This window comes from Panulirus ornatus, chromosome 4 (genome assembly GCF_036320965.1).
Source record: "Panulirus ornatus isolate Po-2019 chromosome 4, ASM3632096v1, whole genome shotgun sequence".
Taxonomy (NCBI): domain Eukaryota; kingdom Metazoa; phylum Arthropoda; class Malacostraca; order Decapoda; family Palinuridae; genus Panulirus; species Panulirus ornatus.
This window is the reverse complement of record NC_092227.1, coordinates 86,238,939-86,311,027: the sequence shown is the minus strand read 5'-3', so window position 1 is coordinate 86,311,027 and position 72,089 is coordinate 86,238,939.

Sequence of the window (72,089 nt, the reverse complement as noted above, 5' to 3'; positions counted from 1 at the left end):
TACAACGTATTTAAGTTGCATCTCTCGTTTTTGTTCTGTTGGAGAAGGTGACATTTTTTTTTTCTTTTTCTTTTAGAAGACCATCCGAAATTTCTTCAATTTTCTCGGGTCATTCTCAGATAAGACACACTCGTTCGACACTTATACCCCCAACACTTTTGCATATGTTTAAGTAACATGAGACGATAAAATGAATTCAGTGTCAAGTATACATTAATAGATTTATTGAGATTTGGTGAAGTAGAGGTTTGCCTTGTGTCAAGAAATAATAGATATCATTCGTGTGTTGAGCCTTCACCCAGCACACCACATACACGTATACTTAGTCTTGCCAACCACAGCGCGCGCCCTCAGGCCGGTCGTAAAATTAACATATTCGTAACTTTACCAAAAGAATGGCTGAAATCTACATATGATAAGGTTATTGACGATAATTTTTGGGCTGTGGTCGGATCAAATTACTGGAACGTTGGTTAGATATAAGAAAAATATTTGTTCCTCAACACAGGAGGTTACGAGTGTGAGGGTTGGGCTCGGGGAGTGGTGGAGTTGTGGTATATAAGAAGGACAGATAACAAGGAGACCTGTTGGTCCATAACGAGGTGTCTTAAAAGCAGTGTAGACACAGGGTAGAAAGGAAATGTGGTACCTCCTCATCCACCCCTCCCTCCGGCTCAACACCCGCTAGGAGTGAGAAAACAAAATACCTTGCAGAAAAGTGAAGATACTGCCATGGAAATTTTATAGGAAAGTGTGGAATGGAAATGTACCCTATCATTTTGAGAGCACCTGTTCTGCAGCTGGATTCTGAGAAAGAAACACAAGATCAATGGATAACTGGAATTTTACAGGTAACAGATATCAGTGAAGTACGATATTCATTGTGTTTGCTTTTACCGTTATTTTTCGTCCTTGAATTTCTTTGTAAAGTGAAGAGATTATCGCATGTTCTGTTGTCGAAATCATTCAGTATTCAAAAACTTTAATCAGGTCACGTTGGAGTCTGCTGCGCTCTTTTAGAGAGAATAATCTCAAGTCTGTACGTCTTTCCTTACGAGGGCTTATATCTGAATTGAAGGAATTGGTTTGGCTGCTCTTCTCTGTATTCACTCAAAGTTCTCCTCCTCCTCCTACTACTACTACTGTTACTATTACTAGTACTACTGATATTACTTTTACTCCTACTACTACTACTACTACTACCTCTACTACTACTACTACTACTACTACTACTACTACTACTACTACTACTACTACTACTACTACTGCTACCTCTACTACTACTACTACTACTACTACTACTACTACTACTACAACAATATTACCACTACCATCGCCACACCACCACCACCACTACTACCACTACTACCACTACTACTACTACTCCTACTACTACTACTACTACTACTACTATTATTACTATTATTACCACCGGCACACCACTATTACTACCACTACTAGCACATATTCACATTACCAGGGAGTTCACCCTTCAACCTGTACCCCAGAGGAAGCGCTACACTGCCCCGGCAGCTTTAGGTGTTGGTACAACCTCCCCCAAGGGGAGTGGTACACTGCCCCCGGGGCCCCCTGGGGGTGTTGTCTTACCCGCTAGAGGGAGTGGTACACTGCCCCCGGGGCCCCCTGGGGGTGTTGTCTTACCCGCTAGAGGGAGTGGTACACTGCCCCCGGGGCCACCCTGGGGGTGTTGTCTTACCCGCTAGAGGGAGTGGTACACTGCCCCCGGGGCCCCCTGGGGGTGTTGTCTTACCCGCTAGAGGGAGTGGTACACTGCCCTGGCCCCCTGGGGGTGTTGTCTTACCCGCTAGAGGGAGTGGTACACTGCCCCCGGGGCCCCCTGGGGGTGTTGTCTTACACGCTAGAGGGAGTAGTACACTGCCCCCGGGGCCCCCTGGGGGTGTTGTCTTACCCGCTAGAGGGAGTGGTACACTGCCCCCGGGGCCTTGAGGGTGTTGGCACACGAGGCCTTATGTGTCACTGTTGCCGGAGGTGCATCCAGGGTACACCAGGACGTCTGGTGAGCACTGGCAACCTCACACACACACACACACACACACACACACACACAGTGTGTGCGTGTGTGTGTGTGTGTCACCCAAGTGGATCCCAGTGTCTCAACTCTGTCTATAGACATTGCTTGGCTCAGCCAACACCATTACTGGAGACATTGGTTGGCCCAGCCAACATTGCTGCTGGAAACCTTGGTTGGCCCAGCCAACACTACTACTGGAGACATTGGTTGGCCCAGCCAACACTACTACTGGAGACATTGGTTGGCCCAGCCAACACTACTACTGGAGACATTGGTTGGCCCAGCCAACATTGCTGCTGGAGACCTTGGTTAGCCCAGCCAACACTACTACTGGAGACATTGGTTGGCCCAGCCAACACTACTACTGGAGACATTGGTTGGCCCAGCCAACACTACTACTGGAGACATTGGTTGGCCCAGCCAACACTACTACTGGAGACATTGGTTGGCCCAGCCAACACTACTACTGGAGACATTGCTTGGCCCAGCCAACACTACTACTGGAGACATTGCTTGGCTCAGCCAACACCATTACTGGAGACATTGCTTGGCTCAGCCAACACCATTACTGGAGACATTGGTTGGCCCAGCCAACACTGCTGCTGGAGACCTTGGTTGGCCCAGCCAACACTACTACTGGAGACATTGGTTGGCCCAGCCAACATTGCTGCTGGAGACCTTGGTTAGCCCAGCCAACACTACTACTGGAGACATTGGTTGGCCCAGCCAACACTACTACTGGAGACATTGGTTGGCCCAGCCAACACTACTACTGGAGACATTGGTTGGCCCAGCCAACACTACTACTGGAGACATTGCTTGGCTCAGCCAACACCAGTACTGGAGACATTGCTTGGCTCAGCCAACACCATTACTGGAGACATTGGTTGGCCCAGCCAACACTACTACTCGAGACATTGGTTGGCCCAGCCAACACCACTACTAGAGACATTGGTTGCCCATTCAACACTACTACTGGAGACATTGGTTGGCCCAGCCAACACTATTACTACTGGAGACATTGGTTGGTCCAGCCAACAACACTACTGGAGACCTTGGTTGGCCCAGCCAACACTACTACTGGAGACATTGGTTGGCCCAGCCAACATTGCTGCTGGAGACCTTGGTTGGCCCAGCCAACTCTACTACTGGAGACATTGGTTGGCCCAGCCAACACTGCTGCTGGAGACCTTGGTTGGCCCAGCCAACAACACCCTTATCGTTGTATTTAATCATCAGAAAACAAAGACACTGGCGCACTGATGTTGTACCACTGGATCTCAATACCGTATCAACTCCATGATTTAATGTAGATTAAATTTGTTGTCTGTGTCAGGATCATTATTGGTTGTTGTGACACAGAGCGCTGTCACTCGGGTATTGATTTCTGATGGTGAGAGAGAGAGAGAGGAAGTTGGTAAAGGACTGGAGGAGGCAAATCTGGCACGGGGGATGTGTAGCCATGACAACACCGGGGAGGAATTTTTGTCAACATAAACAGATACTCTTTGAGGGTTAAGTCTAGGGGGGGGGGCGGTGAGGGGGGGGGGTAGCGGTGGTTGCATTACCCAGCCCATTAACCTGACGTCCGCCGGACACGTTGTGAGCAACCTCTCTCATACGCTGGCGGGGATGGTGAGGGGAGGCGGATACGCTGTGTGTGGGGGTCTCTCTCTCTCTCTCTCTCTCTCTCTCTCTCTCTCTCTCTCTCTCTCTCTCTCTCTCTCTCTCTCTCTCTCTCTCTCACGAGAATCGGCGGTGTTTGCGAGGGAGAGAGGGAGGGAGGGAGACTTGTGATCCTCAACAGAATCAATATTTGACGAGAAACGAAAATCAGGTTTTATCTGAGCGTTTCTGGTGGATTGTGAGTGTGTGTGGGGACTCTAGGGTTCCTCATGGATTGTGAGTGTGTGGGAGGGATGAGAATACGTAGACCACAGACCTAATAATGCTCGGGGAACGTATTTGTTTGGAAGCCGTCGTCCATGTTGGCCCAGGTTGACATGTACAAGTGGGTGTCAAAAGCAGATTTTATTTGCTCTCTACATTTCCCAGATTTTCCAGGTTTGTTTAAATACCATCACCGCTATGCAGGGGTAGTGACCAGTGTACACAATTGTTCGATTTTCAGCAGTTAGGAGGACCCAGGTGGTTATATTACTTAACTGTCGTAGCGTCGTTTCCAAGTTACACTACACAAGTGTTGTGCATTCGTGTCTCTCTCTGACGGAGACCTGACGTTGATCCTGTGGGCCATGTCTCTCATTGCCGCGCCGTGAAGCAGGGCCCACATAGCCACTAGTAAGATCCCTGATTGAGGTGGCCCAGTACTCCGTAAACAGTTGGCCAACACTCCATCCGACCACATCAGTTCTGAAATCATGGAGTCACTCAGTTTATCAGTCCAGTGGCTTCCAGGTACCGTGGCGCCCCATGCATGGAAACGTCTACAATTTGGCTCCTGCATCATCAGTCTGTAGCTGGGGTTTTGTGTGTGGCCTCGATCTCCCACGAACTCCTTCGGCGGCAGCCCCAGGTTATCGTGTGTTTGGGCGGTGGTGGGACAGCGCCAAAGCCCGTCTCCTTGCAGCACTCACAACTTGACGTGATTCAGTCACGTCACATCTCTGAGTACCCATCATCACAGAGAACACAGCCCAGTGATCATATGACGCAGTGGCTAGCTGTGTATTAGGCTGTCTAAGCTAATAGCGGAGTACAAAAAGCAGTCAGTTCTCGTTAACAGACACAGACTCAAAGTCTGCAGAAAAAGGGAAAGAGAACCAACAGTGTAGCGTAGGACAAATGAGTAGAGAGTCTTAAGGTCGAGATGAGAGAGTTTTGATATGTAGGAGGATTATCTGTAGACTCAACTCCGTCTAGTTTGTATGTAGAGTTAGACACCACTTGAGATGCGAGGGCAATACTGTTGTTCAGAGGAGAAGACGCCTCGTCATCCGAGCAGAGCGCCCAGGGTCGTCGAGGCTAAACGCATAGAAACTCTTCGAGGGATCCACGCCACTCTAGTGTCTGGTTAACGTCTGGTCATTATTGTACTCGAGTCACACAACTTCACAGTGAACTTGACGAGTCTTCTCTGACCCCGTGTTGACCACGGTTCCGAGGAGGAAGGTCTAACGACCGTGATCCTGACTTAACTCACTTGGGGAACCGCCAGATGAGTTACTTGCTTCTAAAAGATGATAAATGGATTACGAAAACATCAATAACGACAAGACAGTTATACCGTGAACACACATATTACCGGATGTTGAGATTCATTGTATAATGAGTGAATAATGACGTAGAGTTTCAAAAAGGGTGATAGGAAGTCAGTGATTCGTTACCGAGTTTGCAACCAAGTGACGAGAAGGTAAGCTAACATCTGTGGATCAAAATGAGTCACAAACATTTTGAGTGACCTTTCCTTTCCTCCTCCAACTTCTCTACCCGTCCAGTTTAAGTACTAGTCCAGTTATCCATATTACTGTTTCCATACCAGGGTAAGCCTGGCCTCACAACTGAAGTAGACCCCTGGCAGTGTCAAAGGGTAGCGCACCTCTGGGACACAGTATATCTACCTCCCGTCTCCAAGTGTTGACATTACCTGCGCCTGAAGTAGACCCTAGTGTCAAGGATCGCGCCTGTGTGGGACACATTACATCTACCTCCCGTCTCCAGCTGTTGACCATGCCTCTCAACCGTCAGCCAAATCCCTCCCCTGGGACCAGCCCCCTCCGCATCTATGGACGCTGAAATATTGAGAGGAAATAAAAAAAAAGATGCTAGACGTTTTCTTTCCCCTCTCCTTCTGTCTGAGTTGGCGGACATGGGTCTTGGACCGAAACAAAACAGAAAAATGTACTGTGACTCTGTGTACGAGTGGTTGATGGCGCCATTCAGTTGCACAGAGATTGATGGCGTCATTATTGTGGTCAGTATCTGGTTCATTGCCCCACTGTTTTGTATATTGGTTTGATGACGCCATTAATCCCTGGCGCTGGTTGATGTGTGCCATGGTGTCATCAATTTCACTGGTGCCCCAGCTTCCTCCCCCCTAGATGGTTAGTGGGTGAGGGCAGCTTTGGTCCTCTGCATAATACAGCTGGTGGTAACTTGACGCAGCGTTAGCTCTGTGCACTTGATCGTAGACAGACCATCTGAGAGGGAGCAACAGGCGATGCACACTGTCCACACTTCCAGTATTAGCTGCTGTACGGACGGTAGACAACGGGTCTGGCTACCTCAGTATGCTCTTCAGCGCCACCACCTCACAGGGTCGTAACCACCTCACAGGGTCGTAACCACCTCACAGGATCGTTAACCACCTCACAGGATCGTTAACCACCTCACAGGATCGTTAACCACCTCACAGGATCGTAACCACCTCACAGGATCGTTAACCACCTCACAGGATCGTTAACCACCTCACAGGATCGTTAACCACCTCACAGGATCGTTAACCACCTCACAGGATCGTTAACCACCTCACAGGATCGTAACCACCTCACAGGATCGTTAACCACCTCACAGGATCGTAACCACCTCACAGGATCGTAACCACCTCACAGGATCGTAACCACCTCACAGGATCGTAACCATCTCACAGGATCGTAACCACCTCGCAGGATCGTAACCATCTCACAGGATCGTTAACCACCTCACAGGATCGTAACCACCTCACAGGATCGTTAACCACCTCACAGGGTCGTAACCACCTCACAGGATCGTTAACCACCTCACAGGGTCGTAACCACCTCACAGGATCGTAACCACCTCGCAGGATCGTTAACCACCTCACAGGATCGTAACCGCCTCACAGGATCGTAGGAGTGCACGAGACCGTAGCCACTCTGAGGCAGAAACCTTACAAAATGTCACACGATCTGTGACACTTGCTGTGGTCACGTCCAGGGGCGTAACGTGACGGGTGATTTACACAAACACTGTGTAACGCCGGAAAAACAAACACTACAGGTTACCAACAGAAACAAAATGTATCGACAACAGACACACAGGTTAACGACGGCACAGCATAAACACAGCAAGACAACAGGAAAACCACAGCAAGACAACAGGAAAACCACAGCAAGACAACAGGAACACAGCAAGACAACAGGAACACAGCAAGACAACAGGAACACAGCAAGACAACAGGAAAGCCACAGCAAGACAACAGGAACACAGCAAGACAACAGGAACACAGCAAGACAACAGGAAAGCCACAGCAAGACAACAGGAACACAGCAAGACAACAGGAACACAGCAAGACAACAGGAACACAGCAAGACAACAGGAAAGCCACAGCAAGACAACAGGAACACAGCAAGACAACAGGAACACAGCAAGACAACAGGAAAGCCACAGCAAGACAACAGGAACACAGCAAGACAACAGGAACACAGCAAGACAACAGGAACACAGCAAGACAACAGGAACACAGCAAGACAACAGGAAAGCCACAGCAAGACAACAGGAACACAGCAAGACAACAGGAAAACCACAGCAAGACAACAGGAACACAGCAAGACAACAGGAAACCACAGCAAGGCAACAGGAACACAGCAAGACAACAGGAACACAGCAAGACAACAGGAAAACCACAGAAAGACAACAGGAACACAGCAAGACAGCTGGAAAACCACAGCAAGACAACAGGAAACCACAGCAAGGCAACAGGAACACAGCAAGACAACAGGAACACAGCAAGACAACAGGAAAACCACAGAAAGACAACAGGAACACAGCAAGACAGCTGGAAAACCACAGCAAGACAACAGGAACACAGCAAGACAACAGGAAACCACAGCAAGGCAACAGGAACACAGCAAGACAACAGGAACACAGCAAGACAACAGGAAAGCCACAGCAAGACAACAGGAACACAGCAAGACAACAGGAACACAGCAAGACAACAGGAAAGCCACAGCAAGACAACAGGAACACAGCAAGACAACAGGAAAGCCACAGCAAGACAACAGGAAAGCCACAGCAAGACAACAGGAACACAGCAAGACAACAGGAACACAGCAAGACAGCTGGAAAACCACAGCAAGACAACAGAAGACAGTGAAGGAGACATTATAACGACGAAGGTGTTGGAGCCGATCCCGGGGACACATCTGCCAGGGTGGAGGGGCTGGCTGTGTGTGTGTGTGTGTGTGTGAACCCAGACACGCCTCCTCCCCACCAGAGAGCAACAGATGACGCAGTGACAACAACAACAATAACAACAACAACACCAGCAGGAGGAGGCAAGGCCCGCCTGCTGCTCCAGTGAACAAACACAACATGTGGCGGTCTTTGAAAGCAGTGCTTCCTCAACCACTCCTCCTCCTCCTCCTCCTCCTCCTCCTCCTCCTCCTCCTCCTCTTCCTCCTCCTCCTCACCCCTTCTAAACCCTCCCTCCTCTTCACCCCCTCCTTCCTCCCCTCCCTGCCACGCCACACCACCCCTCCTCCCTTTCCTCCTGCTCCTCCTCTCCCTCATCCACCCCTTCCCTTCTCCCACACCCCACACTCGCTGTATTGGAAGCCGGTTCCTGGAAGCTGTTCATCCAAGCTTCACGACCCGCCTTGCACAAGCTTATCAAAGCTTTATGACCTATTTCTCACAAGCTTTGATAAACTTGTCTCCCACAGTCCAAGCTTGACGACCCATCTCCCACAAGATTATCCAAGAATTACGACCCATCTCCCACAAGCTTGTCCCATCTCCCACAAGCTTGTCCCATCTCCCACAAGCTTGTCCCATCTCCCACAAGCTTGTCCCATCTCCCACAAGCCTGTCCAAGCTTAACGACCCACCTCTTCAGGTGGTACAGGTCATTGCTGCACAGGCTAGCCTGGCCTGCAGATGGTACAGGTCATTGCTGTACAGGCTAGCCTGGCCTGCAGATGGTACAGGTCATTGTTACACTGGATAACCTGGCCTGCAGATGGTACAGGTCATTGCTGTACAGGCTAGCCTGGCCTGCAGATGGTACAGGTCATTGCTATGCAAAATAGCCTGTCCTGCAGATGGTACAGGTCATTGCTATACATACTAGCCTGGCCTACAGGTGGTACAGGTCATTGCTGTACAGGCTAGCCTGGCCTGCAGATGGTACAGGTCATTGCTATACAGGCTAGCTTGGCCTGCAGATGGCACAGGTCTTTGCTATACAGGCTAGCCTGGCCTGCAGATGGCACAGGTCATTGCTATACAGGCTAGCTTAGCCTGCAGATGGTACAGGTCATTGCTATTGCTATACAGGCTGGCCTGGCCTGCAGATGGTACAGGTCATTGTTACACTGGATAACCTGGCCTGCAGATGGTACAGGTCATTGCTATACATACTAGCCTGGCCTGCAGGTGGTACAGGTCATTCTATACATACTAGCCTGTCCTGCAGATGGTACAGGTCATTGCTATACATACTAGCCTGGCCTACAGGTGGTACAGGTCATTGCTGTACAGGCTAGCCTGGCCTGCAGATGGTACAGGTCATTGCTATACAGGCTAGCCTGGCTTGCGGATGGTACAGGTCATTGCTATACAGGCTAGCTTGGCCTGCAGAATGTACAGGTCTTTGCTATACAGGCTAGCCTGGCCTACAGGTGGTACAGGTTATTGCTGTGCAAACTAGCCTGGCCTGCAGATGGTACAGGTCATTGTTACACAGGCTAGCTTGGCCTGCAGATGGTACAGGTCATTGTTACACAGGCTAGTCTAGCCTGCAGATGATACAGGTCATTGCTATACAGGCTAGGCTGGCCTGCAGGTGGCAGAGGTCACTGCACTGTATTCGCCACCCCCCTCCCCCACCTTCCCCGTCCTACGCCGTAATTCCCATTAACAAAATCTTAACTCGATCGCTTAACGAAAGAAAACGGGAAAATTTAATTATACTACACACATGACCAGACTTGTGGTCGACGAACGCTAAGGTAAGATGGCCACCCGCCCCACGCACGCACGCACGCTCTCCCACACTCACCACGCACCCACACACACACACACACACACACACACATACACTTCGACGGGGGTAGGATGTGTGTGTTAAGTGGCGCTCACGAGTTGCTTAAAGGTCAACGTGTCGACCTGAGCTCTCTCTCTCTCTCTCTCTCTCTCTCTCTCTCTCTCTCTCTCTCTCTCTCTCTCTCTCTCTCTCTCTCTCTCTCTCTCTCTCTCTCTCTCTCAGTAACAGACAAAAAGAAGTTTCGTAAAGGTGGAGGAGTTGAAGAGGAACATGGAATACAATACCTACAGAATTAAGATTAAAAGAGTTGGATGAGAAGATGTAAAAGAAAAAAAAAAGAAAGGAGAAATGTTGATAAGGATTTTAATGCAAACGCCACAGACGGTTCTGCCACACACATGGCCAGGGACTTAGTGTTATCATCCTCGCACATAACACAGAGAGAGATGAGACATCAGAGATGGTGGACCTTAATTTAAAGTAGGCGACACATATAAGAAAAAGGACCCCTTGGGAAACATACAGGATGGCATACGAACCAATACAACTCAGGATTGATCTCAAATTGGAAGAAATTGGATAGATAACTACTTAACTAACGAGGTGAGCAATGCACTTGTGGGTAATTGAGTAGTTAGACGATGTTGTATTCAGAGCAGTATGATCATGCCGGAGATGAATATGCCTCGACAGGACCAGAGGGAATCAAACTCATCTTCGTCAAGAAGACAGAATTATCTCCAGCGAAGCTGGCGATGTTTAGTGTTGAGGCGAACTCTGGACGAGGTCGAAATTGCTGACATACTTACACACACACACACACACACACACACACACATACACACACACACACACACACACACACACACACACACACACACACACACATATATATATATATATATATATATATATATATATATATATATATATATATATATATATATATATATATATTGGCATAAGTATAACACCAATGCACAGACGAGGGCGCAGGCTAATACCTAAATGGTATAGGCCATTAACTTTGACTTTGAAAGTAATAAAAGTCTTTAAAAAAGTAAAAGGACACTTTCTCAAACCTCTGATCAAGAGGAAGTGCATAAATGAAGGAAAACGTGGATTTGTGGCATGAAAAACAATGTTAATGCTTTTAAACAGATCAAAACTAAAGTTTCGGGAATGAGAGTAGCTAATCTGTACTAATTTGAGAGCGCTGAACACGAATATAAAGCTTGATATTGTTGATTGGTTTTAGTTTTGAACATACGGGGTTGGGGGTCCCAATATATTTATGATGTGCGTTTGTTTTGGCCTCTGGCGTTATTGAGGCGAGATCTGGCAACCCCGAACGTGAGAGAAGTGACGTAATCAGCATACAGGTGTGGCATCATCCTCCATGCTGCTTATTGTTTCCTTCCGGGGAATCGCTCAGTACACACGTGTCGTACTCGTTTCTTAAAAAAAGAAAGAAAATTTCCTTTCGTACCCTGACGTGTCTATTCATGTCGTACTGAAGTTAAGCAGTTGTTGTTTTGTATCTCTTAAGTGTTTATTCAAGTTGGGGTGGCTTAGATATTGTAATCAGAGTACTTTTCAATTTCCTTCCACAAATGCAACATAATTGCAGTACTTGTTGCTTCTTGCAGTGCCGTGTGCTGGTTTGATGCCATGCTGCTGAAAAGTGCTTTTCCGGTTGTGCGAAGGGCCACGTGTGACTGCCTTTTCCGGTTGTGCGAAGGGCCACGTGTGACTGCCTGTTAAGTGATTCATTTATGGCCGAACGTCAACAAAGATGCCTCGTAAGTGCGAGAATTATGCGGACAGCTTTTCTTATGTTTGTGTGGAGGTGACTCTTGCATCACAGAAGCGTACCGTAGCCCTGATCATCAGGAAATCCTACAGTCTTTGCCTTGGACGTAAGACTGGGGGACCAGGACAGCAAATCTTCGCTGTTGGTTGAATCGCAAAAGGCTAATCGACCCCTCTTGCCGCGCCCATGGTGTTGGAGGGACCCGACAGATTACATCAGCGACTGTTGCTCTAGCACGGTGCTTCCAGTCCGGCCAGGTATTTCTATGAAGAAAAAGTGGACCATAACCTATCCGTATATACCATCAGCTATAAGCTCAGGTACCTCCTATGGTAAAGGAATGCCCCATTCTGGAACCTCCAGACTCATTTCCTCTGGAATCGAAGGACGGAATCGGTGAAACGTAAGCCAAACAAGAGATTCTGATGTCGCCTCTAATGTGACGTCTGCTGAACCACACAGCCTCACGCTGAATGAATTAAGCGACCTCGTCAGAGACCTGGAACTGCCGAAGAGTAAGGCGGAAAGAACTGTTGAACTCAGAGGCTGCGACAATGGAATCTCCTGGGATGAAAACGTGACAGTGTCATGTGTGTATTTCGTGCCCGCTAGAGAGAAGACTCCGCTCCATCCTTTAAGATGGTAGGTTTACCTCGTCGTCTTCATTGATGTAGATGGTCTGATGGCAGCCCTCAGTATGCTTCATAACCCTGAGGAGTGGAGACGGCTCACAGACTCGTCAAAGTTGAGTCTAAAATGCTGTTCTGCTGCCGTCAGCGGCAGTCGGTCATGCAGGCCATATGAAGGAATCATATAAGAACATGAAACATCTCCTGAACTGCATTAACTACAGAGGAAATACCAGTGGCAGATTTGTGGCGACTTGAAGGTTGTTACAACCTTGCTTGGACTGCAGCAGGGCTACGCGAAGTTGTGCTGTCTCCCGTGTCAATGGGTGGAATAGTCGAACCAAGACTTCACGTTACGACAGGAGGAACTGAGCATCCCGACAGTCGCCGGAACAGGATCAAAGAACACTCAGCGTCTACCACTGGTAGAATCCAACACGATTTTGCTACCGGGTCTGCACATCAAACCGAGCCTCATGAAGACCTTCGTCAGAGCTGTGGATAAAAGTGGGTCTGAGTTGAGGTACCTCGGTGGCCAATTCTCAAGGCTCGGTGAGTCAAGGAACGAGGATGTTTTGGTCGGTGTTCAAATCCGCGAGCTCCTCAGAGCCGATCAGTTCGACCACATCTTCAGTAGTGATGAGACGACAGCGTGGAATGCTTTCCGGCTGGTAGCAACCGACCCATCCAGGAAATATCAAGACTGGCAACTACGAGGAACTTGTGGAAAACCCTTTTTTGTAACCCTAACAGAAAATGGGCTACTGTTATATATTTATGGATACGGCTTCTTCTTCACTCTCACCTGGGTTGGTTTCCGACTACCTGCGGCTCAGTGAGCGATGGGCGAGGCGATCATTTCCACCAAGACGTCTTTGGCGATAGAGAGATGGTATCAGGAGAAATGGAGATTAGCGATGTTTGCGGACGATTGCTGGACGGTAACGAGAGATGCCTCACGACGTGTAAACAAGCGAGAGTCGAAGAAGCAGCGTCGCGTTTAATCGATGTTAATAATGTACCCTGTGCCACCAATACAGTGTAAAATACATGTAAAACATAAGATAGTGAATTTGTCTCAGAAACCGTAGTCAGTCGAGCCCTTTTCCTGGTCATTTCAGTTCTCAGCGTCCTAGAATCCATGAAGGGGAAACACATTTTATCCCCGGAACATAGAATACGTCAGAATTTGTTGATAATGTTATTAATTCATTACAGTGACATAAGAAAAAGTCCAACGCTGGTACAGATGATGGACACTTGTTTCTCTTGATTTTACAAAGGCTTTTGAGATAGTGAACCACAGAATTGTGCTAGGGTAAGATGGGAAGGTATGGATTAGAGAGTTTTTAACTTTATGTTCGAAACGTCACGGGCAAACCGAGGTCCAGATCAAGGCCATCTCATTACTGGCAGAGGATGTGTCATCTGGGGTACCACAAGGGACGGTGCTACCCCCTCAGTACACTCTGTCATGATGACATCAGACACAGACACTGAAGGATTGGAGAGCATAGTAAGGAGATTCGCTAATCAAACCTAAGCAAAATGATTGGATTAGAAGGTGATTAGTTGGATATATAAGAAGACTTAGATGCAACGTACAAATAAACGCAAGCGACCATGATGGAATTCTCTGGGGGAAAATCTGAGGAAATGAATAATATAAGAAACCGATATACCATCGCCATCATACGTATAGGGATAGAACAAGAGAGTAAATTGAATGACACAGACTTCCAAATTACTCTGAACGAAACATTGAATTCAAGGAAAACGTTGTTAACATAATGCTTGCAAACCAGATGAGGAGTGGTATGATAATGAGAACACTTACAACAAGAAACAAAAAGCTTATGATGGTACTCAATCTATCTATCTATCTATCTATATATATATATATATATATATATATATATATATATATATATATATATATATATATATATATATATATATCTTTTTCTTTCAAACTATTCGCCATTTCCCGCATTAGCGAGGTAGCGTTAAGAACAGAGGACTGGGCCTTTGAGGGAATACCCTCACCTGGCGCAATTCTCTGTTCCCTCTTTTGGAAAATTAAAAAAAAAAACGAGAGGGGAGGATTTCCAGCCCCCCGCTCCCTCCCCTTTTAGTCGCCTTCTACGACACGCAGGGAATACGTGGGAAGTATTCTTTCTCCCCTATATATATATATACTGTTGGAAATAACATAGGAACAGTACAGAAGCAATTTCCGGACGAAAATAATTGTCTGAAGCATATGAACCAACACAAGCAGGTGTGGGGATACGAACCCTGCAGTCGAGAACGAAGAAGTGAGAGATATACATGATACTACAAGCTGTGTACAGGAATAGTTTCAAACCAGAAGGTCAGCTCAACAAGGAAGATATAGAATGATCAGAACAGGTGTGGGATAACTGGGAATAGAGGGAAGAGATTTCGGACGAAAATGCACAAGTGTCTGTCTCTCCCGGTACAATTACCTCCCTCCAGAAACACTCTCTCTCTCTCTCTCTCTCTCTCTCTCTCTCTCTCTCTCTCTCTCTCTCTCTCTCTCTCTCTCTCTCTCTCTCTCCCCACGCCATCACTTCCGTTCAATGGGTGTCAACCCTTCCTCTGGTACAGTGATCCCCCCCTCCAACCAACCTCACTTGGAATACATTCTCGCTGTATCCACCTGTATGTATATATACATTTCTCTCTCCTTCCTGTACTAGCCCATAGTTTCCCCACGAGGAGTCGTTGGTCTAAAAATACTTCGTTTTAGGTAAGTCTAAAGTCTGTTTTTTTTTCTTCTTTTCGGGGGAAATATATATTTAAAAACATCTCTTTGATTCATTTAGCTGAAATGCACAGTAGAATTGAATATTTGCATAGAGCAGTGCCATTTGCATGTTATATGCCTGGAGCAAACAGCCCACGTTACAAGGACACCGACAAAAACACTTTTATATTTCCAAAATTTATTTTTCCAGTTCATAGCAAACAGCACCAGCAGTAGAGATATTGGTGACACATACACACGATACTCTCTCTCTCTCTCTCTCTCTCTCTCTCTCTCTATATATATATATATATATATATATATATATATATATATATATATATATATATATATATTCCTATGAGTCCACGGGGAAAATGAAACACGATAAGTTCCCAAGTGCACTTTCGTGTAATTATCACATCATCCTAGCTTCGTCTCTTCGATGTATATCAACTGACTGTTATATTTCTCTCTTGTGTCTTTTTTTTTTTTTTTTTTTTTTTTTTTTTTTTTTTTTTTATACTTTGTCGCTGTCTCCCGCGTTTGCGAGGTAGCGCAAGGAAACAGACGAAAGAAATGGCCCAACCCCCCCCCATACACATGTACATACACACGTCCACACACGCAAATATACATACCTACACAGCTTTCCATGGTTTACCCCGGACGCTTCACATGCCTTGATTCAATCCACTGACAGCACGTCAACCCCTGTATACCACATCGCTCCAATTCACTCTATTTCTTGCCCTCCTTTCACCCCCCTGCATGTTCAGGCCCCGATCACACAAAATCCTTTTCACTCCATCTTTCCACCTCCAATTTGGTCTCCCTCTTCTCCTCGTTCCCTCCACCTCCGACACATATATCCTCTTGGTCAATCTTTCCTCACTCATTCTCTCCATGTGCCCAAACCATTTCAAAACACCCTCTTCTGCTCTCTCAACCACGCTCTTTTTATTTCCACACATCTCTCTTACCCTTACGTTACTTACTCGATCAAACCACCTCACACCACACATTGTCCTCAAACATCTCATTTCCAGCACATCCATCCTCCTGCGCACAACTCTATCCATAGCCCACGCCTCGCAACCATACAACATTGTTGGAACCACTATTCCTTCAAACATACCCATTTTTGCTTTCCGGGATAATGTTCTCGACTTCCACACATATATATATATATATATATATATATATATATATATATATATATATATATATATATATATATATATATATATGTATATATTTATATATATATATATATATACAGCATATTCAGAGTTATTAATCTTATAGTTTATGTTCTCTAACTTTCCAGTTGTCCAACATTATCCATTTCATTTCAATCAAGCTTTTGCCGTCACAGAGGCATAATCAGAAATCTACAGAGAGAGGAAACTGCGTCACAAATCTTGGATATGAAACGTGAATTGCAAACAACTCGGAAAAACCCATAGGACATAGCACATCAGAAGTAAGGAAACCACTAAATGGTATACAAATTAACAATACGATGACGGTTAGTGTGAGGCACAACCTAGATATAGAAATATAGAAAAACTTACAGTTGAGGAAACACAGAAGAACAATATTGATCGAGGTAGGAATATATACAGTCCATCACTGAATACACTAAGTTGGGTCAAGCGAGACCGTTATTGTCCGGATGTGGCGCTGAGGTCAGGTTTGGCTCGTCTGATTCTCTCTGACTTTCGTCACTCAGGACCAGGTAGGTCAGTGACATGTTCCACCTGCCCTGAGATGGTGGACTCAGTAGCTTGTGGCGAGTCAGTGACGTGTTCCACCTGTCCTAAAACGGCATTCGGTTTACGTCCTATTGGTTGGCCATCAAACAGCTGTATGGCGGTGGTCATGCTTGTCTCGATGTTGATGACTGGTGCTTTCTCTCTAATATGAGTGATTCTAACATCTGTAGTCTCCTACAATCACTTTAACTAGCAATGATTCTGGTGTTCGTCACTATAATCTCCCTCTTTCATCTCGGTCCACGCTTTTGCTCATGACGTTGTCTGATTCCACCTTCGTGTAAGTGGAGGGAGAGGCGGTGGCTCAGGGTGCAAGTTGTATGTCCAATGTGAGTGCATGTGGCGGGGCTGACGGTCCCCAAATATGGCATCGGTACTCATATACCACATCAGGGCGATTCACACTTCCACAGCGACCTACCATATTGTTCTTCATGATGAGCGGACATGTTTTCGGATCATTATAGTATATTATGAGACTAATATCTTTTGTTTTCATCATCCGCCTTGCAGTTTCTGGCCACAGTATTTCGCACGACCCTTCTCGTCCTTTCGATACGTTGTCGTAAATGTGTTTCCTGTCGTAATTTTGATGCTGTCACGTTGAGGTTATGTTTGCCGCGAGATATTGCTCTGGGTGTGAGGCAGGAGAAAGGTGTTTTTGTCTCAATTGGGAAGTTGGTAGTTAAGAGTAGTTTGTGTGGGTGAGGTCCAGTGCTATGGCATGAAATATATCGGTAGATGGAGTGATAGATAGAGAGATATATTCTAATATTCCTTGATTTAGAAAGTGATAACACAGGAGGGGAGGATTTTGAGATTTCTACAACACTCAAAGAGATACTTGGGTATTGTTGCGCCTTCTCTGGTTCACAACAGCAAGTTATGAGAGATATGTGGTATAACGACCGAATATGTTACCAAGAATAACAGTCGAAGTCTACCATTTATAACGGCAAGTATTGTATAAAATATATAACTACAACACAGCCAGCTATTGTATGAGGACTGTTGCTGCAACACAGCCAGGTATTGTATGAGGACTGATGCTGTAATACAGCCAGGTATTGTATGAGGACTGATGCTACAACACAGCCAGGTATTGTATGAGGACTGATGCTACAACACATCCAGGTATTGTATGAGGACTGATGCTACAACACAGCCAGGTATTGTATAAAGATGCAGGGTTACCTCAGCAAATACAATAAGACCTCATGTCCCATCCCTCAGGTGGAACTACATAACGGGCAGTACTGACTGTAACTGTATATTACAGAGAAATGTTGACCTGAATAACCATTGTCATCATAACAAAGATGATGAAGATTTAATTGTACATTATCGCAGGAAACTCATCAATGTGGTTGCCTCCTGAAAATGATTGTGTTTGTTAAATGAAATCACGTAATTAATAACCTTGGAATCACTTCTGCTTGTCTCGATTATTTATGGAGTATCCAGGGTAGTTAACCCGGTGTCTAGGGTAGTTAACCCAGTGTCCAGGGTAGTTAACCCAGTGTCCAGGGTAGTTAACCCAGTGTCCAGGGTAGTTAACCCAGTGTCCAGGGTAGTTAACCCAGTGTCTAGGGTAGTTAACCCAGTGTCCAGGGTAGTTAACCCAGTGTCCAGGGTAGTTAACCCAGTGTCCAGGGTAGTTAACCCAGTGTCCAGGGTAGTTAACCCAGTGTCTAGGGTAGTTAACCCAGTGTCCAGGGTAGTTAACCCAGTGTCCAGGGTAGTTAACCCAGTGTCCAGGGTAGTTAACCCAGTGTCTAGGGTAGTTAACCCAGTGTCTAGGGTAGTTAACCCAGTGTCCAGGGTAGTTAACCCAGTGTCCAGGGTAGTTAACCCAGTGTCCAGGGTAGTTAACACAGTGTCCAGGGTAGTTAACCCAGTGTCTAGGGTAGTTAACACAGTGTCCAGGGTAGTTAACCCAGTGTCCAGGGTAGTTAACCCAGTGTCTAGGGTAGTTAACCCAGTGTCCAGGGTAGTTAACCCAGTGTCCAGGGTAGTTAACCCAGTGTCTAGGGTAGTTAACCCAGTGTCCAGGGTAGTTAACCCAGTGTCTAGGGTAGTTAACCCAGTGTCCAGGGTAGTTAACCCAGTGTCCAGGGTAGTTAACCCAGTGTCCAGGGTAGTTAACCCAGTGTCTAGGGTAGTTAACCCAGTGTCCAGGGTAGTTAACCCAGTGTCTAGGGTAGTTAACCCAGTGTCCAGGGTAGTTAACCCAGTGTCTAGGGTAGTTAACCCAGTGTCCAGGGTAGTTAACCCAGTGTCTAGGGTAGTTAACCCAGTGTCCAGGGTAGTTAACCCAGTGTCTAGGGTAGTTAACCCAGTGTCTAGGGTAGTTAACCCAGTGTCTAGGGTAGTTAACCCAGTGTCCAGGGTAGTTAACCCAGTGTCTAGGGTAGTTAACCCAGTGTCTAGGGTAGTTAACCCAGTGTCTAGGGTAGTTAACCCAGTGTCCAGGGTAGTTAACCCAGTGTCTAGGGTAGTTAACCCAGTGTCTAGGGTAGTTAACCCAGTGTCTAGGGTAGTTAACCCAGTGTCTAGGGTAGTTAACCCAGTGTCCAGGGTAGTTAACCCAGTGTCTAGGGTAGTTAACCCAGTGTCTAGGGTAGTTAACCCAGTGTCCAGGGTAGTTAACCCAGTGTCCTAAATTTTTCCTTCCAGCTGTTGTCCTGGTTAATGGCATTAATCCAGCTGCTCTCCAAATTAATGGCATTACTCCAGCTGTTATCCCGGGTAATGGCATTATTCCAGCTGTTGTCCTGGGTAATGCATTACTCCAGCTGTTGTTCCAGGAAGTTCCCAGCTGTTGCCCTGGGTAATGCTTTACTCCAGTTGATGTCCTGGGTAATGCGTTACCCCAGGTGTTGTCCTGGGTAATGCGTTACCGTCGGTGTTGTCCTGGGTAATGGCATTACTTCAGTTGTTGTCCCGGGTAATGCGTTACTCCAGCTGATGTCCTGGGTAATGCGTTACCCCAGTTGTTGTCCTGGGTAATGCATTACTCCAGCTGTTCTCCCGGGTAATGCATTACTCCAGCTGTTGTCCTGGGTAATGCGTTACCCCAGGTGTTGTCCTGGGTAATGCGTTACCCCAGGTGTTGTCCTGGGTAATGCATTACTCCAGCTGTTGTCCTGAGTAATGCTTTACTCCAGCTGTTGTCCTGAGTAATGCATTACTCCAGCTGTTGTCCTGAGTAATGCATTACTCCAGCTGTTGTCCTGAGTAATGCATTACTCCAGCTGTTGTACCAGTAAGTTCCCAGCTGTTGGTCGACAGTGTTGCATTTTCACAAGTTGGAAGCAAACTTGTGGCCAAATTCCTTCTAAGTAATTTCTCGTCAGGCTTTAAATTGTGGCCAACAACCAGACTGACTTAGCCACTTAACACGGGCCAAGGGCCAGGTTGGCTTGGCCACTTAACACGGGGCCAAGGGCCAGGCTGACTTAGCGACACTTGGCGAATTAACATGGGCCAGTGACTGGGTTAACTTTGCGACGTTTGGCTAATCAACACAGACACACAAGGTTTAGTGGTGTATCAACCACAGCATTACGAACATAATGAGCCCTCGGGGGTACTCATTAACTACTGAACAATGTCATTCATTGAAGTTTATCGTCCTGATGACCGGTCATTCATCATTCAGTGTATAGGTGTCTGGCAAGTCATTCATCAGGCTAATTAACCAATACTAGTGATGATAATTTGATGATGAGTTTACCATACAGTGGATATACCTCACCAGATGTAAGGTATACCCACTGTGTATAATATGTCAGCCAGTGGGTAAACTTTGTCTTGCGTAAGGTATCCCCAGTGTGTATATTATACCCGCCAGTGGGTAAACTATCTTTCGTAAGGTGTACCCACTATGTATAGTATACCAGCTAGTGGGTAAACCTTAAGATACGTAGGTTATACCCACTGTGTACAATATTCCACTGTGTATAGTATACCAGATAGTGAATAAACCTTACCAAACGTAAGGTATACCCACTATGTATAGTATACTATCCAATTAGTAAACCTTACCTTACGTAAGGTATACCCGTTTTGTGCATTATACCAGCCAGAGGGTAAACCTTACCTCACTAAAATGTATACCCACAGTGTATAATATACTAACCAGTGGGTCTACCTTTCCGTACATATAACCCAGTGTCCAGGGTAGTGGTATACTAAGTAGTGGGTATACCTTATCTTACGTAAGGTAAACCTACTTTTTAGTTAACCCATTTAACGCCAGAGGACGACCACTGAACACGACGACTCAAACTTTGCTTCTTCTAGCCCATGGCCTTTGACCTGACCCACGTGATTCAGGTCACGAATCAGACCACCAAATGAAGGCTTTGCACTATGTTGTTCAAGGGTCGTACTACACGCTCAAGGGTCTTACCACCTACTCAAGGGTCGTACCACCTGCTCTGAGGTCTTAACATCCTCCTCAAGGGTCGTACTACCCGCTGAAGGCATCACATCACCTACTCAAGGGTCGTACCACTTGCTCTAAGGGTCGTATCACCTTTCAGTGGTCGTACCACCTGCTCAAGCGTCGCACCACCTCTTCAACGGTCGTACACCATCCGCTCAAGGGTCGTCCATCCTGGTGCAGGAGGGGTTTAGTGTGGGGTGGGGTGGGATGAGGTGGGGTGGGGTGAGGTTGGGTGGGGTGGGGTTGGTGAGGTGGGGTGAGGTGGGGTGGGGGAGGGGGGGGGCTGGGGGCACACACACACACACACACACACGGGGTCGTCGTCAGGAGTGTAATTCGGCGCGTCCCTCCAGCGACGGCATTTCAGGAGAGACGTTTCTTAATGTGAACTTGTTTAATTACTTTCCAGCACTTCACCGGAACATTTCTTGAAGTTTTAACGTAATGTAAATACACGAACACACACACACACACACACACACACACACACACACACACACAGCTATGTAACTGTAGGTCCAGCTCCTCCCCTGGGGCAGCACCAGGGAGGACGTGGGTGAATAATTTCGTATATGGAGAACCTGTGGAGGGGCGGCAAGATGGCCCCCTGTCATCATTAGACACACGAACAACTTACCAGGGGAAACCCTCACTGACCTGCAGGTCCAACAAGCTCAAGACACCCATGTAATGATGTAGTTTACATCGAGGTTTTCTGTGGGTAACAAGTGGGGATTATATTGTTTACCTCAAGTGAGCACACAGGTCGGTCGGTCTCCAGGGGTGACTCAAGATGTTGTCTAAATGATTCAGAAGTTGACGAGAGTTGTTTGCTGGCCCGGGGTTTGGTGAGATGGAAGGGGTGGGAGGGAAGGGTTCCGAAGGAGAGGAGGAGGAGGAGGAAGAGGATGAAGGGGCTCAGTAGGAGGGTAGGGTGGAAGGGGCTAAGTACAAGGGAAGGGAGAGAAAAAGGGCTGGGTGGGAGGGTGATGAAGGATGAGAGAGAGGGAAGGATAGCAGGAGGGATAGTTAGGAGGTAAGGTAGTGGGAGGGACTCAGATCCTTAGGTCGCCACAGTTCAAATCATCCTGATATCATCCAATTCGTTTGTGATGACGAAGACCAGACTACACTTCCCTTCCCAGATGTTAAAACTCACAGGAATAATGACGTCTCTCCTACGTCACTAAACATCCTGGACATCAAGTTAAATTACTTCCTCACAGTAAAGGTTCATTTTACATTTACATTGGTCGAGGCAGCTCTCATGTAATGGCTTCCTGTACGAACATCTTCCTTCTGCTGTCTGTAGTAATATCTCAGTTAGTCTTTGAAGCTGGTTCCCTCATAGGCTACCAGTTTATACCAAGGTGGAGGGACTTATCTGTTACCTGGTCACAGCTGGACATTCGAGGTTGAGTTTGTGATCTGTTCCTGTGGGCTGGTGAGTGGGTGGTCAGCCGGGGAAGCCTTGGCTGTGGCCTCCGTCTCTTTACTTTGATTATTCTTATCCACGATAACAAGAGTAGGATTAATATAGCCTTAGGGAAATCATTCTCTTATTTTCCAATATTTCTTGGAAACCCCAGTTTATGGAAATAGCTAAGTCTTCCTCTAAGAAACTGGGAGTCGTGCTTAAATGTCGAAATTTCATTTCTTCTGAACAGCTGTTTCCTTTATTCAGAGGACTAATCCGTCATTCGTATGGAGTACTGCTCTCACATCTGGGGTGGTTCTAGCTCTGCATCCTTACTCGACAGAGTTGAGTCGAAAGCAATCCGATTTGACCCACTTGTCCTACGCCGCAATGTTGGTTCACTTTCCCTCTTCTATAGTTTTACTTTGTTTTTTGCTCCCGAGAGCTGGCTGCTTGTTTGCCTCCCACCACTAGCTAGACCACACAATACTCGGCAAGCTGCTCTGTCACATGATTACTGTTTACCCGTTGGCAACTCAAGGGTGGGCCGTTTTGATAACTCTTTCTTCCCTACACCTCGAAGCTTTGGAACTCTTTACCTTCTCATGTCTCTCCCAGTAACGATGACCTGCTTCAAAATTTAAAAGACAGGTTTTTCACTTTCTCCAAAAATCGAAAATACTTTTCCTCGTCTTTTCTTTTTAACTTTCATAATCCTCTCTATATTTCAATTAAGTCCTGACCTTGATGTGGACTTTAGTCCGTGACTGGAGCCTTCAACGTAAAGAAGAAAAGAAGACTTTTGATAGACATGGAAGGTTAGTTGTTAATAGATGATGGAATAATTGTCACTCTTGGTGCTTTCTTGTCATGTATAAGTCGGGCCTAAAGTAGATACAGTCATGCACTTTAACACTGCTGGTTTATTCACCATGCACTTATCCCCGTCGGTTAACGCACCATGCACAGAACACTCCACTGGAAAGTACTGATGTATGTAGAGTTGTTCTTTTTTAAATGCGTTCAAACACTTTAAATTTGCGGTTTAACAAACAACCCAACATTACGGGAACGTGCCCAAGCGCCTGTTCTTACAGATGGCTTCAGCAGTGACTTCGCCATCTTACAGTGCAGTCATGATTTTATTTGACTACCGAAAGTTAGTTAGGGTCGGTCTCTCTGTAACTGTATCATCCCAGTCCTGTTTCTGCACATTTTTCAACTCTTCCGTCCCTGCAAAATCTTATCTTGATGAAATAATTTTTCTTGAAAGAAATCTTACCCGGGACGGAATTGGTTATATATATATATATATATATATTTTTTTTTTTTTTTTTTTTTTTTTTTATACTTTGTCGCTGTCTCCCGCGTTTGCGAGGTAGCGCAAGGAAACAGACGAAAGAAATGGCCCAACCCCCCCCCCCCCCCATACACATGTGCATACACACGTCCACACACGCAAATATACATACCTACACAGCTTTCCATGGTTTACCCCAGACGCTTCACATGCCTTGCTTCAATCCACTGACAGCACGTCAACCCCTGTATACCACATGACTCCAATTCACTCTATTTCTTGCCCTCCTTTCACCCTCCTGCATGTTCAGGCCCCGATCACACAAAATCTTTTTCACTCCATCTTTCCACCTCCAATTTGGTCTCCCTCTTCTCCTCGTTCCCTCCACCTCCGACACATATATCCTCTTGGTCAATCTCTCCTCACTCATTCTCTCCATGTGCCCAAACCATTTCAAAACACCCTCTTCTGCTCTCTCAACCACGCTCTTTTTATTTCCACACATCTCTCTTACCCTTACGTTACTTACTCGATCAAACCACCTCACACCACACATTGTCCTCAAACATCTCATTTCCAGCACATCCATCCTCCTGCGCACATCTCTATCCATAGCCCACGCCTCGCAACCATACAGCATTGTTGGAACCACTATTCCCTCAAACATACCCATTTTTGCTTTCCGAGATAATGTTCTCGACTTCCACACATTTTTCAAGGCTCCCAAAATTTTCGCCCCCTCCCCCACCCTATGATCCACTTCCGCTTCCATGGTTCCATCCGCTGACAGATCCACTCCCAGATATCTAAAACACTTCACTTCCTCCAGTTTTTCTCCATTCAAACTCACCTCCCAATTGACTTGACCCTCACCCCTACTGTACCTAATAACCTTGCTCTTATTCACATTTACTCTCAACTTTCTTCTTCCACACACTTTACCAAACTCAGTCACCAGCTTCTGCAGTTTCTCACATGAATCAGCCACCAGCGCTGTATCATCAGCGAACAACAACTGACTCACTTCCCAAGCTCTCTCATCCCCAACAGACTTCATACTTGCCCCTCTTTCCAGGACTCTTGCATTTACCTCCTTTACAACCCCATCCATAAACAAATTAAACAACCATGGAGACATCACACACCCCTGCCGCAAACCTACATTCATATATATATATATATATATATATATATATATATATATATATATATATATATATATATATATATATATATACTCAACATGATGTCGCTATGGCTGTTTGATCTGTTTATGGATGGGTTGGTAAGGGAGGTAAATGCAAAGGTCTTGGAGAGAGGAGCAGGTCTACAGTCTGTCAGGGGTCTGCTGCCCTTGGTGTATGTAGGTCTGCTCCCCCTGGTATATGCAGGTCTGTTACCCCCCCCCCCCCTTACTATGCATAGGCCAGTCGCTTCTCATAGACTCCAAAGCTGGTCCTATGGTAGATACAGGTCAGATGAAACTCCAACCCCAGTAAATGTAAAGTGATGAGAATGGGACACAGCGAATAAGATCTCGATATGATCATCATGTAGCAGGAAGTAAGTTTCAGGATTCTGTGTGTGTGAGGACTTGGGGGTCTACATCGTCCTTAACCTGTCGCCAGAGTCCCACATTAGTAGTTGAGTCAAGACCTGCCGTGTGTTGGCAAATGTTAGAACCGCTTTCAAGTTCATGGGTAAAAGAAAAATATACCAGCATGCTGTTTATATCCTATGGAAAGAACAAAGATCTGATAGAGAAGGTTTAGAGGAGAGTAGTAAAGACGGTACCAAAATGAAGAGAGCTGATTTATAGGGAAAATTTATAAGTTGTGAATATTCCCACAATGGAAGAGAGGAGAGTGAGGGGTGACCTGATCACATCCTTTAACTTTCTAAACCTGGTGACAGCGAACAGTTCTTCGAGAGATGTTGGGATGGAAAAGCCAGAGGACATGGCATGAAATTAGGCAAGAAGCATGTTAATAAAGATGTAAAGAAATACTTTAATAGAGTGAGAATAGTGGATGAATGGAATAATAGTAACTGCGAGCAGCGTAGAGAAAATGATAGAGTTATATGATAATGCAGAAGGTTGAAGAGATGGAGGCCTGCTGGTGGCACATTCCCTTCCCTCACAACACACATACACAGTTACAGATAAGGACCTGTTCTACCCTCAGAATACGAGAGGTCGTCAGATCAAGACGACCAGAAGCCAGAACACACACGACATCTTACTAGAAAAAGACGACCACTTGTTAGAGCACGACAGATCTTCAGATACAGACGACCTGGCCAGAACACGACAGGTCCCCAGATAAAGACGACCTAGCCACAACACGACAGGTCCCCAGATAAAGACGACGTAGCCAGAGCACGACAGATCTTCAGATACAGACGACCTGGCCAGAACACGACAGGTCCCCAGATAAAGACGACCTGGCCAGAACACGACAGGTCCCCAGATAAAGACGACGTAGCCAGAGCACGACAGATCTTCAGATACAGACGACCTGGCCAGAACACGACAGGTCCCCAGATAAAGACGACCTGGCCAGAACACGACAGGTCCCCAGATAAAGACGACCTAGCCAGAACACGACAGGTCCCCATATAAAGACGACCTGGCTAGAACACGACAGGTCCCCAGATAAAGACGACCTTGCCAGGACACGACAGGTCCCCAGATAAAGACGACCTGGCCAGGACACGACAGGCCCCCAGATAAAGACGACCTGGCTAGAACACGACAGGTCCCCAGATAAAGACGACCTGGCCAGGACACGACAGGTCCCCAGATAAAGACGACCTGGCCAGAACGGTGGTCGTGTTCTCCTCAGGGTAAGCACGACATCAACAGAGCAACACGCACGCGATGTAGCGCAACGACACCAAACATGGCTCATGATTATTCATGAATGTCCGGGACACGGTTCATGTTATTCATGACCCAGTTTATTCCTGAATGACGGGAACACGTTTCATGTTACTCATGAATGACGGAGACAAGACAAAGATACTCATGAGTGAGGTGGGGAAACAAGGTCTGGGTATTCATGCAGAATTTTGGTGCGTCGAAGTTGGGCAACCCTTTAAGCATGAAGGTTCGACCCCTTATGCACGAGAGTACGACCCTTAAGCACGACGGTACGACCTCCTTATGTACGGGAGTACGACCCTTAAGCACGACGGTACGACTCCTTATGGGCGAGAGTACGACCCTTTAAGCATGAAGGTTCGACCCCTTATGCACGAGAGTACGACCCTTAAGCATGAAGGTACGACCCCTTATGCACGAGAGTACGATCCTTAAGCACGACGGTACGACTCCTTATGCACGAGAGTACGACCCTTAAGCACGACGGTACGACCCTTAAGCACGACGGTACGACCCTTAAGCACGACGGTACGACCCTTAAGGAATAGGGTACGACCACTGAGCACAACAGAGCAGTCTTTGAAGTACTACAGGACGACTTTTAGGTAATGATGACCTGGCTGTTGACCTGACCCTTTTGATTAAGGTCTAAGGTCTAAAACTTACGCCTAAGGGTCGCACCGTCATACTCAAGGGTCGTACCGACATACTCAAGGGTCGTACCATTATACTCGAGTCGTAACATCGTACTCAAGGGTCGTACCATTATACTCAAGGGTCGCACCATTATACTCAAGGGTCGCACCATCATACTCAAGGGTCGTAACATCGTAGTCAAGGTTGTAACATCATACTCAAGGGTCGTAACATCGAATTCAAGGGTCGTAACGTTGTGCTCAATGGTCGTGTCGTTATGCTCAAGTAGTTACGAAATTTGTTGACGCAAGTCAGTATTCATGAACGAAGGGTAACGGTTACCCGGGTATTCATGAACGAAGGGTAACGGTTACCCGGGTATTCATAAACGAAGGGTAACGGTTACCCGGGTATTCATGAACGAAGGTAACGGTTACCCGGGTATTCATGAACGAAGGGTAACGGTTACCCGGGTATTCATGAACGAAGGGTAACGGTTACCCGGGTATTCAGGAATGACATGAAACCATCTCACTGTGACTCGTACATTGTACATCTAATGTAATGAGTTCTCACTCCCCATCATAATGTGTGTACTTGTTACCACACAAGTAACCACACAAGCTCTGATACTTAATTTACATTACATAAGAGCCATAAATCTATTTACCAAATCATGTAACTCACACTTTGTACAATGTAAACTTAATATGATGTGTGTCCACTCCACCGCTACAAATTTCCTAAGCTTTTGATGTGGTTGTATAATGTAATCATACTCAGTATGAGTACATTCTGTAACTGTACGTCCCACTTGTAATGTATCTTTGACCTTCTGTATTACTAACACTTTCAGCAATGTCCACTGTATTATCTGTACACTGTCTCCTGTACCAAATACACTGTGATACTCAATGAATATGTATTTTGTTTCTGTATATGCTGTAATTGTCAAATTATGTGACTCATAAATTGTGTATTGTATACCCAATGCGATGCTCTGCATATGTATGGTTTATGTAAACTTCCTTTGTATTACACATGAGTTATTAATACCGTCCCTCCCTTCCTGCTGGGACATGGACCCTCCGGGGCCCATGGGCTCCACTCGGGCCCACCTGTCACCCTCCAGTGTTGACGTACTGGACCCACTGTAATCTGTATGTTTGGCCCCCACCTACCCCTAGCCATGTCCCCTTCACCCACGTCATTACTGTAATGCTTCGTCTATATACAGCTGACGAATAAAGATGTAATATTAAGTGATCCAATCAGTCAGGCATGAATGACGCGCAGACGCCCTCCAGATAAGAGTGTATGACACACCTCGTGTATGAATGAATGACGGAGGTGCATTCTGGGTATTTATAAATGAGAGACATCCTTCACGTATTGATGAATGAGAGAGAAACACACTTGCTGGGGTACAGCAGAGAGGCTCCTATCCATCATATTCCCCCCCCACACACACGTCTCTCACTCGTCTCTCGTTCTTAACGCTAAAGGTGTCGTCTCTCCCTCCCACGACCAAGTGCCAGGTGTCTCTCTCTGTCTCTCTGAGGCAGGCAGGTGCCTACAAACTGTCCCAGGTCGTGTCATGCATCATGCATGCATCAGCTGGCGGGGGGAGGGATGACGCAGCAGCAGCAGGCGGGGGGAGGGGGGGAATGTCTGTGGCGGCCCGTCAGGTCAAGACTGGTGGGAGGTTGCTGACGTAGAGAGAGAGAGAGGCGCGTGTCGTTTCCCAGGCGGAGGCTTCCGTACTTGCCCGGGCAGCTTGGCCTCCTTCTCCTCCTACCCTTCTCCTCCCCCCCCCTCCCAAAAGCCCCCACCACAATGAACACTAACATGACAACATTTTTCAACGTCCAATCCCAGTGCATTGACTCATTTCACTTTTTGTTTGATAACGGAATTTATTGTTATTGAGCGCGATGATGTTATTTCAGTTATTCATTATACATTACTGGTAAGAGTAGTTGAAATGAACATAATAGTAACGTTTATGGACCTCCGTGGTGTAGTGGTTAGCGTTCCGGACCGTGACGCATTCACGGGCCGCCCAGGGTCGAGCGTATTAGTTCGAATCCTGGTTGCAGTATTTCGTACACAGTCAACCCAGCTGTTCATCTATCCCCAAAATTTTGGTCGATTAATGGGGAACTGGCTCAGGCAAGTGTGTATATATATATATATATATATATATATATATATATATATATATATATATATATATATATATATATATATGTATATACATCGTTAATGGGATGGCTTTGAGCTGCCCGTGCTGTCTCAGCGAACATAAAGTTCAGTACAGACTGGACCAAATGACATTACCTCTCACCTCCAAGATACACATTATCTGCTCTTCTATAGAGATAAGTATTCCTCACACTCATTGGTTTGCCACATTTTTAAAACCATTACACACTAACCTCTGTGTTACTGTTGTACTTTACCATCACAAACACCCAGTGGTGTATTACCGTGTCTCGTCTTCTGTATTCCTTCCTATCTACAGCTTACGTATTGTGAATTCTTACTGTAATATACAGTTCAGTCGTAAGACTGGCTAACTTTGTCAAAACCATCAGATGATGTGATGTCATTATAATTAGAATAGTAATGATTATGATAATGATGACACTCTGACGATATAATGACAAAGATGAGAACAATTATGAAATAGTTACCTTTAACAAGAGTGTAATGGTTACTCTAGGTCCAGGTCATAATACGGGTAACTTGATGTAATACGTACTAAGTAAACCTTTTAAATGAATCATGAAAGAAAGTCCGTTTTTGTTGAATAGTGTGTGATCACGTCAGTGGTTTAAACAGTGGGTGTCATACGTCAGTGGTTTAAAGTCCGTTTTTGTTGAATAGTGGGTGATCACGTCAGTGGTTTAAACAGTGGGTGTCATACGTCAGTGGTTTAAACAGTGGGTGACATACGTCAGTGGTTTAAGCAGTGGGTGTCATACGTCATTGGTTTAAGCAGTGGGTGACATACGTCAGTGGTTTAAACAGTGGGTGACATACGTCAGTGGTTTAAGCAGTGGGTGACATACGTCAGTGGTTTAAACAGTGGGTGACATACGTCAGTGGTTTAAACAGTGGGTAACATACGTCAGTGGTTTATACAGTGGGTGACATCCGTCAGTGGTTTAAGTAGTGGGTGACATACGTCAGTGGTTTAAACAGTGGGTAACATACGTCAGTGGTTTAAACAGTGGGTAACATACGTCAGTGGTTTATACAGTGGGTGACATACGTCTGTGGTTTAAAGTGGGTGACACGTCAGTGGTTTAAACAGTGGGTGACATACGTCAGTGGTTTAAACAGCGGGTAACATAGTCAGTGGTTTAAACAGTGGGTGACATACGTCAGTGGTTTAAACATGGGTGACATCCGTCAGTGGTTTAAACAGTAGGTGACATCCGTCAGTGGTTTAAACAGTGGGTGACATACGTCAGTGGTTTAAACAGTGGGTGACATCCGTCAGTGGTTTAAACAGTGGTTGACATCCGTCAGTGGTTTAAACAGTGGTTGACATCCGTCAGTGGTTTAAACAGTGTGTGACATACGTCAGTGGTTTAAACAGTGGTTGACATACGTCAGTGGTTTAAGCAGTGTGGGTAGTTCCTCCTCAGGCTGGGGTAGTGAGGTTGTATACATAACATGGCGGACACGCCATCAACGTGAGTCATTATTTTTCACCGTAAAGAATATGTGTTTGTTCTTATTTTGCTTCGTAGCGCTGTATCGTGTTCAGGTGGTCCTGCACAGACACATTGATAATATTTAGTTATATTAAAGGAAAAGTGCTTCTTCACTTGGCTTTCAAAAAGTACGCCATACTTCCCTGGAGGTGTGGCGTTGCTTGCTGCTACCCCCCCCCCCCAGTGACCACCGGTGATCACGTTGCCACTTAGTCCTTTTCTCTCTCTCTCTCTCTCTCTCTCTCTCTCTCTCTCTCTCTCTCTCTCTCTCTCTCTCTCTCTCTCGACCGTCCGTCAAAAAGTAACTGTAATATCACTCGCCATTTTTTTTTTTTCTTCCTCCTCCTCCTCCTTCCACTTGGCCGTTTCATGTAGACTAGACCTACGCCCGCCCCACCTGCAGAAATGTACGTATCCATGAAGTGTTGAGACAGCGATAGATGTATGACGTACAACTTGTGGTGACGTGCCGATCAATGGCTTCAAAGCCAAAAAAAAAAAAAAGAAATTGTAAAGTCTCATGCATTGCCGGCTCATTTGCATATCAACGGGTCATAGCGTGGGTTTGGTGCGTACAATACCCGGTAACTAATTACTGATCCATTCATTTATCACCCTGTTATGATCACAGGATCAATAAAGTCAGTGGTGTGGAGTGTGTCGGGTCAGGTGAGATGTTTATTTGCGATCAAAAATGTCGTGTTACTGAATTTCAAGTCTTGTAGTTTATAGTTTTAAACCGTTTGATCAGAAACCTAGTAAGAATATTCCAAGGTGTATAATGTAGCTTGAAGGATGCGTTGACTGTTACTGTATGAGACTGATCATCAGCTGCGAATTATTTATTTATTCTTTTTTTTTTTGTAGCAAGACGGAAAGGGTTGCCAGAGTCGTACGCGTATATTTCCAGATTGTTTGAGGCGTTTCCAGAAGTGGGCGTCCGGTTGGCGGTCCGGAGCGTCGGCATTCACGGTGGAGGGTCGGTCGTCCAGGCTGCGTCAGTGTGGCTTTGGCCGTAGTGGCGGGTGGGTGTCTCGTCTCGCTCTCTCGTGCATCTCTGCTGTCGTGTGAGGACTGGTCCATCTCTGGTTATCAGCGACCAGGTCGTAAGGTCACGTGTGATAGTGATGTCAAGTGAAGAGCTTTTAAGGGAAAATGTCCAAACGTAACAATCCGGATGTTAATGTTTCACATTTCCTGGTTTTCATCGAGTGAACTGGTTTTCACAAAACAACTTTGGGTGGGACCAACCTCACTAACTCTGATGCTTATGACATATTTTGCGGAATTCATTGTTGCCTAACTGCTGCCGGGTTGTTTGAGGACAACTCACACACACTCACACAACCACGGGTCACACAAGTTGTGACTGTCACCTGACCTTCACCGCGGACGGACCACTGGTGGACGGGGAATTACCCCCACGAGGATTTGTACTTGGGCACGAGGGATCAGGAGTACTAGGCCTACTTGTACCAGACTAGTACTTCCTCCTGGTATATATATATAAATATATATATATATCCTCCCCCCCCAGCCCACGTCAAGCTGCTGCCCTCCACGCTGACATCCGGACATCCCTTCCTCTCTCATCCACGCATCCGTCAACGGATCCAACAGGTGGGTAAGCTGAGCCGAGCGGCAGTGACAGGTGGATGACAGTGTAGGTCATGGATGCCTCCCCTCCTTCCCTGACCCTCTCCCACACACACCTCTTAATATATCATGAGGGGAGGTGTGTTGACTGAATTATTATGATACAGCGTCGTCTGGTTTAGAACAGTTGGCTCATTAATGGTGTTGAATACAGATTTGACTTGCACATAACTTAATGTCGCCAAAGTCATTATGAAATAGTGAACTTGAGATGTTTTATGATAGATTCTGGTTTAGAAATCAGTGTGGATGGGTAGGTAAGTCATGGTGCGTTCATGTCATGGAGTATCGTCTATCGATACTGGGATAATACCATGTAATTACCATAGAGTGGTCGTCACTGAGGCACTGATGTCGTCAGTGTAGTTACATGTAATTGGTCGTTGTGACTCGAGAAGCCTGGGAGATGTGATTAAAGGATATAAAGGTTTAATAAGGGTCTCGGTAACTTGAAAATCCTACGAAGGCGACAGGTGAGGATAAACGTCATTTTAAAAAAATACATAATTACCAGAATGTTAGAAAACGTCAGAAACATTCATACGGGGTACACATGAAAGCTGGTGACGCGTCGGGGAAGTTGGTCATAATACAAGAACAAAAAACCGGCTGCTTGTGTTTCCTAGAAACCCAGTTAATTCATGAATAGTTCACAGGATTTTTTTTTCATTGAAAGTAATCACAGGAACTGTTAACTGTAATATGTAAATTGATAGGATTTTTGATTTTTTGATACTAGGAAAAATGTTAAAATTCAACTTGTAAGAATAAAAGATTCAACTTGTAAGAATATGTTTGTTAGATTGCACGTTTATCATGTGTGTGGCAGACGACTGAGGCCCGAGAGTGTATCAGGTTCGTGTGTGCAGTACAATGTAGTTATTACCAAACCCAGCGTAAAATTGAAGGAATCTTGAGCTATTTTATTTTACTGTTACCTGGATATTATTTGTTTAGCTTCGCTTTTTTCCCCCCGTGTGCTTCAGGGGAAAGAAAAACATAAGTCACCTCAAAAATTTTGTGGTTCATTGTAACGCCTGGAAAAAAAGACGATGCGGGTTGATATTATTTACTCAATCTTTTTTTTTTTTTTTTCCCTTACCTAGACATCGTTGAAAGTCATCACAGTCGTAACTCCCGAAGAAAGTGTCAACTGGAATGGGTCTTAAAGGATTTTGTCGTTGTGCCGTGCCTGACTGCCGGCCGGCCAGCCAGCAGGCAGGCTTCGCCTTGAAGTCTCTTGGGAAGCCGGCCCGGTACTCACGGCTGCCTCTCTCATGCCGCACGCCGGCCGCTCCACTCCGTCGTATTCCTCCTACCTCATCCAGGAGTTCCAAGTCTTGGCATTTTCTCTGAGCTTTACACACACACCAATTCAACTTGGACTAATTTTAATGATTATCTTTCAACTAATTTTTTTTTAGATATAGGGTACTAAATTAATTTGACGTCGTGTTCTGATTTGAGTGGATGAACGGGAGAGGGAGTCGGGCGCGCAGAGCAACGGTTGAATGGAGTTGAGTGGAGGAAAGTTGAGCGGCTGGCTGGTGGTGGTGGTGGTGGATACGAACCTGGTCAACCGACGGTGGCGCGCCATTAGCCAACCACCGGCCAGCCAGCCAGTGGCCACTTTCACTCCTTCGTTGAACAGTTTCATGTTGGTCGTCATGTCTGTCGTATCGTGACGACTGTGCGACCCGTGAATATGGTGGTACGACCCTTGAGCACGGCTATATGACCCGGAAGCAGTAGTACGACCCTTGAGCACGGCTATATGACCCGGAAGCAGTAGTACGACCATTGAGCACTACCATATGACCTGGAAGCAGTGGTACGACCCTTGAGCACGACCATATCACCCAGAAGCAGTGGTACGACCCTTGAGCACGACCATATGACCTGAGAATAGTGTTACGACCCTTGAGCACGACCATATGACCCGGAAGCAGTGGTACGACCCTTGAGCACGACCATATGACCTGAGAACAGTGTTACGACCCTTGAACACGCCTGTATGACCCGAGAACACAGTGGAACGACCCTTAAGCACGACCGTATGATCGGAGAACTGATACGACCCATGGACAGGGTCGTACTCCCCTTAATCACGACGATACGACTTGAGCACGACGACACAAGCCCACGCGGTCAGGGCGGGACGACCTTTGAGTACGATGAAACGTAAATAATACTTGAATATGAATACAATAAACAATTACAGCGTCGTAGGTTTAAAGACGAGTCTGTGTTTTGTTACACACTGTTGTGCAGGGGATTAGCAGACCACAACAGACCACTGGGTGGTCCTTCGGGGGCAGTTTCGTAAGGAAGAAGATCAGAAATACAGAGCGGAGCAGAAAAACTAAAGAAGGTAAATAATGAAAGAAAAAGAAAAAAAAAATGCTGACAAACGTTTAAAACTCCGGAGACAAAGAACGTCAGTCGTGGACTTTTAAGCTTGGCATTCATCTGTTCATTTTTAGAACTGTATTTATGACGTTGCTTTCAACTGTCTCTGTTGGTGAATCATTCCACCGTTTAACAGTCCTGTTGAAGAGAAATTACTTTGCCTCTGTCGGAGTATAAACATTTGCCCAGGGGTTCGTATCCCATATATATATATATATATATATATATATATATATATATATATATATATATATATATATAACCCGTTGAAATCACACTGATTCAGTTAGCTTCCCTCGGATCGAAAATTGTCAAACGACTGGAATTTTAATGACATGTATCGGATCCATTTTAACTTTCTGTTTAATGAGCTGAATAACTTATGGTCGTCTAGACGGCTGGCTGTTCAACGATATTTGTGTGTGTCTCTCTCTCAGTCCAGAGGAATCAATCACTCGTCTCTGTAATATTTTTTTCTCTTTTTTTTTTTCCCTCCTCGTAGAGCGACCGGACGGGAGGGCGGGCGGTATTCGTGGTGGCAGAATTAGAGTAGACAGTTCATCGGTGCCGGGTTGGGAGCGGCATTGATGTCAGAAGAACCGGTTTTATCCGAAAAGGTCATTGGCTTCACTTTCTGACCACGCCAGGGGTTGTTTGGGAGTGAGTGCGAGTAGTGACATCAGTAGATGTTGATGTACCAGGAAGGATTCGTGTGTACCTACGTTCAGGATCATCAATTGTTGATGTAGCTTCTGAAAGGCACTGTTGATTATTTTTTTTTCAAGTTCTTATAAAAGCAAAGTATACGTAAGAGCGATAGTGGTCCACCATATATATATATATATATATATATATATATATATATATATATATATATATATATATATATCTTTTTCTTTTCTTTCGTACTATTCGCCATTTCCCGCGATAGCGAGGTAGCGTTAAGAACAGAGGACTGGGCCTTCGAGGGAATATCCTCACCTGGCCCCCTTCTCTGTTCCTTCTTTTGGAAAATTGAAAAAAACGAGAGGGGAGGATTTCCAGCCACCCGCTCCCTCCCCTTTTAGTCGCCTTCTACGACACGCAGGGAATACGTGGGAAGTATTCTTTCTCCCCTACCCTCCCCTACCGCAATATATATATATATATTGGAAAGGATCACAATTTTGCGCGTTATCAAGATATTCCTATGAGTCCACGGGGAAAATGAAACACGATAAGTGCACTTTCGATAATCACATCATCAGGGGAGACACAAGAGAGAAATATAAGTCAGTTGATATACATCGAAGAGACGAAGCTAGGACGCCATTCGGTAAACATGCAATTATCCAAGACAGACAAAGAGCGTTCACAAACTTATCATTGTACACATTTTATCAACAATAAAGTTATCTAATTTGTATAAACCATAACTAATATTAAGATTATAATTCTGTGTGTATTTTATAATACAAGATTCAATGATATTTCTCGTGGTAATAGAGTTAGAGTTAATAACTGAGATGGCATTACTCGTCAGTATAATAATCATAGTTTTTAACATGATTAAACAAGGCATTTGATTCTTGTCCTGTTCTTATACTATATTTATGTTGGTCAAGTCTAACAGAAAGATCCTTACCAGTCTGCCCAACATAGAATTTATCAGTTTCCACATGGCACTTTATAGATGCATCCAGGAGAATTTGTTGGTGAATTCCTGATTAAGGTATTCTATAAAGATATTCTGTAAAGAATATCGTAGGAATTCACCGGAAAATTCTCCTGGATGCATCAATAAAGTGCCATGTAGAAAATTGATAAATTTTATGTTGGGAAGACTGGTAAGGATCTTTCTGTTAGACTTAAGCAACATGAATATAGTATAAGAACAGGACAAGAATCAAATGCCTTGTTTAATCATGTTAAAAACTATGATCATTGTCTTGACTGGAGTAATGCCATCTCAGTTATTAACTCTATTACCACGAGAAATATCATTGAATCTTCTATTATACGATACACAAAGAATTATAATCTCAATATGAGTGATGGTCTATACAAATTAGAGAACTTTATTGTTGAAAGAATTTGGAAAATGCTAAGTTTATGAACGTTCGTTGTCTGTCTTGGAAAATCGCATGTTTGCCAAATGGCGTCCTCGCTTCGTCTCTTCGATGTATATCAACTGACTTATATTTCTCTCTTGTGTCTCTCCTGATGATGTGATTATCACACGAAAGTGCACTTGGAAACTTATCGTGTTTCATTTTCTCCGTGGAGAAAGAATACTTCCCACGTATTCCCTGCGTGTCGTAGAAGGCGACTAAAAGGGGAGGGAGCGGGGGGCTGGAAATCCTCCCCTCTTGTTTTTTTTTTTTTTTTTAATTTTCCAAAAGAAGGAACAGAGAAGGGGGCCAGGTGATATTTCCCTTAGAGGCCCAGTCCTCTGTTCTTAACGCTACCTTGCTAACGCAGGAAATGGCGAATAGTTTGAAAAAAAAAAAAAAATATATATATATATTTTTTTTTTATACTATTCGCCATTTCTCGCGTTAGCAAGGTAGCGTTAAGAACAGAGGACTGAGCCTTTGAGGGAATATCCTCACTTGGTCCCCGTCCTCTGTTCCTTCATTAGGAAAACAAAAAACGTGAGGGGAGGATTTCCAGCCCCCCGCTCCCTTCCCTTTTAGTCGCCTTCTACGACACGCAGGGAATACGTGGGAAGTATTCTTTCTCCCCTATCCCCAGGAATAACACTGACAAATACGTCATCACATCTTACTGCTAACCATCTAAAGGTGCTGTCTAACCAAAGTCTCCCTCCATATATATATATATATATATATATATATATATATATATATATATATATATATATATATATATGGTTAGCAGTAAGATGTGATGACGTATTTGTCAGTGTTAGGTATAGCATTATCTTACAGCCCAAGCCAGGCTACAGGGGCGTGGCCAGTGTGTTCGGTGGGGAGGGTAATATGGAGGGTGTTCTGCCACCCTACCAAGTAATGTCCATTAGAATTCTTCAGTGTTAAGTCGTTCCAGGATTTTATGATCGCGCGGGAGCGTTAATTTTTCATTATCAAATGTAGAAAGTTGAAATCCAGGTCATTGATTGCTTGAAGATTGGGTCTTCGAGTGATTTTTTTAAGTGAGTTTGGTTAGGTTAGGTTAGATTTGGTTATGGTTGGCTCTAGAGTACAATCCTAGTCCAACCCAACCCTATCTCTACCCCTAACTCATCTTAACCGAAGCTGATCCAACCTAACTGAACCCTAATCTAACTTCATATATAGGTACCTAACTCAATCTAACCTAACTCCATGTAACCTAACTGAACCTAACTTAACTTCATGTATCCCATCTCATACTCCATGTAGCCTAACTCATCCTAACCTAACTCCATGTTAACCTAACCCAACCAAACGTAACTCGACCAAACCTAACTCAAACCTAAGCTTGGTCTTGAACTACTCGTAGCGGGAGTTGTGGAACTGGTGAAACATCTGAGCATCCCAGTTTATAATATGATTTTGGCGGGACGTTTGAAACACTCGCTTTATTGCCCAGTTACGGAATGCAGATCACAGCCTTCAGGAGGCGGGGATAATGTTGGCCATTTCCCGTAATGGTTTCTGTTATCGACATGTTCACGTTGTAGTTCCGACACACACACACACATACACACACACACACACACACACACACACACACACACACATTGGTTCGAAGAACATTGTGTGTATAGACAAACACATGAATCATGTACGTAAGGCTGGTCTGGGCATTGTTGCCACAACGGTGTTTGGAGTCCCGTGTGGCAGAGCCGATCAGGTTCATTGTTGCCACAACGGTGGTGTCACCTCATGTGGCAGCCGATCAAGCTTTCATTGTTGCCACCACGGAGGTGCCGTCTTACGTTGCAGCCGATCGGCTTCATTGTTACCACAAAGGAGGTGCCGTCATGTGTGTGTGTCAGCCAGTCATGCATATTGTTGCCACAAAGGAAGTGCTGCCCTGTGTGGCAGCCGATCAGGATCGTTGGTGGAACACCGTTGGTGTAGCCAGCCTATGTGCCAGCCGATCAAATTTACAGCAAAACAACGGTTGCCTCCACCAGAAGGATGGTGGGCTGGATCCTGCGGGCCTTCAAGAGAAGAAGAAAAAAAAAGAAAGGACTTTTCAAGGAGCGAATTCTTTTAGGAAAAGATTACTGTTGTGTTCTAACATCTCCGTACAAAGAGATTGTAGAAGTAGAAAATGCTCAAGAGATATTTCGCGACCCATTTTGATATGGTAAACGGACAAAATTCCTGGGAACGATTGAAATCACTGAGGCTGTACTCCTTGGCGCGCAAGAAAATCCTCGAAGGTATAGTTCCCAGTTTACACTCGCACATAACATCCTGCTGGCACGACAGGCATGGAAGGCTGGGTAAAATAGTACCTCTGAAATCCCAAGATGCGATATACACAAAAAGATACACCACCTTAAATATCCGGGACGTTTTGGCAATAAACTGAATTCAACCCTTTACCATCTACCATCAGAAATAGCCTGGGCTGCACACTGGAGAAGTTATTGAGTGCACTGAACAAACACTAAAATGCGTACCAGACAAGTCCCAGGCTGTGGGGGCTATGCGAGTCATCGGGCTGCGGTTTCCAACAGGTTGGTCCACCAAACTACCTAACCCTAAAGCCTGGGCCCAGCCTGGGCTGTAAGGGGATACAAGACTCCCGAAGACTTCACCAGGTTTGGTTATGACTGTGGCCGTGTATCCTTGTGTTGCTGCCGACCAGGTTCATTGTGGGCACATTGTCTGGGTATGGTCACCTGAATCAGGCAGTCTGGTTACAGTAGTCTCGATTTAGTAGTAGCTTGAGTGCAGTAGCCTTGGTGTAATAGTCTGGGTACAGTATCCTAGATGCAGCAGCCTGGGTACAGTATCCTAGATAGAGCAGCCTGGGTACAGTAGCCTAGATGCAGCAGCCTGGGTACAGTAGCCTAGATGATGCGTCAGCCTGGGTACAGTATCCTAGATGCAGCAGCCTGGGTACAGTAGCCTAGATGCAGCTGCCTGGGTACAGTAGCCTAGATGCAGCTGCCTGGGTACAGTAGCCTAGATGCAGCTGCCTGGGTACAGTAGCCTAGATGCAGCTGCCTGGGTACAGTAGCCTAGATGATGCGTCAGCCTGGGTACAGTATCCTAGATGCAGCAGCCTGGGTACAGTATCGTAGATGCAGCAGCCTGGGTACAGTAGCCTAGATGCAGCAGCCTGGGTACAGTAGCCTAGATGATGCGTCAGCCTGGGTACAGTATCCTAGATGCAGCAGCCTGGGTACAGTAGCCTAGATGCAGCTGCCTGGGTACAGTAGCCTAGATGCAGCAGCCTGGGTACAGTAGCCTAGATGATGCGTCAGCCTGGGTACAGTATCCTAGATGCAGCAGCCTAGGTACAGTATCCTAGATGCAGCAGCCTGGGTACAGTAGCCTAGATGCAGCAGCCTGGGTACAGTAGCCTAGATGATGCGTCAGCCTGGGTACAGTATCCTAGATGCAGCAGCCTGGGTACAGTATCCTAGATGATGCGTCAGCCTGGGTACAGTATCCTAGATGCAGCAGCCTGGGTACAGTAGCCTAGATGCAGCAGCCTGGGTACAGTATCCTAGATGATGCGTCAGCCTGGGTACAGTATCCTAGATGCAGCAGCCTGGGTACAGTAGCCTAGATGCAGCAGCCTGGGTACAGTAGCCTAGATGATGCGTCAGCCTGGGTACAGTAGCCTAGATGATGCGTCAGCCTGGGTACAGTAGCCTAGATACAGCAGCCTGGGGACTAGCCTTGATGTATTGGGCTAGGTGCTGTAGCCCATGTGAAGTAGCCTGGACATGATAACACGGGTGCTGTAGCCTGCAGTCTATAACTTGTGTACAGCGATGACGTAGGTACAGTAGCCAAGATGCAGTAATTTGCATAGATAGCCAGGCTTCTGTGTTTTCCTTGGGGGAGTAGCTTCAATACACTATCGCGAGGCTGGCGAGTGTGTCGGGCACCTGGGTGAGGCTGGTGAGTGTGTCGGGCACCTGGGTGAGGCTGGTGAGTGTGTCGGGCACTGGGTGAGGCTGGCGAGTGTGTGTGGGTTACCTGGGTGAGGCTGGTCAGTGTGTGGGTTACCTGGGTGAGGCTGGCGAGTGTGTGGGTTACCTGGGTGAGGGTGGCGAGTGTGTCGGGCACCTGGGTGAGGCTGGCGAGTGTGTGTGGGTTACCTGGATGAGGCTGGCGAGTGTGTTGGGCACCTTGATGAGTGCGTGTAGCCTCGCAAGGCCCCCCCATCTGCTGACATCTTCACTCCGTCAGCCGTATCGGCTGACAGCTTGGCTGACCACGGCGAAGGCCACCAGATTGTAAAGACCCAGAGGTTTATGTGTGTCTGTGTTTGTCTGTGTGTGTCTGTGTGTAGTGTACCGTCATGCACGGTTGATGCACGTGTGTCTGTGTGTGTGTGTGTGTGTGTGCTCTGTACACCGTCCTCAGTTCCAGGTGTACGTGATCTAGAGAGGTGTGGGTCATGTCGTTGCAGAAGACGTGAGCCTTGCGCACGTCTGGTGTAGCCTTGTGTTGAGAGAGACGCCTCTCCCAGGTTGACAGAGGAACTGTTATCTCGTATCACCCAGGAGAGATAATGTGGGTTATCACTGTCATATCACTAAGGAGAGATAAGGTGGTTATCATTATGTCTTTGCATGTTTGTCTGTCTGTCTTATCCTTGTGTGTGTGTGTGTGTGTGTGTGTGTGTGTGAGCCTCAGTACGTCAGCCATAGCCTTGATGTGAGGATGGAAGTGCTCATTTGGTGGTGTGGGAGTAGGTGTTGGGGTGGGGGGGAAGTTAGTGCTGTGGGATCGCGAGATATTGTTTGTCAAGCCACTTTAAGCCTTAATGATAAATTGTAATATTGATGCGTGTGTTGGTCGATGTGTGTGTGTGTGTGTGTGTGTGTGTGTGTGTGTGTGTGTCTGTGTGTGTGTGTGTGTGTGTGTGTGTGTGTGTGTGTGTGTGTGTGTGTGTGTTTAAATGCCTTAAATTCCGCTGCAGAATTAGGCTGCTTGAAAGTAAACAACTTGGGCACAGGAAGGGAACTAGAGAGCTGGTCAGGACTCGTATGTGAAGACACTAATAGAAGGGAAAGGGAGACCTTGATCAAGGCTGTCGTGTTGAGGGGATGTTGGGCCCTTGGTCAAGGCTGTCATGTGGAAGGCTCCCACTTGAGCTGAGTGACAGCTCCACCCGAGGGTGAACACACGGCCCGCTTGGGTGTCGAGGTATAGCTTGAACCTCCTCCTCGGAGGCATGGTAACGGAAGACGTCTAAGAGGAAATTATTAAATAAATAAAGTTAGCCACTAAATAACGCCTGAACCTTTTATTTATTTTTTTTTTGTCGCTAAAAAAAAGGCGCTAAATTGAGTAAAAGAAAAATATAAAGAAAGCGCTAAATTTAGCAGAATAAAAGAAAAAGCGCTAAATTTAGCAAAATAAAAGAAAGAGCGCTAAATTTTGTGGTGGGTTGTGGTAGCGGGCGTGTGGTGGGTGGTGCATTATCACACGACCCTCAGAGTACAGGACCTGGGCCTGGGCCGGGGAATTATATAACAAGGTACATTTTGAATTGAATTATGTAACGGTATGCACAGTTACGCTACCTCTGGGGTTGCTAGGGTGAAGCTAGGGTACGTCTGGGGGGTATCTGGGGCGAAGCTAGGATACTTCTGGGGTATCTATGGTGAAGCTAGGATACTTCTGAAGTATCTAGGGTGAAGCTAGGATACTTCTGGGGTATCTAGGGTGAAGCTAGGATACTTATGGGATAGCTAGGGTGAAGCTAGGATACTTCTGGGGTATCTAGGGTGAAGCTAGGATACTTCTGGGGTATCTAGGGTGAAGCTAGAATACTTATGGGATAGCTAGGGTGAAGCTAGGATAATTATGGGGTATCTAGGGTGAAGCTAGGATACTATGGAGTATCTAGGGTGAAGCTAGGATACTTCTGGAGTATATAGGGTGAAGCTAGGATACTATGGAGTATCTAGGGTGAAGCTAGGATACTATGGAGTATCTAGGGTGAAGCTAGGATACTATGGAGTATCTAGGGTGAAGCTAGGATACTATGGAGTATCTAGGGTGAAGCTAGGATACTATGGAGTATCTAGGGTGAAGCTAGGATACTATGGAGTATCTAGGGTGAAGCTAGGATACTTCTGGAGTATCTAGGGTGAAGCTAGGATACTTCTGGAGTATCTAGGGTGAAGCTAGGATACTATGGAGTATCTAGGGTGAAGCTAGGATACTATGGAGTATCTAGGGTGAAGCTAGGATACTTCTGGAGTATCTAGGGTGAAGCTAGGATACTATGGAGTATCTAGGGTGAAGCTAGTAAACTTTTGGGGTATCTAGGGTGAAGCTAGGATACTATGGAGTATCTAGGGTGAAGCTAGGATACTTTTGGGGTATCTAGGGTGAAGCTAGGATACTATGGAGTATCTAGGGTGAAGCTAGGATACTTTTGGGGTATCTAGGGTGAAGCTAGGATACGTCTGGGGTATCTAGGGTAAGCTAGGATACTTCTGGGGTATCTAGGGTGAAGCTAGGATACTATGGAGTATCTTGGGTGAAGCTAGGATACTTCTGGGGTATCTAGAGTGAAGCTAGGATACTTCTGAAGTATCTAGGGTGAAGCTAGGATACTTCTGGAGTATCTTGGGTGAAGCTAGGATACTTCTGGGGTATCTAGAGTGAAGCTAGGATACTATGGAGTATCTAGGGTGAAGCTAGGATACTATGGAGTATCTAGGGTGAAGCTAGGATACTTCTGGAGTATCTAGGGTGAAGCTAGGATACTTCTGGAGTATCTAGGGTGAAGCTAGGATACTATGGAGTATCTAGGGTGAAGCTAGGATACTATGGAGTATCTAGGGTGAAGCTAGGATACTTCTGGAGTATCTAGGGTGAAGCTAGGATACTTCTGGAGTATCTAGGGTGAAGCTAGGATACTATGGAGTATCTAGGGTGAAGCTAGGATACTTCTGGAGTATCTAGGGTGAAGCTAGGATACTATGGAGTATCTAGGGTGAAGCTAGGATACTTTTGGGGTATCTAGGGTGAAGCTAGGATACTTCTGTGGTATCTAGGGTAAGCTAGGATACTTCTGGGGTATCTAGGGTGAAGCTAGGATACTATGGAGTATCTAGGGTGAAGCTAGGATACTTCTGGGGTATCTAGAGTGAAGCTATGATACTATGGAGTATCTAGGGTGAAGCTAGGATACTTCTGGAGTATCTTGGGTGAAGCTAGGATACTTCTGGGGTATCTAGGGTGAAGCTAGGATACTTCTGGGGTATCTAGGGTGAAGCTAGGATACTTCTCAAGTGTACCGAGCCCAGTTCCATGAGGGATTAAAAGTTTACATATATCTTTTTTTCTTTTAATTTATAGAAGGAATTATTCGTGAACCAAAAGACAAAAAATTATGTTTCTTTTGACCTCCATAATTATGAAGGTAGACATCACCATCGTGTCTGGCTAATGCTGAGTCGCATTTTGCACAGCTGGTCCAGTAGCTGGAACAGCTGAGGCTGGGGGATGTCCTGGACATTTACCAGCTGACTGCTGCTGCAACAGCTGGAGCAGCTGAGGCTGGGGATGTCCTGGACATTTACCAGCTGACTGCTGGAACAGCTGGAACAGCTGAAGCTGGGGGATGTCCTGGACATTTACCAGCTGACTGCTGGAACAGCTGGAACAGCTGAGGCTGGGGATGTCCTGGACATTACCAGCTGACTGTTGGAACAGCTGGAGCAGCTGAGGCTGGGGGATGTCCTAGAAATTTACCAGCTGACTGCTGGAACAGCTGGAGCAGCTGAGGCTGAGGATGTCCTGGACATTTACCAGCTGACTGCTGCTGGAACAGCTGGATCAGCTGAGGCAGCGGTATACCTGGGTACATAACTCAAGACGTTACACAGACGATACATCAGAGAATTACGTAACGAGTTAAATTGTTACATGGTCTTTCATGATACAATGGTCGGAAATACAGGTCCTGGTGGTTTAAAACAATGGTGTATTTATGTAATATTATTTGAACTGTTTTTGTGTCGTAAGTTTGGGGTTACAAAGGCTTATTATTATTTTTTTTTTTTTTGCTTGACATTTATTAACCAGTGGAATAGTTACTGGCTGCAGTCACTTACGTAGAGAGTGTTAACTGGTAGTTAGGTAATTAAACTGTTTGAAAAGTTGTTAAGTGGTGGTAAAGTAATTAGACTGATTGGAACATTGTTAACTGGTAGTAAGGTAATAAGACTGGTTCGAACAATGTTAACTGGCGGTAAAGTAATTAGACTGGTTGGGAACGACGGGACGACCCTTGAACATGATGGTACGACCCTTGAACATGATGGTACGACCCTTGAACATGATGGTACGACGCTTGAGCATGAAGGTACGACCTTTGAACACAGCTGTGTGGTGCGACCTTTCATCCGCCGACCAGTTAGGGTCACTGGGTTACCAGTCTTTCACCCACTGACCGGGTGGGTGCCAGTGGGCCACCAAGTCTCCAGCGCTGACCAGGTGGGTGCGAGTGTGCCACCAACCCTTCACCCACTGACCGGGTGGGTGCCAGTGGGCCACCAACCCTCCACCACTGACCAGGTGGATTGCCAGTGGGCCACCAACCCTCCACCACTGACCAGGTGGGGTTTCCACTGACCAACCATCTGTCCTTTGACCAATCGGGTGGGATGGTGGGCGGCACAGCACCCACCATGCTTTAGTTGGTGGGTCAACTAGTCCACCCACCCACCCACCCACCCCAGCCCCACCAGGGCTCAAGACCTGGGATAAGGAACGTGGGATAAGAGACGTGGGATAAGGGACGTGGGATATATCGGTGTGTTGTTAGTATAGCTACCATGGGCGAGGCCACGTCACGCAGCACACACACACACACACACACACACACACACACACACACACACACACACACACACACACACACACCCACATACACACACACACACACCCACATACACACACACACACACACACACACACACACACACACACACACACACACACTAAACACAGATGGTCGAAGTTGCTGGGGTTTTGCCTGGCGATGACCTCGGTGTAGCGGTGGGGGTTTTGAGGCGTTGGGGAGGGGGGGGGAGGAAAGTTCAGTGGCCTAGCAGCGCGGCGGCGTCCCCTCCCCCCCCATAATGTATGGGGCCCCCTTCGCAGGTGTGTGTGTGGGGTTAGTGGCGCTGTCGCAGGTGTGTGTGGGGTTAGTGGCGCCGTCGCAGGTGTGTGTGTGGGGTTAGTGGCGCCGTCGCAGGTGTGTGTGGGGTTAGTGGCGCTGTCGCAGGTGTGTGTGTGGGGTTAGTGGCGCGGTCTCCGGTGTGTGGGGTTAGTGGCGCGGTCGCAGGTGTGTGTGTGGGGTTAGTGGCGCGGTCGCAGGTGTGTGTGTGGGGTTAGTGGCGCGGTCTCCGGTGTGTGGGGTTAGTGGCGCTGTCGCAGGTGTGTGTGTGGGGTTAGTGGCGCGGTCTCCGGTGTGTGGGGTTAGTGGCGCTGTCGCAGGTGTGTATGGGGTTAGTGGCGCGGTCGCAGGTGTGTGTGTGGGGTTAGTGGCGCGGTCGCATGAGGTGTGAGTTGATAGTATGGGTTGCCACTGTTGTGGGGGAGGAGACCGACCATCGCCTCGCCCTATATCACCCACGTCATATCCTGTCCCCTTCTCGTCTTTAGTCAAGGTCAGTGACCCAAAGTGCCTACATTTCCGCTGCTTGGTGTCACTCCATAAGGTCGTGTTCACTGGTGTCACCGCCTGGCTTGGTGAACTGGAGGGCTCTGTCCTCAACGTCTTGTATGTAAACAATCTCCCATCACAACCTTCCCTTCAAGAACCAATCGGGTCGGTTGAGGGGAAACTCTTGTAGAAATGGTGTATTGATGTCCCTTCATCAGACCCCCCTTCGTGGCACGGCGACCCACCGGTGTTATATGACCATCCCTGGCCAATATGATCTCTCTCTCTCTCTTGATTGGGTTGAAATTTCAGTGGGGAAAAAAAGGAAAAAAAATAAGATCTTGTGGGAGGGTATTGAGCCAGTGATTGATGGCTGGTCCTGCGTCTCGTGCCGTCATTTCTAGCCTTTCTGACGTCCAGTGTGACCACCAGGTTTATATTGTCCTTGAGAACCAGCTAGTACAGGTTCAGATGAGCCTCTGGTTGGGTGAGATCCACCGTATGTATAATGTACGACTATGTGACTTACTCTGCTTGTTGTTGTCCAGTGATATGTACCCACACACACACACACACACACACACACACATATATATATATATATATATATATATATATATATATATATATATATATATATATATATATATATGCGTGACTCATGGACGGAATGTGGAGGTGGTATGAGGTTGATGATATGTACGTGACTCAGCGGTGCTGGAGGTATTAAGCTGTTGATATATCCCTCGATACATAAGTGCCTCACTTGCTCTTACAGTTGTTGCCTCTTGACTGCCTCGTATTGCGTCTCCCGGCCGCTCATTATCCTCCTGCTGGTATTCAACAGCTCAATGCAGTTGTTACGTAATGCGTGGTAATCCTGAAGTGGCTTTTCCAACCTGTACAATACATCATATGAGAGCTCTTGTGTCGCGAACATTGGCTGCCACACACACACACACACACTCGCTCAGAAACGGAATAAAAACCAGCATTGCCAGTACCCGGCTCCTGTCAGACACCTGTAGCTGCCTCAGACATCCTGTCACATCCCACTGCCCCACTGGTATGTGACCTGTTCCCTCCCACCAACGAACCTTGTTAACGTCATTATTCGGTGGTAATTGCACTTCTCTAAGGGCCTATTACCAGCCTTCCCTGGGGATAGAGTCCAGTCACAGGTCGAGGAAAGATGCCTGCTGTTTCCATTCATATTCCCAGCTCTGGATCCATCGCTAGTGTAGGTGTCTGATCTTGCTGTATATCCTCCAGCAGGAGGCTCACGCTGACAGTGTTTCCTGCACCTTCAACCCCATACGCCACACCACCACACTCAGACTGCTTCCCTGCGTGGCTCATCAATACTTTCAGTAGTTTTGGCTCATCAGGAGAATACCTTCAGTAGTTTTGGCTCATCAGGACAATACCTTTAGTAGTTTTGGCTCATCAGGAGAATACCTTCAGTTGTTTTGGCTCATTAGGACAATACTTTCAGTAGTTTTGGCTCATCAGGACAATATCTTTAGTAGTTTTGGCTCATCAGGACAATACCTTCAGTAGTTTTGGGTCATCAGGACAATACCTTTAGTAGTTTTGGCACCACATGAGTTCCATTTCTTGTTGAAGACTTCCATTTTCGGTGTGACTCGTTCCAATCTTTTGTCACCTGGCTTGCTCTCCCTACAGCGTAAAACAGTCTGGTTATCCACGTCACCACAGGTTCACCAGCACCGTGTGATAACTTCCCCTGTGATGACTTTCCCCTGGGGTAAGCTCATCTGATGGTGAGGGCTTTGTTCATCTTGCTGATGGTGAGAGGTGGGGAGTGATTTTCCACCCCCATCCTTCACCACCACCACCATCATTCTTCGCCTCGTCCACCTTTCCTTATTGTTCGACGACTTGACGACGTTCGAGGTGCTTCCTGAAGGTGGTCGCTCCGCTCCTCCCCGGTTTGATATTTAGGTTAGAATATGAGGTTTAATAGACTGTGGTCTACTTTCTTCCATGTCTGTAGGTCATACTAAATACGGCGTGTTGACTTTCTGCTACCACTGAAGTCTGGCTCTCGGCGAGATCATGAACTGTTTTCTCCCAAATAGATTTCCTCAGTGTTCATCTTATCTATCGTCACATTATCTCTTTCTACCTCACGTTCCGCTGTGGTTCGTTCTGATCTTCGTCCATCACCAGGGTCACTCCTCCACCAGGGTGTTCCTCCAGCCACCGCCACAATGGTGTCTACAACTTATGGATCGCCTGTGTCAGCTTGTCCCAGATGTGCTGCACATCCTCCTGCTGCTGCTGTCGCTGCCTCTGCTCACGCCACAGCTGCCGCCCTTGTCATATCCCGCGGCACATCTTTAATCTCTGCCACACGCGACACGCTCTCGAAATCTGGGGTTTCTGTTTGCTAGGGGGAGAGGGACTACGACATGTGCTTTTAGCAGTGCTGTGACAACACTTACCTGTAGGTGGTATTGCCTTCACCACACTTACCTGTGGTCTGGGTCTGTAGATGTAGATGGGACTGCCCTGACATCACTTACCTGTGGTGTGGGTCTGTAGATGTAGATGGTATTGCCTTCACCACACTTACCTGTGGTCTGGGTCTGTAGATGTAGATGGGACTGCCCTGACATCACTTACCTGTGGTGTGGGTCTGTAGATGTAGATGGTATTGCCCTGACATCACTTACCTGTGGTCTAGGTCTGTAGATGTAGATGGTATTGCCCTGACATCACTTACCTGTGGTCTGGGTCTGTAGATGTAGATGGGACTGCCCTGACATCACTTACCTGTGGTCTGGGTCTGTAGATGTAGATGGTATTGCCCTGACATCACTTAACTGTGGTCAGGGTCTGTAGATGTAGATGGTATTTCCCTGACATCACTTACCTGTGGTCTGGGTCTGTAGATGTAGATGGTATTGCCCTGACATCACTTACCTGTGGTCTGGGTCTGTAGATGTAGATGGTATTTCCCTGACATCACTTACCTGTGGTCTGGGTCTGTAGATGTAGATGTTATTGCCCTGACATCACTTACCTGTGGTCTGGGTCTGTAGATGTAGATGGTATTGCCCTGACATCACTTACCTGTGGTCTGGGTCTGTAGATGTACTGTAGGTACTGATCTTGACGTCTTTAAACAAGAGATTTTACTGATCAGTTGAGAATGAACTTGAGTCGGGTGACCAGAGGCTGATGGCTAGGTCTGCTTCAGGTACTGCTGTGGTCTGTTGTGGTGGTCTGCTTCAGGTACTGCTATGGTCTGTACTGGTGGTCTGCTTCAGGTACTGCTGTGGTCTGTACTGGTGGTCTGCTTTAGGTACTGCTGTGGTCTGTACTGGTGGTCTGCTTCAGGTACTGCTATGGTCTGTACTGATGGTCTGCTTCAGGTACTGCTATGGTCTGTACTGGTGTGGGAATGTCGAGACCTGAAATCTGTCTTCAGCATTTCCACTGCATTTCAGACCCAGAAGTCTGTTCATATCCCTTCATCGTTTCGCTGCCTCACGACAAAGGCCTGAAACGTTATCTGTCCCTCTTCTGTCTCAGCCAACATGGCCAGTTAAATCCTCTCCGTGAGGATTAAGTCTGCCCTTCCTAGCACTAAACCTGTTGTATCTTGCAATGTTGCAGAGAATAGATTCATTCGTTCCTCCTCTTGTATACAAAGACACGAGGGATGTTCATCGTGCCTTCTGGTGTTCATAATGTCACATCAGTTACGCTCCCAGTCACCATTTTCAGATGATATGTTCCCCTGCTATTCCTGGTGATCAAGACAATATACCTGGTGAAGTATTTTGGGGGTCTTGTACCCTCACAGCCCGGGCTGGGCCCAGGCTGTTGGACTGGGTCTTTGGTCGACTAAGCTGTTGTTGGAAGCCGCCCGCATCCCTCAGGCCCCCACAGCCTGGCTGGTGTGGTACACTTTGTAGGTACTTGTCCAGTGCATCTTGAACTTCTCTACCGTACAGCATCCCAGGCTGTTTCTCATGATGGTAGATGGCAAGTTGTCTTGGGCCCCGCATGTTTAAGATGTTCTATCTTTTTGTCCATATGGCACCTTGGGATTTCAAAGGAAGTGTTTTCAAAGTCTTCTATGCTTGTCGTGCCAGACGGATATTTCCGAATGTATGTTGGGAACCATACCCTCTAGGATTTTCCAGGTATAACTGATGATGTACCTCTCTCGTCTGCGCTTCAGGAAGTATAGCCTCAGAATTTCAGTGGTTTCCAGTAATTTAGTTCCTTGCCACTTTGATATGGGCTGTGAAAGATATTTGGACACTTTCTGAATCTGGAATTTCGTCTGCCTTTTAGGTGAAAGTTAGTATGCAGCAATGCTCAACTCGTGAAAGAATTGGCGGCTTGAATAATATCATCGTTGGTTTTTCTTCCTCTAGTCTTGAAGGTCCGCAGGATCCAGCTTGCTAATGCATGAGGCAGCCATTGTTTTGTTGTGTTCGCTGAAGGTTAGGGTCGTTAGACGTTATTACTCTAAGGTCTTTCCCGTTATTCATCCTGTTTATGATAACGTCTATGTCTGTTCTGTATTTTGTATTGTTTCTGATTTCTTCAATTTTCCCCATACCGGAGGAGTTGAAATTTATCTCATTGAAAAGCATGTTCTCGGTTGCCCAATTGAAGATTTCGTTTATGTCTCTTTGTAACCTTTCGGCGTCTTCATACTTATTCGTGTGTCATATGCAGACGATGATATGGAAACGGTTCGGGCTTGCTTCAGTGTTAGATATTATGAGGAAACACGAGGGGTGCAAGTACAGTTCCTTGGGGGACTGAGCTTTGTACCATGGAGGCACTGGAGATGGCATGGTTTACTACCACGTGTTTTGATCTATTAGTAACAAATTGTATATCCATCTACCAAGTTTTCCAGTTATTCCCATCTTTCGCAGTTTTATGTGTTGTGAAACAGTGGTCACGTTTGTAATGCTTTTGCGAAGTCTGTGAATTACGTCAGCATTTACTTTGTTTCCCAGAGCTTCACCAGTGCTCTCATAATGGTCCAGCAACTGAGAGAGGCAAGATCTTCCCGCCCTGACACCATGTTGTCCTGGGTTATGTACATTGGTCACTTGCATAAACTCAGTCAGCTGGCCTCTCAGGACTCTTTCGAAGATCTTAATGATGGTCGATGTTAATGCTATGGGTTGATAGTGTTTTTGGGACTACTTTGGCTTCCACCTTTGTGGAGTAGGGCGATGCATGTGGGTCAGTTTCAGACTCTCGGGAAAGATGCCAGAATCTATACGTTTTCTCCAGAGGATATTTAGTGCACGTGCTGGAGGTGTCTTGTATCATTATGAAGACTGAGTTCCATGAGTTCGGGCCTGGGGCTGAGTGCATGGACGTGCTCTCCGTGGCCCTCACGAAGCCTTGTGTTGAGGAGGAGGTGGTATATACTACGTGCACACTTGAGGGTTTATTGTTTAGGAAGAAGGCTGTTGGGTCATTTATTTTCTATTGTTATTATCGGGTCGTTGAATACTGATTCATTATTACCTGTTTTAGAATCTCTCTCATCTCTTTGAGAGTCGTCTGTAATGTTACCTTTTTTATGTTTTCAGTGGGCCAGTGGAGTTTATGGTCCTGGATTGGCGTTTTCCATATGAGGAAACGTATTTTGCGTTATTTCATTTATGGCGTTTTCTTTTTTTTTTTTTCTTCGTGTTTCATATGACATTTTTAGTGTATGGTCTATGGCGATAATTCACGTAATAGCTTTTCTTCGCTATGCTGTGTGGGTTGTGGCTTCTAGAAGAAGACCTGCAATGCTTTTTGGCCTCCAGTGAAGAGCTCATCTTCCTCAATCTTTATCTGGACATCTTGTGCTTTCTTCTCGCTGGCATATGTCTGCTGGAGTCCGATCGTGGTGTCAATTAAACATTCCTTCTCTGTCGCGGACTTCTCATTGATCACATCCTCCCAGTAACTGTCGTGGCTGGAAACACCTCTGCTCTTTTGTTCGTCCCGGCTAGTCATCAAGGCATCCAGGTTCGATTTGACTTACGGAAGATCTACGTGACTGGTGAAGATTGAGTCCAGAATGGTATTGCCTCTGGTTGGTTTCATTATTTGTTGGTCGTGTTCAAGGGTCCGTGCCGTCGTGCTCAAGGGGTCTGTACCGTCGTGTTCAAGAGGTCGTACTGTCGTGCTCAAGGAGTCTGTACCGTCGTGCTCAAGGGGTCTGTACCGTCGTGCTCAAGGGATTGCACCGTCGTGCTCAAGGGGTCTGTGCCGTCGTGCTCAAGGGGTCGTACCGTCGTGCTCAAGGGGTCTGTGCCGTCGTGTTCAAGGGGTCTGTACCGTCGTGCTCAAGGGTCCGTGCCGTCGTGCTCAAGGGGTCGTACCGTCGTGACCTTAAGGGTCGTACCGTCATGCTCAAGGATCGTACCGTCGTGCTCACGGGGTCGTACCGTCGTGACCTCAAGGGCCGTACCGTCGTGCTCAGGGTATTGATAGAGACATGAATATCTGACACGAATTGTGATACCACGTCAAGAAGTCATCGCCTCTGGATTACAGCTTTCCCTCCCTCCCTCCCTCCCTCCCTCCCTCCCTCCCTCCCTCCCTCCTCCTGCCTGGGGTGAGGCCATTCACGTGTGGTGGGGGAGTCGTGCAGGCCGCACCGCTACCTCCAAGACTTGTGTTGGTTAATGATATGATTTCATCGTTCCGTCGTACGCAGTGTCGAGGAACCGTCATTTTCTCCCCCGGATGCGTGACGTATTAATACAACGTTGGCGTGACCGGCCTGTCGGGAAGCGACCATAGGTCCCGTTGCGTGACGCGTCGGGTAAACAGACTCCATTGTCGTAGCACAGGCACCCGGAGGATGATCCTCGTCATCCAACAGCCAGTTTACCAACGTCTGCCAACGACATCCAGCAGTGACCTCTTGGTGAAGGGTTACTACTATATATATATATATATATATATATATATATATATATATATATATATATATATATATATATATATATATATATGGGAGACCAAATTGGAGGTGGAAGGATAGGGTGAAAAAGATTTTGAGCCGTCGGAGCCTGAATATACATGAGGGTGAAAGGCGTGCAAGGAATAGAGTGAATTGGAACGATGTGGTATACTGGGGTCGACGTGTTGTCAGTGGATTGAACCAGGGTATGTGAAGCGTCTGGGGTAAACCATGGAAAGTTTTCTGGGGTCTGGATGTGGAAAGAGAGCTGAGGTTTCGGTGCATTATTACATGACAGCTAGAGACTGGGTGTGAACGAATGTGGCCTTTGTTGTCTTTTCCTATCGCTACCTCGCGCGCGTGCAGGGGGGTGCTTTTTTTTTCATGTGTGGCGGGGTGGCGACGGAAATGGATAAAGGCAGCAAGTATGAATATGTACATGTGTATATATGTATATGTCTGTGTATGTATATGTATGTATACATTGAAATGTATAGGTATGTATATGTACGTGTGTGGGTGTTCATGTATATACATGTGTCTTTGGGTGGGTTGGATCATTCTTTCGTCTGTTTCCTTGCGCTACCTCTCTAACTCGGAGATAGCGAGAAAGTGTAATGAATATATCATACAAACCTCCAACAGCCAGGATCGAACCCGGGACCCCTGTGCCACAGGCGGGAATGCTACCGCTAGGCTATGGGCCTGGCCCATAGATTCTATTTCTGTTTATATGGGCCTGGCCCATAGCCTAGCGGTAGCATTCCCGCCTGTGGCGCAGGGGTCCCGGGTTCGATCCTGGTGTTGGAGGTTTGTATGTTCTATGAAGGTGTGCGTTCATATGCACTTTATTCGTATAGGCTCCTTGCAATGAGATTATCATTGACGGGACTGTACTCATTTCCGTCCTCTGACATCTCACTCCAGCAGAAATGAAATCTGTAGACCATCCAATTTGATGACATAGAGAGGGAGGAATGAAGCACAGAATATGTATGATGTGGATTACACGGATCAGCTGGTATGAAAGACAACAGTCATAGAGAGTAGCGTGACTCTGTGAGGGATTATAACTTAGTACGTGTGTGAATCATACATCAACAAGAGATATTATATAACGCATGAGAGACCTATGCTTTTATCGTATGATATTATGACTCCTTGTGGCCATTGGAGTGACCAGAGCTAGTGTGTCGTACTGTAACATTTTGGTACCTTTAACAACCTACTGTATAGACACAGAAGCTGCTACAACCTATTGTATAGGACACAGAAGCTGCTACAACGTACTGTATGGACACAGAAGATGCTACAACCTACTGTATGGACACAGAAGCTGCTACAACCTACTGTATGGACACAGAAGCTACTACAACCTACTGTATGGACACAGAAGCTGTTACAAGGTACTGTATGGACACAGAAGCTGCTACAACCTACTGTATGGACACAGAAGCTGCTACAACCTACTGTATGGACACAGAAGCTGCTACAACCTACTGTATGGACACAGAAGCTGCTACAACCTACTGTATGGACACAGAAGCTGCTACAACCTACTGTATGGACACAGAAGCTGCTACAACCTACTGTATGGACACAGAAGCTGCTACAAACCTACTGTATGGACACAGAAGCTGCTACAAACCTACTGTATGGACACAGAAGCTGCTACAACCTACTGTATGGACACAGAAGCTGCTACAACCTACTGTATGGACACAGAAGCTGCTACAACCTACTGTATGGACACAGAAGCTGCTACAACCTACTGTATGGACACAGAAGCTGCTACAACCTACTGTATGGACACAGAAGCTGCTACAACCTACTGTATGGACACAGAAGCTGCTACAACCTACTGTATGGACACAGAAGCTGCTACAAACCTACTGTATGGACACAGAAGCTGCTACAACCTACTGTATGGACACAGAAGCTGCTACAAACCTACTGTATGGACACAGAAGCTGCTACAAACCTACTGTATGGACACAGAAGCTGCTACAACCTACTGTATGGACACAGAAGCTGCTACAAACCTACTGTATGGACACAGAAGCTGCTACAAACCTACTGTATGGACACAGAAGCTGCTACAACCTACTGTATGGACACAGAAGCTGCTACAACCTACTGTATGGACACAGAAGCTGCTACAAACCTACTGTATGGACACAGAAGCTGCTACAACCTACTGTATGGACACAGAAGCTGCTACAACCTACTGTATGGACACAGAAGCTGCTACAACCTACTGTATGGACACAGAAGCTGCTACAACCTACTGTATGGACACAGAAGCTGCTACAACCTACTGTATGGACACAGAAGCTGCTACAACCTACTGTATGGACACAGAAGCTGCTACAACCTACTGTATGGACACAGAAGCTGCTACAACCTACTGTATGGACACAGAAGCTGCTACAACCTACTGTATGGACACAGAAGCTGCTACAACCTACTGTATGGACACAGAAGCTGCTACAACCTACTGTATGGACACAGAAGCTGCTACAACCTACTGTATGGACACAGAAGCTGCTACAACCTACTGTATGGACACAGAAGCTGCTACAACCTACTGTATGGACACAGAAGCTGCTACAACCTACTGTATGGACACAGAAGCTGCTACAACCTACTGTATGGACACAGAAGCTGCTACAACCTACTGTATGGACACAGAAGCTGCTACAACCTACTGTATGGACACAGAAGCTGCTACAAACCTACTGTATGGACACAGAAGCTGCTACAAACCTACTGTATGGACACAGAAGCTGCTACAACCTACTGTATGGACACAGAAGCTGCTACAAACCTACTGTATGGACACAGAAGCTGCTACAAACCTACTGTATGGACACAGAAGCTGCTACAACCTACTGTATGGACACAGAAGCTGCTACAAACCTACTGTATGGACACAGAAGCTGCTACAAACCTACTGTATGGACACAGAAGCTGCTACAACCTACTGTATGGACACAGAAGCTGCTACAAACCTACTGTATGGACACAGAAGCTGCTACAACCTACTGTATGGACACAGAAGCTGCTACAACCTACTGTATGGACACAGAAGCTGCTACAACCTACTGTATGGACACAGAAGCTGCTACAACCTACTGTATGGACACAGAAGCTGCTACAACCTACTGTATGGACACAGAAGCTGCTACAAACCTACTGTATGGACACAGAAGCTGCTACAAACCTACTGTATGGACACAGAAGCTGCTACAACCTACTGTATGGACACAGAAGCTGCTACAACCTACTGTATGGACACAGAAGCTGCTACAACCTACTGTATGGACACAGAAGCTGCTACAACCTACTGTATGGACACAGAAGCTGCTACAACCTACTGTATGGACACAGAAGCTGCTACAACCTACTGTATGGACACAGAAGCTGCTACAACCTACTGTATGGACACAGAAGCTGCTACAACCTACTGTATGGACACAGAAGCTGCTACAACCTACTGTATGGACACAGAAGCTGCTACAACCTACTGTATGGACACAGAAGCTGCTACAACCTACTGTATGGACACAGAAGCTGCTACAAACCTACTGTATGGACACAGAAGCTGCTACAACCTACTGTATGGACACAGAAGCTGCTACAACCTACTGTATGGACACAGAAGCTGCTACAACCTACTGTATGGACACAGAAGCTGCTACAACCTACTGTATGGACACAGAAGCTGCTACAAACCTACTGTATGGACACAGAAGCTGCTACAACCTACTGTATGGACACAGAAGCTGCTACAACCTACTGTATGGACACAGAAGCTGCTACAAACCTACTGTATGGACACAGAAGCTGCTACAACCTACTGTATGGACACAGAAGCTGCTACAAACCTACTGTATGGACACAGAAGCTGCTACAAACCTACTGTATGGACACAGAAGCTGCTACAACCTACTGTATGGACACAGAAGCTGCTACAAACCTACTGTATGGACACAGAAGCTGCTACAACCTACTGTATGGACACAGAAGCTGCTACAAACCTACTGTATGGACACAGAAGCTGCTACAACCTACTGTATGGACACAGAAGCTGCTACAAACCTACTGTATGGACACAGAAGCTGCTACAACCTACTGTATGGACACAGAAGCTGCTACAACCTACTGTATGGACACAGAAGCTGCTACAAACCTACTGTATGGACACAGAAGCTGCTACAACCTACTGTATGGACACAGAAGCTGCTACAAACCTACTGTATGGACACAGAAGCTGCTACAACCTACTGTATGGACACAGAAGCTGCTACAACCTACTGTATGGACACAGAAGCTGCTACAACCTACTGTATGGACACAGAAGCTGCTACAACCTACTGTATGGACACAGAAGCTGCTACAACCTACTGTATGGACACAGAAGCTGCTACAACCTACTGTATGGACACAGAAGCTGCTACAACCTACTGTATGGACACAGAAGCTGCTACAACCTACTGTATGGACACAGAAGCTGCTACAACCTACTGTATGGACACAGAAGCTGCTACAACCTACTGTATGGACACAGAAGCTGCTACAACCTACTGTATGGACACAGAAGCTGCTACAACCTACTGTATGGACACAGAAGCTGCTACAACCTACTGTATGGACACAGAAGCTGCTACAAACCTACTGTATGGACACAGAAGCTGCTACAACCTACTGTATGGACACAGAAGCTGCTACAACCTACTGTATGGACACAGAAGCTGCTACAAACCTACTGTATGGACACAGAAGCTGCTACAAACCTACTGTATGGACACAGAAGCTGCTACAAACCTACTGTATGGACACAGAAGCTGCTACAACCTACTGTATGGACACAGAAGCTGCTACAACCTACTGTATGGACACAGAAGCTGCTACAAACCTACTGTATGGACACAGAAGCTGCTACAACCTACTGTATGGACACAGAAGCTGCTACAACCTACTGTATGGACACAGAAGCTGCTACAAACCTACTGTATGGACACAGAAGCTGCTACAACCTACTGTATGGACACAGAAGCTGCTACAACCTACTGTATGGACACAGAAGCTGCTACAACCTACTGTATGGACACAGAAGCTGCTACAAACCTACTGTATGGACACAGAAGCTGCTACAACCTACTGTATGGACACAGAAGCTGCTACAACCTACTGTATGGACACAGAAGCTGCTACAACCTACTGTATGGACACAGAAGCTGCTACAACCTACTGTATGGACACAGAAGCTGCTACAACCTACTGTATGGACACAGAAGCTGCTACAAACCTACTGTATGGACACAGAAGCTGCTACAACCTACTGTATGGACACAGAAGCTGCTACAACCTACTGTATGGACACAGAAGCTGCTACAAACCTACTGTATGGACACAGAAGCTGCTACAACCTACTGTATGGACACAGAAGCTGCTACAACCTACTGTATGGACACAGAAGCTGCTACAAACCTACTGTATGGACACAGAAGCTGCTACAAACCTACTGTATGGACACAGAAGCTGCTACAACCTACTGTATGGACACAGAAGCTGCTACAACCTACTGTATGGACACAGAAGCTGCTACAAACCTACTGTATGGACACAGAAGCTGCTACAACCTACTGTATGGCATGAACGAGTCGTGTTATAAGTAGAACATAATAGAGAACTGTTGTTATGTTCATGTGTTCTACGGTATTCATCACTCCTCCTCCTCGGGTCTAGTCTACTGTGATCATGATTTCGTCTTTTTTTCAGAATTTCTTGTTTCTTCTCGTCTCTGCCTCCTCACTCACAGACAAGGATTGGTTGTTTACAGAAACAATTTGCAGATGGGTACGAGTAGTGCCAGAGGAACTGTGAATTGAGAAATGTGGAAGACACCACACACAGCAGGACGAGCTGTGTGGATTCTCAAATCGCATGGGACGTGACACGAATTATGTGCCTGGATCAATGTCTCTCACACTGGCAGAAAGCAACGTAAGACTTGCGAAGCTTCAGACTGGCTGAACATGATTCAGTGGTGTACCACAAGGGGTGGGCCCTTCACCCTATTCTTTTCATCATATACAGTAATGATCTAATGTTGGGTCTCCAAATCTCTGGGCGATATAACACAGGAAGGTGGAGTTGTAAATGAGATGTAGACAAATGTAAAGGTATGTACTTTGCGGCTAATACAAAACACAGCCTTTTAGATATTCGGAAAACCCTCTGTCTGAAGCTGAGGTTGTTATTAGTATTGATTTAAAGTATACTAAACAATGTCCAACAGGAAGTGGGAAAGGAGACTGGATGCTTGGGTTCACAGCTGGAAACATCGGCCGTAAAATGTTGGAAACGAGTCTGACATACTTGGAAGCTCGCGTAAGAACACACCTTCAATAGGTCGTCCAGTTCTCTTCCCCGAAGGATGGATGAAGGTGAAGGTGAGGAAGCCGGGCCTTCCCTCGCCCATAAGAGACAACAGATTGCGTGTCCGATGTTCCGTGTCTGTGTTATACTGGTTTTTGTTGCTGGTGTGCGAGGGAGGCGAACCTCGACCTGCCTGCCTGTCTGACTGGTTGATGGCTGGCTGGCTGACTGGCTGGCTGATGACCAGCCATCTGGTTAGCCAGCCATCTGGTTAGCTGATGGGTGGCTGGCTGTGTTGATAATGCGAGTGAGAGGTAAGGGGAGTTCCGAAGACAGAGATAACGGAAGTGAGAGAGATGAGGCGGTAGTTAGAAGAGTTAGAATGGTCTTACTCAGAGGATGAGGGGTTGCACCAAGGCTAGCTTCCAGGAAGGTAAAGTTTAGGGGTTTTTAGTAGACAGAGACGAAATGAGTGAGCCAAGCTCCCGCAAGACTTGGGCCTCAAGGTAGGCTTCCCACACTCGTACGTCTTTCCCACTAGTACCTGAGAGAGTGCTCAGGGGACCATGAACGAGGAATATATATGGGGGGACTGTATAGGTTCAGTGGGAGGAGGACTAAATGTAGAGTCATCCAAAGTATAGTGAGAGAAATCTGAGGTACCAGTGATAGGAAGGCTTTGCCACTGAGAGAGTTTGCTGAAAATTGATCAGGTTGAGAATGAGGTGGAAAGACTCGACTGAAGTCATATTTTAAATCCTTTTGATTAAGAACCAGACTGATTTATCACGAAGTAAGATAACAACTACTTTTAGATTCGGGCGCTTCGGGCCCTAGCCTGCTCGCTCCGGCGGAGGGCCACCACACCCTCCCACCCCTGGCTACCACACCCTCACTCACTCCCACCACTCCCTCTCTCCCTGGCTACCACACCCTCCCTCACCACCAATACGTCAGTCCCTTGTTACCTGGCTGCCTCATTCTCAGACAACTTCCACTCCCTCATCGTTTGGCCGCCACACCTTCTATCCATCACAACTCTTTCTCATCCTTGGTCACAGTCCGCTGAATGGCGGATGACTTTGTTCAGTGGCACAACTACTCGCCATACCATTATCCCTCCCCAGTCCTCCCATATTGCCGTCACAGTCATCCCATTCCAACAGAATATTTTCCCAATGATATATCATCCTAGCAGCTAGCAATTTTTATCCTGCCAAGAAAATGGATGGAATACTGGCAGCTCTATTTGGGGGTTTGTCATCTTGCATCTGACAACCTCCTCTCCATGTCTCCCGACTGAGGGCGGGGTGGACTGACAGCACCGCATTTATATGATATAAATCAGTAGAAGCAGAAGAAGATATACTTTAATTTTAGGAAGGCATGCTTGATCGTACGTATAAAAGATTTGCAATGTTTCTGAGGAGAGTTGAATGATAGAATGAGGTTACAAGGAAGAGAAAAGAAGAGTGTCATGGCCCGGTACCCTCTGCTCCTGATGCGACATAACCCAAGAGCAAGAGGGATCGAACGACCATAGAGGAAGGCACTCTGGCTGTCAGTCAAGACACCAGTGTTGGCTGATGACGCGCACTCTAGTGTTTTGGTTCACAGAAGGCAATGTAGCCGACAGGTTATGATGGCGAGGCTATTGTGGCTATGAGGTGAAAATGATGGCTGCTGCTGCTGCTGTAGCCCACCCTGGGGCAAGGGGCGAAGGTGGTGCCTGCTGTTGTAGCCCACCCTGGGGCAGGGGGCGAAGGTGGTGCCTGCTGTTGTAGCCCACCCTGGGGCAGGGGGCGAAGGTGGTGCCTGCTGTTGTAGCCCACCCTGGGACAGGGGAAAGGTGGTGGCTGCTGCTGTAGCCCACCCTGGGACAGGGGAAAGGTGGTGGCTGCTGCTGTAGCCCACCCTAGGGCAGGGGGAAGGTGGTGGCTTCTGCTGTAACCCACCCTAGGGCTCTAGAAGATGGCTGCTGCTGTAGCCCACCCTGGGACAGGGGGGGAAGGTGGTGGCTGCTGCTGTAGCCCACCCTGGGACGCTGGAAGAGGAGGGTGGGTTGGGTGGGGGGGGTGAAGGTTCCCCTCCCTCATAACATCAAAGACGCTGGTGTTGACACTTAAAGAAAATGAATTGCACAGGCTGCAGCTGCTGGCGAGATCATTGTCAACATCTGGGCACAAAATTCCTGTCGTAAATATTATTGTAAAAGTTGTGTCAGGGGAAAGAGGGCGACATACACACACACACACACACACACACACACACACACACACCAGTAAGGGGAACATGGCAGCTCGAGGTCAAAGGGAAGCTGCGGAATTTGGTCTAAAAAAAAAAAAGAAAAAAAGGTGAATTCATGGAAAACTGTGTTGAAATATTGCCAGGGTAGAAAGGGTTGGGAAATATGATGAAAGCGATTGGCGTCACTGAGCTTAATGAAATTGTAAGGAAGAGGCAGTTGGAGGGTTGTGGTGCAAGGGTGGGGGGGGGGGGGGGCATAGGTGGGTTCCCCCCCTCTCTCCCCCCCACCCCCCACCCATCCTCAGGGCCAGGCTGTGGTTGGGGGTGTGGGGTGCCTACCCTCCATAAGCAGAGTTAGGGCCAGTCTGTTGGGTTCCCCCCCCCCCCCCCCCCCCCATCAGGGCCAGGCTGGGGGTGGCCAGCTCGGGTAATGGCCAGGTAATATGATCACCGTCGGCCAGTCTTCGCTTATGGTGTGGCACCCTGGGCCAAGCTTGGCCCATCTTGGCCACTTCTCCTTGACCGTACCGGGCGATACGACGGTACGTGCCCCTGGAGCACGACGGTACGTGCCCTAGGAGCACGACGGTACGGCCTTTGGAGCACGACGGTACGGCCCTAGGTACACGACGTTACGTGCCCTAGGAGCACGACGGTACGTGCCCCTGGAGCACGACGGTACGGCCTTTGGAGCACGACGGTACGTGCCCTAGGAGCACGACGGTACGGCCTTTGGAGCACGACGGTACGGCCTTTGGAGCACGACGGTACGGCCTTTGGAGCACGACGGTACGGCCTTTGGAGCACGACGGTACGGCCTTTGGAGCACGACGGTACGTGCCCCTGGAGCACGACGGTACGTGCCCCTGGAGCACGACGGTACGTGCCCCTGGAGCACGACGGTACGGCCTTTGGAGCACGACGGTACGGCCTTTGGAGCACGACGGTACGTGCCCTAGGAGCACGACGGTACGTGCCCCTGGAGCACGACGGTACGTGCCCCTGGAGCACGACGGTACGTGCCCCTGGAGCACGACGGTACGTGCCCTAGGAGCACGACGGTACGTGCCCCTGGAGCACGACGGTACGGCCTTTGGAGCACGACGGTACGTGCCCTAGGAGCACGACGGTACGGCCTTTGGAGCACGACGGTACGTGCCCCTGGAGCACGACGGTACGTGCCCTAGGAGCACGACGGTACGTGCCCCTGGAGCACGACGGTACGTGCCCTAGGAGCACGACGGTACGTGCCCCTGGAGCACGACGGTACGTGCCCCTGGAGCACGACGGTACGTGCCCTAGGAGCACGACGGTACGGCCTTTGGAGCACGACGGTACGGCCTTTGGAGCACGACGGTACGGCCTTTGGAGCACGACGGTACGTGCCCTAGGAGCACGACGGTACGTGCCCTAGGAGCACGACGGTACGTGCCCCTGGAGCACGACGGTACGTGCCCCTGGAGCACGACGGTACGTGCCCTAGGAGCACGACGGTACGGCCTTTGGAGCACGACGGTACGTGCCCTAGGAGCACGACGGTACGGCCTTTGGAGCACGACGGTACGTGCCCTAGGAGCACGACGGTACGGCCTTTGGAGCACGACGGTACGGCCTTTGGAGCACGACGGTACGGCCTTTGGAGCACGACGGTACGGCCTTTGGAGCACGACGGTACGTGCCCTAGGAGCACGACGGTACGGCCTTTGGAGCACGACGGTACGTGCCCTAGGAGCACGACGGTACGGCCTTTGGAGCACGACGGTACGGCCTTTGGAGCACGACGGTACGGCCTTTGGAGCACGACGGTACGGCCTTTGGAGCACGACGGTACGGCCTTTGGAGCACGACGGTACGGCCTTTGGAGCACGACGGTACGGCCTTTGGAGCACGACGGTACGTGCCCTAGGAGCACGACGGTACGGCCTTTGGAGCACGACGGTACGGCCTTTGGAGCACGACGGTACGGCCTTTGGAGCACGACGGTACGGCCTTTGGAGCACGACGGTACGTGCCCTAGGAGCACGACGGTACGTGCCCTAGGAGCACGACGGTACGGCCTTTGGAGCACGACGGTACGTGCCCTAGGAGCACGACGGTACGTGCCCTAGGAGCACGACGGTACGGCCTTTGGAGCACGACGGTACGTGCCCTAGGAGCACGACGGTACGGCCTTTGGAGCACGACGGTACGGCCTTTGGAGCACGACGGTACGTGCCCTAGGAGCACGACGGTACGGCCTTTGGAGCACGACGGTACGGCCTTTGGAGCACGACGGTACGTGCCCTAGGAGCACGACGGTACGGCCTTTGGAGCACGACGGTACGGCCTTTGGAGCACGACGGTACGGCCTTTGGAGCACGACGGTACGGCCTTTGGAGCACGACGGTACGGCCTTTGGAGCACGACGGTACGGCCTTTGGAGCACGACGGTACGGCCTTTGGAGCACGACGGTACGTGCCCTAGGAGCACGACGGTACGTGCCCTAGGAGCACGACGGTACGTGCCCTAGGAGCACGACGGTACGTGCCCTAGGAGCACGACGGTACGTGCCCTAGGAGCACGACGGTACGTGCCCTAGGAGCACGACGGTACGTGCCCTAGGAGCACGACGGTACGGCCTTTGGAGCACGACGGTACGTGCCCTAGGAGCACGACGGTACGTGCCCTAGGAGCACGACGGTACGTGCCCTAGGAGCACGACGGTACGTGCCCTAGGAGCACGACGGTACGTGCCCTAGGAGCACGACGGTACGTGCCCTAGGAGCACGACGGTACGGCCTTTGGAGCACGACGGTACGTGCCCTAGGAGCACGACGGTACGTGCCCTAGGAGCACGACGGTACGTGCCCTAGGAGCACGACGGTACGTGCCCTAGGAGCACGACGGTACGTGCCCTAGGAGCACGACGGTACGTGCCCTAGGAGCACGACGGTACGTGCCCTAGGAGCACGACGGTACGGCCTTTGGAGCACGACGGTACGTGCCCTAGGAGCACGACGGTACGGCCTTTGGAGCACGACGGTACGTGCCCTAGGAGCACGACGGTACGTGCCCTAGGAGCACGACGGTACGTGCCCTAGGAGCACGACGGTACGGCCTTTGGAGCACGACGGTACGTGCCCTAGGAGCACGACGGTACGGCCTTTGGAGCACGACGGTACGTGCCCTAGGAGCACGACGGTACGTGCCCTAGGAGCACGACGGTACGTGCCCTAGGAGCACGACGGTACGGCCTTTGGAGCACGACGGTACGTGCCCTAGGAGCACGACGGTACGGCCTTTGGAGCACGACGGTACGTGCCCTAGGAGCACGACGGTACGGCCTTTGGAGCACGACGGTACGGCCTTTGGAGCACGACGGTACGTGCCCTAGGAGCACGACGGTACGGCCTTTGGAGCACGACGGTACGGCCTTTGGAGCACGACGGTACGGCCTTTGGAGCACGACGGTACGGCCTTTGGAGCACGACGGTACGGCCTTTGGAGCACGACGGTACGTGCCCTAGGAGCACGACGGTACGTGCCCTAGGAGCACGACGGTACGTGCCCTAGGAGCACGACGGTACGTGCCCTAGGAGCACGACGGTACGTGCCCTAGGAGCACGACGGTACGTGCCCTAGGAGCACGACGGTACGTGCCCTAGGAGCACGACGGTACGGCCTTTGGAGCACGACGGTACGTGCCCTAGGAGCACGACGGTACGTGCCCTAGGAGCACGACGGTACGGCCTTTGGAGCACGACGGTACGTGCCCTAGGAGCACGACGGTACGGCCTTTGGAGCACGACGGTACGGCCTTTGGAGCACGACGGTACGGCCTTTGGAGCACGACGGTACGTGCCCTAGGAGCACGACGGTACGGCCTTTGGAGCACGACGGTACGTGCCCTAGGAGCACGACGGTACGGCCTTTGGAGCACGACGGTACGTGCCCTAGGAGCACGACGGTACGGCCTTTGGAGCACGACGGTACGGCCTTTGGAGCACGACGGTACGGCCTTTGGAGCACGACGGTACGGCCTTTGGAGCACGACGGTACGTGCCCTAGGAGCACGACGGTACGGCCTTTGGAGCACGACGGTACGGCCTTTGGAGCACGACGGTACGGCCTTTGGAGCACGACGGTACGTGCCCTAGGAGCACGACGGTACGTGCCCTAGGAGCACGACGGTACGTGCCCTAGGAGCACGACGGTACGTGCCCTAGGAGCACGACGGTACGTGCCCTAGGAGCACGACGGTACGGCCTTTGGAGCACGACGGTACGTGCCCTAGGAGCACGACGGTACGGCCTTTGGAGCACGACGGTACGGCCTTTGGAGCACGACGGTACGGCCTTTGGAGCACGACGGTACGGCCTTTGGAGCACGACGGTACGTGCCCTAGGAGCACGACGGTACGTGCCCTAGGAGCACGACGGTACGTGCCCTAGGAGCACGACGGTACGTGCCCTAGGAGCACGACGGTACGTGCCCTAGGAGCACGACGGTACGTGCCCTAGGAGCACGACGGTACGTGCCCTAGGAGCACGACGGTACGGCCTTTGGAGCACGACGGTACGGCCTTTGGAGCACGACGGTACGTGCCCTAGGAGCACGACGGTACGTGCCCTAGGAGCACGACGGTACGGCCTTTGGAGCACGACGGTACGGCCTTTGGAGCACGACGGTACGTGCCCTAGGAGCACGACGGTACGGCCTTTGGAGCACGACGGTACGTGCCCTAGGAGCACGACGGTACGGCCTTTGGAGCACGACGGTACGGCCTTTGGAGCACGACGGTACGGCCTTTGGAGCACGACGGTACGGCCTTTGGAGCACGACGGTACGGCCTTTGGAGCACGACGGTACGTGCCCTAGGAGCACGACGGTACGTGCCCTAGGAGCACGACGGTACGTGCCCTAGGAGCACGACGGTACGGCCTTTGGAGCACGACGGTACGTGCCCTAGGAGCACGACGGTACGTGCCCTAGGAGCACGACGGTACGTGCCCTAGGAGCACGACGGTACGTGCCCTAGGAGCACGACGGTACGGCCTTTGGAGCACGACGGTACGTGCCCTAGGAGCACGACGGTACGTGCCCTAGGAGCACGACGGTACGTGCCCTAGGAGCACGACGGTACGTGCCCTAGGAGCACGACGGTACGTGCCCTAGGAGCACGACGGTACGTGCCCTAGGAGCACGACGGTACGGCCTTTGGAGCACGACGGTACGGCCTTTGGAGCACGACGGTACGTGCCCTAGGAGCACGACGGTACGGCCTTTGGAGCACGACGGTACGGCCTTTGGAGCACGACGGTACGTGCCCTAGGAGCACGACGGTACGTGCCCTAGGAGCACGACGGTACGTGCCCTAGGAGCACGACGGTACGGCCTTTGGAGCACGACGGTACGGCCTTTGGAGCACGACGGTACGTGCCCTAGGAGCACGACGGTACGTGCCCTAGGAGCACGACGGTACGGCCTTTGGAGCACGACGGTACGTGCCCTAGGAGCACGACGGTACGGCCTTTGGAGCACGACGGTACGTGCCCTAGGAGCACGACGGTACGTGCCCTAGGAGCACGACGGTACGTGCCCTAGGAGCACGACGGTACGGCCTTTGGAGCACGACGGTACGTGCCCTAGGAGCACGACGGTACGGCCTTTGGAGCACGACGGTACGGCCTTTGGAGCACGACGGTACGGCCTTTGGAGCACGACGGTACGGCCTTTGGAGCACGACGGTACGTGCCCTAGGAGCACGACGGTACGTGCCCTAGGAGCACGACGGTACGGCCTTTGGAGCACGACGGTACGTGCCCTAGGAGCACGACGGTACGGCCTTTGGAGCACGACGGTACGGCCTTTGGAGCACGACGGTACGTGCCCTAGGAGCACGACGGTACGGCCTTTGGAGCACGACGGTACGGCCTTTGGAGCACGACGGTACGTGCCCTAGGAGCACGACGGTACGGCCTTTGGAGCACGACGGTACGGCCTTTGGAGCACGACGGTACGTGCCCTAGGAGCACGACGGTACGGCCTTTGGAGCACGACGGTACGGCCTTTGGAGCACGACGGTACGTGCCCTAGGAGCACGACGGTACGTGCCCTAGGAGCACGACGGTACGTGCCCTAGGAGCACGACGGTACGGCCTTTGGAGCACGACGGTACGGCCTTTGGAGCACGACGGTACGTGCCCTAGGAGCACGACGGTACGTGCCCTAGGAGCACGACGGTACGTGCCCTAGGAGCACGACGGTACGTGCCCTAGGAGCACGACGGTACGGCCTTTGGAGCACGACGGTACGTGCCCTAGGAGCACGACGGTACGGCCTTTGGAGCACGACGGTACGTGCCCTAGGAGCACGACGGTACGTGCCCACAGTGGAACAACTGTTGCTTCATGCAGAAAGATGGAAGGCTGGATCCTGCGGACATTCAAGACAAGAAACACAAAATGTTGATGATTATTCAATGCGCCAATTCTTTCACGAATCGGATAGCGTTACGTCCTAACGTCACCCTACCAGACGGGCGGAATTAGGAAATGTTCGAAGATTTCTCACAGCCCATATTGATGAAGGAAAGGAACTGAATTACTTGGAACGGCCGAAGTCTATGAGGTTATACCCCCATGGAGCGCAGACGGGAAAGGTATATACCATCATCTATATCTGGAAAGTCCTGGAGGATATGGCTCTCAACTTGCGTTCAGAAGTAACATGCTACTGGCACGACAGGCATGGAAGACTGTACAATACTACCTCTGAAATCCCAAGGTGCCATATGCTCAGAGAGAGAGAGAGAGAGAGAGAGAGAGAGAGAGAGAGAGAGAGAGAGATAGAGAGAGAGAAACACCTTAAAACATCCGCTTTCCTTCGTCTCTTCTTTTTTCCCCTTTCATTAACTTCTCTGTATTTCAGTTAAGCTTATCCCGGCCTTGATGTGGACCTTTGCCTGTGACTGGTGCCTCCGAGAGAGAGAGAGAGAGAGAGAGAGAGAGAGAGAGAGAGAGAGAGAGAGAGAGAGAGAGAGAGAGAAGAAATTTAGGGAGTTCTTACAGTCCTACAGCAGGGTAACTTCGTCGTACACCATCAGGTCTTGTGTTACCTTTCCTTCCCATGTATTCCCTGGTGCTCCCTTATCTCCCTTGTGCTCCCTTGTATTCCATAATCCTTCCCTGTACTCCCGTATATTGCCTTGTGCTCCCGTGAACTCCCTTAATTGTCGTCCTTATATGTCCTTGTACTCCCTTTTACTGCCTAGTAGTTCCATATACTCCCTTATGCTTCCTTTTACACCTTTATACTTCCTTGTACTCTCTTGATATTTCATATGATTTATTGTGCTCCCTTGTACTCCTTTGTACATTATTGTACTCCCTTGTACTCCTTTTATTACTTTGTACATACATGTTGAGGTGAGAATTGGACAGGTATTGACAGGTGGGAACAATGACAGGTGGAGGACAATGTGTGCAAGGATGGAAGCGGGTTTGACAGGTGTCTGTCCCAGACAGGTATACAAAGGGACATGTATACTCGAAGGTATACAGGTATTTGGGGTATATATTCTCTCCTGCACCTGCAGACTGTTATACACCTGCACAGACTGTTGTACACATGCAGACTATCATACACCTGCAGAGTGACATACACCTGCAGTATGCATACACCCGCAATATTTCATACACCTTCAGTCTCTCGTACACCTGCAGTCTTTCACACACGTACAATTCATCATACACCTGCAGAATATCATACACCAACAGACTTCTATACATATGTAGTCCATATTCATGCACATGTAGACTGCCATACACATGTCGAATAGAATACACCTGTAGACTACCATACACCAGCTGACTGCCTCACACCTGTATGGTGTAAGGTGTTCACATGTCTGATATGTGTCGCCCATTGATTGACGGCTGGTGTGTATGTGTGTGTTGTGTGTGTGTGTGTGTGTGTGTGTGACCGTGACCTTTTGCTTGACCTTACGGAAGATATGCTGACCATTTTTACTCATAAATCTCTCTGGTCTTTAACGAAAAAAAAAAGAACATAGCCAGTAACACTCTTTTTTTGCCCCCGTTTTTTCTCCTTTCTTCCGACCTGACCAGTCTCTATAGTTCACTCTCCAATTGATAGAGCCGCTCTCATTTTGACATAGTTTTTCCCTTTGATTCTAATTTGGATTCTCTTATTTATGGCCTTCCTTTGCCCGGCCCACCTTCTCCTCACTCCCACGAAAGCTATTCCACCTCCTATATATTCCACGTTCAGGGTCGTCTGATGACTTTATACCCCAGTTGCAAGTGGGGCAAGGCTTATTATATGGTCCAGATGGCATACCTCCTCAAGTCCTAAGGTAGTGTCCCTCTGAGCTTGCAACGATCCTTTATCTCGCCTAGATCGCCCCTGTTTCAAAACCCATTTTCCGTTTCTCTAGGAAGCCCATCCCTAAGAATGGGGACCGCTCTAAGAACCTTTCCAACTATCGCCCCCTTTCGCTTTCACTTCCACTGTCTCTAAGCTCTTACTTTCTCCAACGCTTAGGACCCACATTACTTTTTCTCTCATCACCATTGTGGATCCCACCGTACAGAGGTGTACTGGCGACTTTGTACGTGACTCTCGCCTTCGTCTCGAGGATTTGGGTGTATCTTTGGTCATGACCCTCGACATCTGCAAAGCATTTGACAAGTTATGGCTGAAGTCTTTGCCGTCTAAGCTGTTTTCCTTTGGTCCTTCTGATTCATTCTCACTGTCTACTAATACGTATCCTGTCATCTCTATTCATTGCAGTTGATGGAGAGGCTTCCCCCCATCTTCTGTCAGCAGTGGTGTTCCTTAGGGCACTTTCCAGTTAAAGGTGGGCCGTTTTGATAACTGTTTCTTTCCCTACACCTCGAAGCTTTGGAATATCGCCTGCACATATAACCCCGTTCACTCTTGTGATAATGATTCCACTGTACATACTTCAACACACTTCCCCTCCATTATTTTTTCTACTCTAATACTCGTGCCCTTTCTCGTACCGAACACATATCCTTTCATAGGAAGGATGAACAGCTGGTTGAGCTGTGCGTTCTCTGCCCGCACCGGGGATCGAACCTGGTCCAGTGGTTTGGTCGTCAGCAACGCTAACCACGTCACCACCGAGGCGATTGACGTGGTTGAGTTCATGGTGTGGGGACGTGACGTG